The 71894-nt window shown below is 38.2% G+C and overlaps 6 protein-coding genes across 7 annotated transcripts; 5 read left to right on the forward strand and 1 right to left on the reverse strand.

The window, feature by feature from the left end:
* The first annotated feature begins 24577 nt into the window (after positions 1–24577).
* Positions 24578–28575, forward strand: LOC141600054 (uncharacterized). Its single transcript, XM_074420228.1, has 9 exons — positions 24578–24939; positions 25036–25153; positions 25250–25336; positions 25861–25985; positions 26778–26874; positions 27268–27345; positions 27451–27670; positions 27904–28130; positions 28212–28575. Exons 1-9 carry the CDS (start codon positions 24815–24817, stop codon positions 28254–28256), a joined length of 1122 nt encoding a protein of 373 aa, XP_074276329.1. The 5' UTR covers positions 24578–24814; the 3' UTR covers positions 28257–28575.
* Positions 28576–29354: 779 nt separating this feature from the next.
* LOC141600056 (preprotein translocase subunit SECY, chloroplastic) lies at positions 29355–35987 on the reverse strand. Its single transcript, XM_074420229.1, has 8 exons — positions 35706–35987; positions 34134–34288; positions 33653–34038; positions 31816–32115; positions 31642–31731; positions 30649–30772; positions 30169–30332; positions 29355–29878 (listed from the first exon to the last, which is right to left on the reverse strand). Exons 1-8 carry the CDS (start codon positions 35897–35899, stop codon positions 29657–29659), a joined length of 1635 nt encoding a protein of 544 aa, XP_074276330.1. The 5' UTR covers positions 35900–35987; the 3' UTR covers positions 29355–29656.
* A 7623-nt stretch (positions 35988–43610) lies between these two features.
* On the forward strand, positions 43611–46067 carry LOC141598279 (early nodulin-like protein 15). The gene is made up of 3 exons (XM_074418098.1): positions 43611–43717; positions 43864–44032; positions 45367–46067. The coding sequence occupies exons 2-3, from the start codon at positions 43867–43869 to the stop codon at positions 45882–45884; spliced, it is 684 nt and encodes a 227-aa protein (XP_074274199.1). The 5' UTR covers positions 43611–43717; positions 43864–43866; the 3' UTR covers positions 45885–46067.
* Positions 46068–47363: 1296 nt separating this feature from the next.
* Positions 47364–49723, forward strand: LOC141598280 (early nodulin-like protein 6). Of its 2 annotated transcripts, XM_074418100.1 has the most exons (3): positions 47364–47739; positions 47845–48013; positions 48939–49723. In XM_074418100.1, the coding sequence occupies exons 2-3, from the start codon at positions 47848–47850 to the stop codon at positions 49430–49432; spliced, it is 660 nt and encodes a 219-aa protein (XP_074274201.1). In that variant the 5' UTR covers positions 47364–47739; positions 47845–47847; the 3' UTR covers positions 49433–49723. The 2 variants fall into 2 exon arrangements, with proteins under 2 accessions (XP_074274201.1, XP_074274200.1); XM_074418099.1 differs by lacking the exon at positions 47364–47739 and having other exon boundaries at positions 47774–48013.
* An 11665-nt stretch (positions 49724–61388) lies between these two features.
* LOC141601572 (uncharacterized) lies at positions 61389–64557 on the forward strand. The gene is made up of 4 exons (XM_074421867.1): positions 61389–61916; positions 62006–62893; positions 63160–63930; positions 64015–64557. Exons 1-4 carry the CDS (start codon positions 61389–61391, stop codon positions 64555–64557), a joined length of 2730 nt encoding a protein of 909 aa, XP_074277968.1.
* Positions 64558–68232: 3675 nt separating this feature from the next.
* On the forward strand, positions 68233–68895 carry LOC141601573 (uncharacterized). The gene has a single exon (XM_074421869.1). The coding sequence runs from the start codon at positions 68233–68235 to the stop codon at positions 68893–68895; it is 663 nt and encodes a 220-aa protein (XP_074277970.1).
* The last annotated feature ends 2999 nt before the right edge of the window (positions 68896–71894 follow it).

Genomic DNA, 71894 nt, shown 5'->3' on the forward strand with positions numbered 1-71894 from the left:
CCATTAATGTGCACATCCCCTCCCGTGGCGGGTTCCACGAAGGGTGAAACTAGGGCGTGAAGTCACTCCCGCAAGTGACCCCACTCAGCCGAGAACGCATCTCGAGAGCCATAGACAACCAATCACAATCACAATCACAATCACAATCATCATATCAAACAACTAACTACAGCACATCACCAATATCCCATTATGGGACTAATACCGAGTAGAAATCCTACCGGAAAGCACAACACGCAGACGGTATCTACAAATTTGTATCAAACGCGGCTCCTCTACGAATTCTCCTCCTATCATACAAACACATAAAGACTACACATCACAAACTACACACCAAAACCCCCAATTCCTAAATTAGGGTTTAACCAATCTTAACAAAACATTATAAAAACTATATTAAAAGCTTACCCTCGACGCAAGGAATCCAACGACACGAAAAACGACAAGAACCGACCGTCGAACTCCGGGAATTGCTAAGAATGCGATTAGGAAGATGAAGTGGCTGCTTTCTCTCTTAAACAGGGTTTTAGGTTTTGTAAAAGTGAATTAAAACAATGACGAATATGTTTAAATACCTTAATCGTATAATTAACAAAACCCGAGAAAACTTCCCCGTAAAACCGGACACTCGATCGAGTACCCAAGGTACTCGATCGAGTACCCCCTTACTCGATCGAGTACCCCAGCTACTCGATCGAGTACCCAACAGGTCAGAAACTATTTTATTTCGCAACTTGCCCATACTCGACAGAGTAAGGGCTACTCGATAGAGTACCCCAAGACATATAAATACGGAGTATTACATTTTCTATATGGTAATCCTCTGTTTTTTCAAATTCTACATGGTAACCCTACTTTTCAAACAACACGTATGGTAACCCTCAACTATACTAATACTTATTAGCGTAACCCTTATCTATTTTTCCGTTAAGTATGTGACGGGACTAATTGCATTATAAGATTTTCTACATGATAACCATCTGTTTGTTTAAATCCTACAAGGTAACCCTATATATATTTTTTTTACAAAACATACACTCTTAAATACACTCGGTTTTTATGTAAGATTGTTTTTTTATAAAAATGTAATACCTCGCATTTTATAAAACCGTACTCGACCGAGTAGACAATCTACTCGACCGAGTGTAACTTGGGAAGTGGCTGGAAGTTTCTAAAACCTGGTCACTCGACCGAGTGACTGTTCACTCGAACGAGTGGAGCCTCGCTCGATCGAGTGGACCGCGCACTCGACTGAGTGCCCCGTCTTGTCCAGTTTTTACGCGAGATTTGGTTGGCGGTGTGTTGCTTTCGAGCCTTATCCTTTTCAGATTTCCTCCACCTAAAATCACTCCCAACCTAATCCTAACACTCTCTAAACACTCACAAACAACCACATAAACTTATCCTCTAAAAATCTAGCCTCCATATTTGAAGAGTTCTGCCATCCTTCCACCCTAGTTCATCCACAACATTTGTAAGTCAATTTACACTTTTGTTTCCTTAATCTTATCTTAGTAAACCTTAATTTTTCCTAATAGATTATCTCATAATTTATAGTGGATTATGATAATGAATGTAGAAATTAATTTGTGTAGGAAGCTTCTTTGAGGAGCATTTCTAGGCCTTAGCTTGAGGCTTTGTGAAGATAAGCTTGAGGTAGGGTTTTCCCTACTTAGCTCTAATAATATGGATGTTTAATTATGTATTTATTGTCATTAATTACACTTATCTCATGGTAGTTGCATTATAACATGTTTATTGGTAATTAGGGTTTGTGACATAATATGGTCTTGTGTTAATTATGCATATGGTGAAGGAGTAAGTATGGTTAAATGTCATATAAATGGTTGGAATGCATTATAACATGTTAGGAAGCAATTACATGAAAAGGGGTGAATTAATGAAGGATTGAGCATTGTGACATATTATGTTTGGTGTGATTACATGATTATTCTTGTTGGAAATTAATTGTGTTGATTATTGTATTGATTGGTGTTGGATGATTGTGGAGTATACTTGGTTGTTGTTATGGAGACGGAAGGCGGTTGGGAAACCGTCTTCTGCTTGAGTCACCTCTTGGAGCTTCCCACTCCAAGGGGGATGTGCACATTTAGTACTTGAGTTTGGAGGGACTCGTGTGGTTGAGACACGATGTCTAGCAGGGACTCGAGTCGCTCTCGGGCCCGGTACAATGGACGTGTTCCGAGTACCTAGTATTGGTATGTGGTGTCGTGAGCATGTCCCTGGCACCGGTTATGTGGAGGTGAGAAACTTGGAGGATGGTTCTATGTATTTCATACACTTGTTGGATTCATGGTTGATTGTCTTAGCATTTATTCCATGGGCACTTAGTCTTTCTTAGTAGTATTCATTGAGCATTTGTATTATTAAGCTAACACTTGGGTTTTAAATATATGTGGTGAACCATATGGTGATTTCCGCCCATATGGGGAACAGTGATTTGACAGGTTAGCTTTGCTTAGATACGTAGGCTTGGGAGCGATCTTCACTTTGTTGTCATCACTTTTGTTTGTCTAGTTTTTGACTATTTAAACTCCATTTTTATTTCGATATGGTTGTATTAAATGGGATGGTATTTGCATCCCTTAACATGTAACTAATTACATAACTACAACTTATCTATTTAAAATTATCGCCTTAAATCCCTCTTTACTCGTTTGTTCGCACTACAAGTTTGGGAAACCAAGTCTTGTGACACTCCCTTGCGTTGGGGTTTGCCATGAGGAAGGATCCCGACTTATGGGGGTGTTACAAAAAATTTGTGAAAGTGATAGTGTAACACCCCAACTATCCGGCCAAGATAAGTGGAGCGTTACCATCTCGATTTTTTGAGGTAGTGTTTCAAAACTTCGATAAAAGAACATTTTATAAATAAACACAATGTTTAGTGAATTACATAAACGTAAACAAATGAATAAAAGTACAACTCATGACAACTATACTTTCTAGCCAATTATACTCGTCTCGTGACTCATCAATCTCGTCCCGTCTCCCACGTCCTATCCAAACAACCTGGACTTAACCTGCTCCCCATATGACCAAATGATATCATATGGATCAACACAGGCCACCCCAAAAGAGATAGGTGACAATGCACAGACACACAAACGTCAGTTTCAATAAACAAATAAAAGATGACACGACTCAAGTGTGAACATGCAACATGACTACTAGTATGAATGTCATAACATCAAATGACCACCACCACGGTACCGGGACACGCCCAGTCATACCGATAACCACACTGGTACCGGGACACACCCAGACATACCGATAACCACAAACAGGTACCGGGACACGCCCAGACTGTGGGTTAATATCCGTATACTACCCTTAAATTGCAGGACTATAACGTAAATTTAAACATGCAATTTATAGTCATAAAACGATAAAGACAATAGAAACGATAAGTGTATAGAAATCAACCTCGGGTCCTTTAAATTGTGGCGTAAAGAACAGAAATCTAAGCAGATTTCCTCCTAACCGTTGCACCCAAGACTTTGTCCGAGATATGCCCTTGTGCTAGAACAGTGTTCTCCGATTGCCTTGCAATATAGGGAGAACTGATGTGGGTTTTGCTTGAGATGTGAGATCTCGGTTTCTACAGAGAAGAATGCTCTTCGAAACCCTAAATTTTTAGCAAGAATGAATTAGGTTAGACAAGAGGAGAAAGCTCTCCTTTTGTCTTGGTGATTCTCGGCCAAACCGAGTGAGAGGAGCCCGTATGGGCTTTTCAATTTCTCTTCACTTAAACTCGCGGTCCGGTCCATCACTCGCTAAGTGTATATGACGTGGTCCGATTATAAATCGTTATCGGTTATCGGAAATTAAGGCATCGCCTAATAATTCGGGTTAGTGAATTATTAATACGTGTCCGACAAAACAAGTATTGTATAATTATTTTAATATACATTTAATTAAATATAAATCACGTATATTTAATTTTACGAATTAACTGGTTAATTCGCCTTAGCCCATGATATTTAATCCGTATTAAATATAATATCTCAACATCACATATTTGACTAATTACTTAGTCAAATAACTCGGACTAACTGGTTAGTCAATTTTGGCATCTACATGACAGTATTTTCATACCGTCACATCTCTCGAACGTATCCTATAGGTGTGACTTTTAGGGACCAGTTGATCACCGCCATCTGTATGACAATAACGTCAAACTTATCTAGCAAGCCAACCGTTATTGATAAACGTGGATCAACCGATAATAATACCAAAAGTATGCCCTTTGATCCTTTTAGAGGTTTATAAGTCCTTGCACTAATTGTTAAGGACACCAACCCCAACAAGCTCCCACTTGTCCGTACAAGTGCATGTGCAATGACGTTATCCGCACTAACTGGAGGACACAAGCTCCAACAAACTCCCACTTGTCCGTACAAGTGTATGTGCGATAACCGATTCTCATATTCATTTAAAATCTCTCCCACTCAATGTAAAACAATTTGCAGATCTGGATCCACAAAGGTCGTATTTTACAATCGATCTGTATCTAGAGTGGTTTCCCCGACTAGAGAGTAACTTAACTGATAAAACGAATCCGTATCCGAGCATGGCCATGCATTTCGATTCTGACTCCTCGAGTGGCCCCGAGAAATATCGAGTACACGATAAAGGCTGAATATTTCCTTCAACTCGACTCCTTCCGATCTAAGCACGGCATGAAATGACCCAGAAACAATCTACTTGGCCCCCAGTTACGGATGACCGTGAGAAAGAAACCAAAGTCACCCAAAATCTGCCGTAGTCTCAAGAGACAGTCGATAGTCAAGAGATTCGACTCTTAGAATCACTATGGAGGTCCTATCCACGACCGGGCAACGAATGTTATAAAACATTTAGGACTCCACGTCGATGTCACAATAGTGTCCTACGAAATATCCGTATAAATCGCCTCTGTGATTGGTCAGTCAACCGGTTGACTTATGGCTCGTTGAACCCACCATCAACCAACGTCACAGAATAATTGCCAGAGTTATCAGCTCATGTGGGCAAATAAGGACTAACAAGATATGATGTTTGTTCAGTTCACTTTGTGATGTTCAAAATTGTCGTACAATTCCACATGAAAAACAAAATATATATATAAAATATCAAAACGATGATGTTGTATAGAGTACAAAAGCGAATGAATCTGATCCATCAAAGAGTACTACAACTTAGGAACACGTTTTATTCCCATGGAATTGACGTGCCCTTCATGCTTATCTTGTCGTAATGCTTTAGTGAGAGGATCTGCTATGTTATTGTCAGTAGCAATCTTTTCTATCACTACTTCCTTTTGCTCCACGTAATCCCGGATTAGATGAGCTTTCCGTTGTACATGCCTAGATTTGTTGCTAGACTTCGGCTCCTTAGCCTGGAAGATGGCACCATTATTGTCGCAATAGATGGTGATCGGGTCATTCGAACTAGGCACTACAGAGAGCCCATGTAAGAATTGACGCATCCATATCGCTTCCTTTGTTGCTTCGGACGCGGCATAGTACTCGGACTCGGTCGTAGAATCTCTGTAACAGATTTGTTTCGAACTCTTCCGTGTGACGGCGGCGCCATTAAGAGTAAAAACGAATCCGACCGAGATTTCGAGTCATCTCGATCCGTTTGGAAGCTAGCATCTCGCGTGCAGAATCGGTTGCGCATAGCGTTTGAGAGCCTCCATAAGTCAATGCCCAATCTTTAGTCCTCCGTAGGTACTTAAGAATGTTCTTGACACCAGCCAATGTGGTTCACCTGGATCTTTGTTGGAATCGAATTGTCATACTCAATGCATATGCCACGTCCGGACGTGTGCATATCATGGCATACATGATTGATCCTATAGCCGAAGCATAAGGAATCCGCGTCATGCGCTCTTTCTCTTCCGGTGTCTCGGTGCCCGAGAGGCGGCTCGGATGTACCCCGGAGACATAGGAAGGAACCCCTTCTTGGAGTTAGTCATCTTGAATCTCTCTAGGACTTTGTCTATGTAAGACTCCTGACTGAGAGATAACATCCGTCGTGATCTATCTCGATAGATACGGATGCCTAGAATTCTCTGTGCCTCTCCCAGATCTTTCATCTGGAAATGGTTCTTCAACCATACTTTTACCGAAGTTAAGAGAGGTATGTCATTCCCAATCAGGAGTATGTCGTCAACATACAATATTAGGAAGACAATCTTGCTCCCACTCGACTTGATATATAGACATGGTTCCTCGACCGATCGAGTGAATCCATTGTCTTTTATCACTTGGTCGAAGCGATGATTCCAACTCCTTGATGCTTGCTTAAGTCCATAAATGGAACGCTTAAGCTTGCACACTTTCTTAGGATGTACTGGATCGATGAAACCTTCGGGTTGTACCATGTACAACTCTTCCTCCAAAAAGCCGTTTAAGAAGGCGGTTTTCACATCCATTTGCCAAATTTCATAGTCGTGAAAAGCGGCAATCGCTAAGATAATCCGAATGGAACGCAGCATAACTACGGGTGCAAAAATCTCATCGTAGTGCAAACCTGGCACTTGGGTGAAACCTTTTGCAACTAGTCGTGCTTTGTAGATATCTTTCGACCTTCCACGAGAATGCTTTATCTTGTAAAGCCATTTGCATTGAAGGGGACGAACCTTAGCGGGTAAGTCAACAAGATCCCACACGTTGTTCTCATACATGGAGTCCATCTCGGATTGCATGGCCTCAAGCCATAGCTTTGAGTCGAACTGGTCATGGCACCTTTATATGTTGCGGGTTCACTACTCGTTAAGAGTAGAACGTCATCTATGTCATGTTCCTCGACCATACCGATGTATCTGTCCGGAGGAATAGAGACTCTTCCCGACCTCCTTGGTTCCTCGGGAATGTTCACGCAGAAAGGGATTGAAGGAATAGGTTCCTCCAATAGTTGCTCGGTGTTTGGTTCTGGAATCTCCGACAGGTCGAAGGTTCTATCACTCTTTGCATTCTCGAGAAATTCCTTCTCTAAGAATGTCGCACTAGCCGCAACAAAAACACGTTGTTCGGTTGGCGAATAGAAGTAATGACCACGTGATCCTTTAGGATAACCTATAAAGTATGTCTTGACCGATCGCGGGCCGAGCTTATCTTGAGTCTCCACTTGACATAAGCCTCGCAGCCCCAAACCCGTATAAAGGACAAGTTAGGGACCGTTCCCTTCCATAGTTCATATGGAGTCTTGTCAACAGCTTTAGACGGACTTCGGTTAAGTATTAGAGCGGCTGACAAAAGAGCATAACCCCATAATGAATCAGGTAAAACCGTGTGACTCATCATGGATCGAACCATATCAAGTAGTGTTCGATTTCTCCGTTCGGACACACCATTCATTGAGGTGTTCCGGTGGAGTTAAGCGTAGGGCAATCCCACTGTCCTTTAGGTGTTGATCAAACTCGTGAGAAAGATACTCGCCACCACGATCCGAACGTAGTGTTTTAATCTTTCTACCTAATAGGTTCTGTACCCTATTTTGGTATTCCTTGAATTTCTCAAAGGATTCACTTTTGTGCTTCATTAAGTAGACATAGCCATATCTACTCAAATCGTCCGTGAAAGTGATGAAATACCTATAGCCTTCTCGTGCAGTGATTGACATAGGACCACATACATCCGTGTGTATGAGCCCTAATAGGTCAGCAGCGCGCATTCCAACACCTTTGAAGGAAATACGAGTCATCTTACCGATGAGACATGATTCACACGTGCCAAATGATTGAAAATCAAAGGCCGAGATAGCTCCATGTTTGATGAGCTGTTTTACGCGTTTCTCATTAATGTGTCCCATACGGCAGTGCCATAGATACGTTTGATCTTTGTCACCAACCTTTAACTTTTTATTCATTACGTGTAATATTTCCGAGGTCTGATCTAAAACATAAATTCCGTTCATGGAAAGCGCCTTGCCAGTAAATCATATCGTGTAATGAGAAAATGCAAGCATTGTTTTCTATTACAAATGAAAAACCAAGTTTATCAAGCGCAGAAACTGAAATAATGTTTTTGGAAAGACTAGGTACATAATAGCAGTCATATAATGACAACTCAAATCCGCTTGGAAGCTGGATCACATATGTCCCCTTGGAGATGGCAGCTACTCTTGCTCCATTCCCAACACGCAGGTCCACCTCACCCTTTACGAGGGGTTCGATGTTTCGGAGCCCCTGCACATGATTACACAGATGAGAACCACAACCAGTATCAAGTACCCAAGTTCCGTAACTTGCGTGGTTAATCTCAATCATATGAATAAAAGTAGAAGAGAGAGAAGACATACCAACAGGTTTAACACGACCTGCCTTTAAGTCCTCATGATAAACAGGGCATGTGCGTCTCCAATGCCCAGTCTTGTGGCAATGATGGCATTCCATGTTTTCACTCTTGCTCTTTGTCATGCCTGATGAGTTGCTCGCCTCACCAGGACCACTCTTACCCGAACCTCGACTTCTTGAACTTCGCCTTACCCTCTTTAGGTTTGCCGGAGCTTTGCCCTTACCTTTCCCTTTGTTTGACACAACGAGAACATCCTGTTTCGAGCTCCCCCATCGAACTTCATGTCCTTCTCGGTCCAGTGCATACGAGGAGGGAGTGCAATTCATGGGGAGTTTTCTTCAAATCATTCATATAGTAATTCGCTCTGAATTGCGAATAACCATCGTGGAGTGAATGAAGAATACGGTCGATAACAATGTTCTCACCGATGTTACTGATTAAAGGTCTCCAGTTTCTCGACATTCTCAATCATCGAGAAGTGTGTGGGCTAACCGGTTGGCCCTTCGGAGTCTCGCATCAAAGAAGCGAGTGGTATGCTCATAGGTCACGATTCTCGGTGCTTTCGAGAATTCCTTAGTGAGCGTGGTGAAAATCTTGTTTGCACCTTGGGCTATGAAGCGTTTCGGCAAATTGGGTTCCATTGCAAAAATGAGTACGTTCTTTACCGCTTTTGACTTCTAAAGCGAAATCGTTATACTCGTTGATTTCGTTAATTCCAGCCGTGGGGCCTGGGTTTAACGGCATGGGCTCAAGCAGATATCCGAGCTTCCGTCGTCGCCAGCGGCAGCATTCCGTAATCTTGCCTCCCGATCCCAGCGAAGTTGGATCCGTCATTCTTGATCGGGTAGACGATTCATCCGACTCATGAAGATCCTAAGCCAGGACTCACGGTCCAATGTGGCACTTGGCATTGGGTTATCACTTGAACCAGACCATTTGTTGTTAAGCAGTTTAAAATCGTGATCTACACTGAAAAAGAAAGAAAAACAAAACGAAATAAGCAACTCATCGAGGTGATTTAAGTCTATTTAAAAATCATTTTAAACATGTAGACTCTTGCACTTGCATAATTGATCTCCCTCAAGAAAGATACAAGTGATCCCAAGACTCAATTTCTGTAAATTGATAAGCCAACTGTTTAGCTAATTCTTCCGGAAGAACTCTTGGTCGATAGATTTTCGTAAATCCTATCTATAGTCCACCATAGTCACAGGATCGTACGAGTGACCATGGTGTTGAGATAAAATAGGTCAATCGGTTCCAACTTACCCGACGTAGAAGGGGTCATAGTATGCCTACCGACGAAGAAGGGACTCATTGGAGTTTGACCTATAAAGACCGTTCTCAATTTTAGTTTATACGAGGAAGATCCCATCAACTTAATTGTAATTCATTTTAAGTGAACGAATAACTAGCGTCTGCGTGAATGAATCAATTTAGATGATGGCTTAGCATGATCGTGTGACATACGAATGTCAATGAAAACTAACTCGTGACCTCTATATGTGTCAGTTTTCATGCAATAATTAGGTGGTTTGGTTTTTAGGCGGAATATGATGCAAATTATCGTTGCGAAAAATAAATAAAAGAATGCAATACGTAAATAAAAGGTCCTAGTGTGGCCTATCCTAGTAAAAGAACATAATACAACTTTGGAATCCACCGTTGGACCCGAAAAGCTTGTCTTGATGTTCCATCTTGATCCATGTAGCGGGAGTGAGCATCCGGTCTCCATCTTTGGTCTTCTCAAAAATTACAATTAAAATTACAAAATATAAACCTATTTACATTCTAATTAAAAACTGTAATTACAAGTGAAAAATCCAAAACGGAGATACAAGATCTCAAAATACAACCAAGACCGTGTTCCATCATTACGGTAACACGTTCTACTAAGGCCACACTAAGTTACAACTGATTGCAAAATTAAATACGTAATTAAAATGGCATTCACGGCATTCAACAAAACGATAAATAAAAATGCATCAACTAAAAACAAATTCATTCGTGACATAATTCCGTAATTATGTTAAATTTATCCAAACCACCTTTTAATGATTAAAATTCATGTGATAAAACCGCTTCTATCATTTAATTTTAATCTATTATAATCCGTTACTTTAAATATAATTTAAAATAACTTAATGGTACGTGTGTGAACCGTTTCACAATCATAGCGAGTGTACTATATCCGGATAAAGTACATATTGAAGCCAAAAGAAAATTTAAATCAAAAGAAACAAATTTTCAAAGTGTTAAAGATTTAAATCCCTCGATCCAGGGACACAAGTGCTCGATCGAGGGACAGGAGGGCTCGATCGACCGATCGCAAGTCGATCGAGAGGTATGCCAATCGGGAGGTGCTCGATCGACTAATCATGAGGTCGATCGAGTACCTATATCAACAAAGTCCGCTCGATCGAGTACGAGGACAACTCGATCGAGCAGAGGGGTTTTGAAAATGGGTCGATCGAGTACAGCAAGGACTCGATCGAGCAAAAAGTTTTTGAGACAGGGTCGATCGAGTACAACAGGGACTCGATCGATCAAAAACAAGACAGAAACAGCACTCGATCGAGTAGAAATACGCTCGATCGAATGCTAAAGAGGCTGTAACTTCAAAAACCCTCGTGAAAACATATTTTCGAGACAAAATCAATTGTAATTTTGATCAAAACCGCATCAAAACAATTTTAACAATTGACAAAAACTTGACATGTTGCTATAATCTCCGTATAAAATAACAACATGTAAAAACAACATGAAATTTGAAACAAAACAGCAACAAGAGCAACCGTGTAAACAAGACACGGTTCCCAAAGCAACCAAAAAAAACGCAGCAAATAAAAAAATTTCTGCCGAGTTAAAAAAATGGCTGCCGAGACAAAATTTTTTAACCAAAATACATCGTTTCAACGACGTTTTATGAAAAACACATGAAAAATTCACGTGGCCTCGCTCTGATACCACTTGTGGGTTAATATCCGTATACTACCCTTAAATTGCAGGACTATAACGTAAATTTAAACATGCAATTTATAGTCATAAAACGATAAAGACAATAGAAACGATAAGTGTATAGAAATCAACCTCGGGTCCTTTAAATTGTGGCGTAAAGAACAGAAATCTAAGCAGATTTCCTCCTAACCGTTGCACCCAAGACTTTGTCCGAGATATGCCCTTGTGCTAGAACAGTGTTCTCCGATTGCCTTGCAATATAGGGAGAACTGATGTGGGTTTTGCTTGAGATGTGAGATCTCGGTTTCTACAGAGAAGAATGCTCTTCGAAACCCTAAATTTTTAGCAAGAATGAATTAGGTTAGACAAGAGGAGAAAGCTCTCCTTTTGTCTTGGTGATTCTCGGCCAAACCGAGTGAGAGGAGCCCGTATGGGCTTTTCAATTTCTCTTCACTTAAACTCGCGGTCCGGTCCATCACTCGCTAAGTGTATATGACGTGGTCCGATTATAAAATCTCATTATCGGTTATCGGAAATTAAGGCATCGCTAATAATTCGGGTTATTTGAATTATTAATACGTGTCCGACAAAACAGTATTGTATAATTATTTTAATATACATTTAATTAAATATAAATCACGTATATTTAATTTTACGAATTAACTGGTTAATTCGCCTTAGCCCATGATATTTAATCCGTATTAAATATAATATCTCAACATCACATATTTGACTAATTACTTAGTCAAATAACTCGGACTAACTGGTTAGTCAATTTTGGCATCTACATGACAGTATTTTCATACCGTCACATCTCTCGAACGTATCCTATAGGTGTGACTTTTAGGGACCAGTTGATCACCGCCATCTGTATGACAATAACGTCAAACTTATCTAGCAAGCCAACCGTTATTGATAAACGTGGATCAACTGATAATAATACCAAAGTATGCCCTTTGATCCTTTTAGAGGTTTATAAGTCCTTGCACTAACTGTTAAGGACACCAACCCCAACACAGACGTACCGGGTCCGGAAGCCAACAGGATCCCCTGCTAGACGTCGTGTCTCAACCACACAAGTCCCTCTTTGACTGAAGCCATTAATGTGCACATCCCTCTTGGAGTGGGAATCTCCAAGAGGCGACTCAAGCGCAGGACGGTTTCCCAACTGTCTTACGTCTCCTCAATAACAACACATCCTCCATATACACAATAATAACCAAAACATGAAATATAACCCAACATATCATAATCATCCTCTTAATGATGTAATTAACCATTAAACATGTTATAATGCAAATGCCCTAATTATGTGAGACTAATCACAACATCAACATAAACAACACCATATTATTGAAACCGAGTAGGATTAACCTACCTTTAAGCATATTCCATAAGCTAATCCAAGACAACAAGAGTCCATCTCATAAAACCGTCTCATCCTACAATAATCACATAATAACTATCATAATACATCTTAATCTATTATACAATACAAAACCCCTTATTATTACCCTCTAATTACCCATAAACACATACTAATTGCTAATTAATCAACCCAATTGAACCCCCCCCCCCCCCCCCCCCCAAAGTTAGGGTTTATAAGACTAGAAAGGGTAGATCTTAACTTACAAATCAAGAGGAAGGAAGGGGGAAGGTGAGAAATCAACTAAACCAAGCTTGAATCCTCTAATATGGTGTTTGTGAGGGTTTTAGAGAGAAGGGAGAGAGTTTGGAGAGATAAGGAGGAATGCGGAAATGATTTTAGGGTTAGGGGAGAAATGGATAAATCCCGTGTTTTGAAAACAGCGGCACTCGATCGAGTGGCGAGTCCACTCGATCGAGTGTCACTCAGTCGGTCGAGTGTCGCTCACTCGGTCGAGTTCCGGTCCACTCGGTCGAGTGAACCTCACTCGGTCGAGTGCGACACAGTTCTCAACAATGACCAGTTTTCGTAAAACAGTCATATCTCACTCGTTTCTTGGTCATTTTGGGCGTGTGACCTACCGTTGGAATTGTAAGAGAACAAGATATCAACTCCAATTAGAATCACATCAATATCATATCTAGATCTCAAGTTATGACAGTTTTAAGACGACCCTTCTATAGACGGACATTATAACAACTCCACTAAGTCTAGTATTGGTTATACTCGGTCCACTCGGTCTACTCGGTCGAGTGAATGCCATAGAACTACGAGGTATTACAGATAGGAGATCAGAAATTTCAATTTGAAATCCATTTGAATCATTTTTCACTTATAGTTGTAGTTGTTTTTAAGTTTCCCTTCGATAAACATTATTGAAATTTAAGTTTGAAGAATTATAGAACACAAATGAAGAAAGTTGTTTGATAGCTATTAATTTATTTTATTTTTATTAAAATGGTGAATTCTTAATGGAATTGTAAGGTGATTGTCTTCTCTCTTTATAATCTGAAATTCCCATGAAGTGAATTCTATGTGGCGACTTAATAATATTTGTCAATTTTACATGATTATGTATAAAAGAAGCAATTTCACATGAAAATATCACAAATAATCCACTTATATTTATAGATTTAACATACAGTGTGCTCATTTTGATCGATCTTTAGTTACTCAACTTAGGTTCATGTTGGCGATGTTGCAATTTAATACGGAGTATCATCAAATTACATTTTTTTGAGCAATCAAGTGAAAAACGTGCTAAGAATGATTAATTAAGGGACTAAGGGAGTGTTTTTAAGATTGTTTATCTTATTAAAAAAATAAAATTGGGTTACCTTGTAGGATTTTTAAAACAAAAGGGTTATTATGTATAAAATCTCATAATGCAATTAGCCATGCCCCATGCTTAACGAAAAAAGTGATAGACAAAAAGTTAAGGGTCGCGCTAACAAGTATTAGTAGAGTTGAGGGTTACCATACATGTTATTTGAAAAGTAGGGATATCATGTAGGATTTGAAAAAATACGGGGTTACCATATAGAATAACCCAACTAATTATTATACGTCAACCGATTTAGTGCAAATAGATTATTGACCAAAGCCACTTGGTCTTCAAACCTAAATAAACTGATATACGTGAAGTCGTGAATAGGGACGTCAGTGAGGCGGGTTTTGGCGGATTTTACCCCCGCTTTCGTCTGAAGTGAGGCAGATTTCACCCTGCATCCGTGGGTAATGATTTGATGGGTGGTGGGGTCGGTATCACGGGAGACCCGCCCCATACCCACCTCGCCAAAATTCACCACCCCACCCTGCATGTGCCCATCCCGCTTACACCTAAAGGTGGTAAATGGGTCAATCAGGTCGGGTATGAGTCGGGTCAGTTTGGGTCGGGTCATTTCGGGTCTGTCATGCATTTTGGGTTGGGTTGGGTCGGGTCAGGTCAATTTCGGGTGACTTGTTGTCGGGTCACTTCAAGTCGGGTCACTTTCGGGTATGGGTCATTTTGGGTCGGGTCGTTTTCGAGTTAATGATTAAAACACTTTAGTTATTACTATATTGATTAAGAAATATTATTTTGCAAATTTAACTATTTATTAGGAATGGTTGTAATCAATGAAACTCTATTTTGATTAGACCTGGCAAAGAGATCGGGTCGTGTCGTGTTCGTGTTCGTGTCAACTTTAAACGGGTCACCACTAGCCCCATCCTAACCCGGCCCAATTACATAAACGGCTCATTTGTCTCAACCCTAACCTAACCCATTTAATTTTTCTGTAACCCAAACCGACCTGTTTCACTCATTAATCTTTTAGCAGGTCATGTTTAACCCATTAATTTTTTTAGCGGGTCATTTTTAACCCACTTAACTCGTTTAACCCAAAAAAGTAATAAAAATACTTATTTTTAAGTTGTTTAGGTTGATTATTGATCCAACCCAAATATATCATGACACTTTTAAATAAGCGGGTTATTCGTGTCGGGTTCGTGTCAAAAGAGCTCAACCCTAACCCGACCCATTCAAGTTTCGTGTCGTGTCCGTGTCAATCGAATTACTTAAATGGGTCACAACGTCTTGACCATAACCCGCTAACTTCGTGTCGGGTTCGTGTCGTGTTTTCAGGTCGTGTCAATAATTGCCACATCTAATTTTGATGCATATAATATTAATATGACTTAGTACTTGTCGTTTTGGGTCATTTTGGGTTACATTTGTTGGGGCTGGTGTCCTCTACAGTTAGTGCAATGACATATAAATCTCTAAAAGGATTAAAGGGTATACTTTTGTATTATTATCAGTTGGTCCACGTTTATCAATAACGGTTGGCTTGCTAGATAAGTTTGACGTTATTGTCATACAGATGGCGGTGATCAACTGGTCCCTAAAAGTCACACCTATAGGATACGTTTGAGAGATGTGACGGTATGAAAATACAGTCATGTTGATGCCTAATATGACTAAGCAGTTAGTCGGAGTTATTGACTAATAATTAGTCAAACGCGATGTTGAGACAATTATTTAATACGGATTAAATAATAATGGCTAAGGTGAATTAAGCAGTTAATTCGTAAATTGAATATAAACGATTATATTTAATTAATGTATATTGAATTTAATTAATTATACAATATTGTCATTATCGGACAAGTATTAATATGTGTCGACTAATTCATGTTACTAGTCGATGTTTTATTATTCGATAACGAGTGACGATTTATAATTAAAAACCCGTCGTATACATTTTAGCAAAACGAGTCGGACCACGAGTTAAAATAAGGAGAAAGTGGAAAGCCCACTCTCTCCATTGGGAACCGTGCGGACCGAGTGAAACAAAAGGAGAGCTTTCTCTCCTTTTGACCTAATTCATTTCATTTGCACAAAAATTAGGTTTTTGGAGGCATTCTCTCTGAAACCTAGATCTCACATCGAAAACTCACAAAAACTCTCTCAATATTGCAAGGCAATTAGAGAGTAATTCTAGCACAAGGGGCATAGTCTCAGACGATCTTGGGTGAAACGATTAGGAGGAAATCTATATTGATTTCTGTTCATTAGGCCGAATTGCATAAGGACCCGAGGTTGATTCTTGTTCTTTTATCGTTTTCTCTTGTTTTTCGTTTATGACCATTAATCACATGTTAAAGTTACGTTATAGTCCTAAAATTTAAGGGAATTTTACGGATATTTCCCTACAAGTGGTATCACAGCGAGGCCACGTAAATTTTTCATTGTGATTTTCATTAAACGATTTGAATCGATAATTTTTTGCATAGAAAACCGTGCGGCCAAATATTTTTTTTTACACGGCTGTTTTCTGTTTTTTTCCGTGCATTGAAAACCGTGACATGTATATACACGGCTGATCTGTTTTGTTTTTCGATTTGTTCTTTGCATATTGTTATTTTAAATGATAATCATAGCAATATGTTAAAGTTTTATCAATTATAGATTTAATTGTATATGAATTAGATCAAAGTTGCAATTGGTCTTGTTTTGTTCAATCGTTTTCACGAAGGTTTTGGCCGCGCTGAAATTTTGAGCCGCTGAAAAAAAATTTTTGCTCTCTTTTGCTCTCAGCAAAACCGCTGAAAAGAAAAAAAAAAAAATTTTGCGTTTTTTTTTTTTTTCCTTTTGGCCGAACTGAAAATTTTTTTTAGCTCGAAATTTTTCTCTTTTGGCCATGACATGTACATTATACGAATGTTGTACACTCGCTTGATAGTGAAACGGTTCACTCACGTACCATTTAGTTATTTTAAAGCGATTTAAAGTAACGGATTATCATGAATTAAAATTAAGTTGATAGAAGCGGTTTTGTCACATAATTTTAATCGTTAAAAGGTGGTTTGGATAAATTTAACATAATTACAGAATTATGTCACGGATAAATTTTGTTTTAGTTGATGCATTTTTATTTATCGTTACTTTTGAATGCCTTGAATGTTTTTATTACGTATCTATTTTTACAAAAAGTTGTAACTTAGTGTGGCCTTAGTAGAACGTGTTACCGTAATGATGGAACACGGTCTTGGTTGTATTTTGAGATCTCGCATCTCCGTTTTGATTTTTCCTTGTAATTACAGTTTTAATTTAGAATGTAAATAGGTTTATAATTTGTAAATTTTAAATTGTAATTTTGAGAAGATCAAAGATGGAGATCGGATGCTCACTCCCGCTGCATGGACGAAGATGGAACATCAAGACAAGCTTCTCGGGTCCAACGGTGGATTCCAAAGTTGTATTATGTTCTTTTTACTAGGATAGGCCACACTAGGACTTTTATTTACGTTTTGCATTCTTTTATGTTTTTCATCGTAACGATTATTTGCATCATATTCCGCCTAAAACCAAACCACCTAATAATTGCATGAAAACTGACTCATATAGAGGTTACGCGTTAGTTTTCTTTGATATACAGATATCACACGTTTTTATAAGCCATCACCTAAATTAATTCATTCACGCAATGCTAGTTTTTCGTTCACTTAAAATGAATTAAAACAAAGTTGATGGGATCTTCCTCGTATAAACAAAAATTGAGAATAGTCTTTATAGGTCAAACTCCAATGAATCCCTTCTTCGTCGGTAGGCATAATATGACCCCTTCTACGTCGGGTAAGTTGGAACCGATTGACCTATTTTATCTCAACACTATGGTCACTCGTACGATCCTGTGATCATGGTGGACTATAGATAGAATTTACGGAAATCTATCGACCAAGAGTTCTAACGGTAGAACTAGCTAAACAGTTGGCTTATCAATTTACGGAAATTGAGTCTTGGGATCATTTGTATAATTCTTGAGGTAGATCGATTATACAAGTGCAATGAGTCTACACGTTAAAAATGAATTTTAAATAGACTTAAATCACCACGATGAGTTGCTTATTTCGTTTTGTTTTTCCTTTCTTTTTCAGTGTAGATCACGATCTTTTAAACTGCTAATAACATAATGGTTGGCCGTGTTGACGACCCAATGCCAAGTGCCACATTGGACCGTGAGTCCTGGCTTCGGATCTTCATGAATCAGATGAATCAGTCTACTCGACTGAAGAATGATGGATCAAACTTCGCGGACTGGGAGGCGGCATTACGGAATGTCGCCATTGCGACGGAAGCTCAGATATCTGACTGAGCCCATCCCGCCAAACCCAGGCCCCACGGCTGGAGCTAACGAGATCGCCACGTATAGCGATTTCGTCATGGAAGCGGGTGCGATTAAAAACGTACTCATTTTTGCAATGGAATCCAATTTGCAGAAACGCTTCATAGCCCAAGGTGCGAACAAGATTTTCACCACGCTCACTAAGGAATTCTCGAAAGCACCGAGAATCGTGACCTATGAGCATACCTGTCGCTTCTTTGAGGCGAAACTCCAGAAGGGCCAACCGGTTAGCCCACACATTCTCAGCATGATTGAGAATGTCGAGAAACTGGAGGCACTTGATTGTAAGATCAGTGAGAACATCGTGATTGACCGCATGCTTCATTCACTCCACGATGGTTTTGCGCTCTTTAGAGCCAATTACTATATGAATGATTTGAAGAAAAGTCCTCATGCACTACACTCCCTTCTCGTACAGACCGAGAAGGACATGAAGTTTAGTGGGAGCCTGAAACAGGATGTTCTCGTTGTGTCAAACAAGGGCAAGGGTAAGGGCAAAGCTCAGGCAGACCTAGCAGTAGGTAAACCGAAGTTTAAGAAGTCGGGATCAGATAAGAGTGGGCCTGGTGAGTCGAGCACCTCATCAGGCGCGACAAAGAGCAAGACCGATAACATGGAATGCCATCATTGCCACAAGACTGGGCATTGGAGGCGTACATGTCCTGTATACCATGAGGACATAAAAGCATGTCGCGTTAACCCTGTTGGTATGTCTTCTTCTTCTTCTTCTTTTATTCATATGATTGAGATTAACCACGCAAGTTACGGAACTTGGGTACTAGATACTGGTTGTGGTTCTCATCTGTGCAATCATGTGCAGGGCCTCCGAAACATCGAACCCCTCGTAAAGGGTGAGGTGGACCTGCGTGTCGGGAATGGAGCACGAGTGGATGCCGTCTCGTGGGGAACATATGTGATCCAGCTTCCTAGCGAATTTGAGTTAATTTTATATAACTGCTATTATGTACCCAGTCTATCCAAAAACATTATTTCAGTTTCTGCACTTGACAAACTTGGTTTTTCATTTGTAATAGAGAATAATAGCTGCATTTTCTCATTACACGATATGATTTATGGCAAGGCAAAGAAGTTAAAGGTTGGTGACAAAGATCAAACTTATCTATGGCACTGCCGTATGGGACACATTAATGAGAAACGCGTTAAACAGCTCATACAGAATGGAGCTATCTCGACCTTTGATTTTCAATCATTTGGCACGTGTGAATCATGTCTCATTGGTAAGATGACTCGAATTTCCTTCAAAGGTGTTGGAATGCGCGCTGCTGACCTATTAGGACTCATACATACGGATGTGTGTGGACCTATGTCAATCACCGCACGAGAAGGCTATAGGTATTTCATCACTTTCACGGATGATTTGAGTAGATATGGCTATGTCTACTTAATGAAGCATAAAAGTGAGTCCTTTGAGAAATTCAAAGAATACCAGAATCGGGTACAGAACCAACTGGGTAGAAAGATTAAAACACTACGATCAGACCGTGGTGGCGAGTATCTTTCTCACGAGTTTGATCAACACCTTAAGGACTGTGGGATTGCCTTACAGTTAACTCCACCTGGAACACCTCAATTGAATGGTGTGTCCGAACGGAGAAATCGAACACTACTTGATATGGTTCGATCCATGATGAGTCACACCGTGTTGCCTCATTGTGGGGTTATGCTCTTACGTCATTTGCTCTAATACTTAACCGAAGTCCGTCTAAAGCTGTTGACAAGACTCCATATGAACTATGGAAGGGAACGGTCCCTAACTTGTCCTTTATACGGGTTTGGGGCTGCGAGGCTTATGTCAAGTGGAGACACGAGGATAAGCTCGGCCCGCGATCGGTCAAGACATACTTTATAGGTTATCCTAAAGGAACATTTGGTCATTACTTCTATTCGCCAACCGAACAACGTGTATTTGTTGCGGCTAGTGCGACATTCTTAGAGAAGGAATTTCTCGAGAACGCGAAGAGTAATAGAACCTTCGAGCTGTCGAAGGTTCCAGAACCAAATACCGAGCAACCATTGGAGGAACCAATTCCTTCAATCCCGGCTGCGGTTAGTATTCCTGAGGAACCCAGGAGGTCGGGAAGAGTCTCTATTCCTCCGGACAGATGCATTGGTATGGTCGAGGAACATGACATAGATGACATTCTGCTCTTAACGAGTAGTGAACCCGCAACCTATAAAGATGCCATGACTAGTTCCGACTCAAAGCTATGGCTTGAGGCCATGCAATCCGAGATGGACTCCATGTATGAGAACAACGTATGGGATCTTGTTGACTTACCTGCTAAGGTTCGTCCCCTTCAATGCAAATGGCTTTACAAGATAAAGCATTCTGTGGAAGGTCAACAAGATATCTATAAAGCACGACTAGTTGCTAAAGGTTTCACCCAAGTGCCAGGTTTGCACTACGATGAAATTTTTGCACCCGTAGTCATGCTGCGTTCCATTCGGATTATCTTAGCGATTGCCGTTTTTCATGACTATGAAATTTGGCAGATGGATGTGAAAACCGCCTTCTTAAACGGTTTTTTGGAGGAAGAGTTGTACATGGTACAACCCGAAGGTTTCATCGATCCTGAACATCCTAAGAAAGTGTGCAAGCTTAAGCGTTCCATTTATGGACTTAAGCAAGCTTCTAGGAGTTGGAATCATCGTTTCGACCAAGTGATAAAAGAAAATGGATTTACTCGATCGGTCGAGGAACCATGTCTATATATCAAGTCGAGTGGGAGCAAGATTGTCTTCCTAATATTGTATGTCGATGACATACTCCTGATTGGGAATGACATACCTCTCTTAACTTCGGTAAAAGTATGGTTGAAGAACCATTTCCAGATGAAAGATCTGGGTGAGGCACAAAGAATTTTGGGCATCCGTATCTATCGAGATAGATCACGTCGGATGTTATCTCTCAGTCAGGAGTCTTATATAGACAAGATACTAGAGAGATTCAGCATGACTAACTCCAAAAAGGGGTTTCTTCCTATGGCTCCAGGGGTGCATTTGAGCAAGTCTCAAGCACCAGAGACACCGAAAGAGAAAGAGCGCATGACACGGATTCCTTATGCTTCGGCTATAGGATCAATCATGTATGCCATGATATGCACACGTCCGGACGTGGAATATGCATTGAGTATGACAAGTCGATTCCAACAGCATCCAGGTGAATCACATTGGATGGCTGTCAAGAACATTCTTAAGTACCTACGGAGGACTAAAGATTGGGCATTGACTTATGGAGGCGAACAAAAGCTATGCGCAACCGATTCTGTGCAGATGCTAGCTTCCAAACGGATCGAGATGACTCGAAATCTCACTCTGGATTCGTTTTTACTCTTAATGGCGCTGCGATCAGTGGAAGAGTTCCAAACAAAGTGTTACAAAGCAGATTCTACGATCGAGTCCGAGTACTATGCCGCGTCTTAAGCCGCAAAGGAAGCGATATGGATGCGTCGGTTCTTACAAGGACTATCCGTAGTGCCTAGTTCGAATGACCCGATCACCATCTATTGCGACAATAGAGGTGCCATCTTCCAAGCTAAGGAGCCTAAGTCTAGCAACAAGTCTAGACATGTACAACGGAAAGCTCATCTAATCCGAGATTACGTGGAGCAAAAGGAGGTAGTGATAGAAAAGATTGCTACTGAGATGATAATATAGAGATCCTCTCACTAAACCATTACGACAAGATAAGCATGAAGGGCATGTTAATTCCATGGGAATTAAACGTGTTCTGAGTTGTAGTACTCTTTTATGGATTAGATTCATTTTCTTGTGTACTCTATACGACATCATCGTTTTGATATTTATATATTTTGTTTTTCATGTGGAGTTGTACGACAATTTTTTGAACACCACAAAGTGAATCGAACAAACATTATATTATGGTCCTTAATTGCCCACGTGAGCTGATAACTCGGCAATTATTTTGTGACGTTGGTTGATGGTGGGTTCAACGAGCCATAAGTCAAACGATTGGTGACCAATCACAGAGGCGAGTTATACGGATATCTCGTAGGACACAATTGTGACAACGACGTGGAGTCCTAAATGTTTTATAACATTCGGTGTCGGGTCGTGGATAGGACCTCCATGGTGATCCTAAGAGTCGATTCTTTTGACTATCGATTGTCTCTTGAGACTAAAGGCGATTTTGGGTGACTTTGGTTTCTTTCTCACGGTCATCCGTAACGGGGGGCCAAGTAGATTGTTTCGGGTCATTTCATGTTGTGCTTAGATCGGCGGGAGTCGAGTTGAAGGAAATATTCAGCCTTTATCAGGTACTCGATATTTCTCGGGGCCACTCGAGGAGTCAGAATCGAAATGCATGGCCATGCTCGAATACGGATTCGTTTTATCAGTTAAGTTACTCTCTAGTCGGGGAAACCACTCTTGATACAGATCGATTGTAAAATACGACCTTTGCGGATCAGGATCTGCAAATTGTTTTACATTGAGTGGGAGAAATTTTAAATGGATATGAGAATCGGTTATCGCACATACACTTGTACGGACAAGTGGGAGTTTGTTGGAGCTGGTGTCCTCCAGTAAGTGCGGATAACGTTATTGCACGTACACTTGTACGGACAAGTGGGAGCTTGTTGGGGCTGGTGTCCTCTACAGTTAGTGCAATGACATATAAATCTCTAAAAGGATTAAAGGGTATACTTTTGTATTATTACCAGTTGGTCCACGTTTATCAATAACGGTTGGCTTGCTAGATAAGTTTGACGTTATTGTCATACAGATGACGGTGATCAACTGGTCCCTAAAAGTCACACCTATAGGATACGTTTGAGAGATGTGACGGTATGAAAATACAGTCATGTTGATGCCTAATATGACTAAGCAGTTAGTCGGAGTTATTGACTAATAGTTATTGACTAATAATTAGTCAAACGCGATGTTGAGACAATTATTTAATACGGATTAAATAATAATGGCTAAGGTGAATTAAGCAGTTAATTCGTAAATTGAATATAAACGATTATATTTAATTAATGTATATTGAATTTAATTAATTATACAATATTGTCATTATCGGACAAGTATTAATATGTGTCGACTAATTCATGTTACTAGTCGATGTTTTATTATCCGATAACGAGTGACGATTTATAATTAAAAACCCGTCGTATACATTTTAGCAAAACGAGTCGGACTACGAGTTAAAATAAGGAGAAAGTGGAAAGCCCACTCTCTCCATTGGGAACCGTGCGGACCGAGTGAAACAAAAGGAGAGCTTTCTCTCCTTTTGACCTAATTCATTTCATTTGCACAAAAATTAGGTTTTTGGAGGCATTCTCTCTGAAACCTAGATCTCACATCGAAAACTCACAAAAACTCTCTCAATATTCCAAGGCAATTAGAGAGTAATTCTAGCACAAGGGGCATAGTCTCAGACGATCTTGGGTGCAACGATTAGGAGGAAATCTATATTGATTTCTATTCATTAGGCCGAATTGCATAAGGACCCGAGGTTGATTCTTGTTCTTTTATCGTTTTCTCTTGTTTTTCGTTTATGACCATTAATCACATGTTAAAGTTACGTTATAGTCCTAAAATTTAAGGGAATTTTACGGATATTTCCCTACAACATTAAGTCATTTTGAATCGGGTCACTTATGGGTCGGGTCTTTTCGGGTCGGGTCAATATTGGGTCAATCTAGGTTTGGGTCGGGTCTGAGTCGGGTGGGATTAATTCGGGTTTCGGGTCATATTCGTGTCTGGATCAACCTTATCGGGTCGGAACAGCTTTGTCAAGTCTGCTTATACCTGCCTTGACCCACCTTCTAGCTAAATATATATAATAATTGTACTATAAAAAAAATTAATAACTTAAAAAGATAAAGCCTAAACTGATGATTCATCAAAGGCCATCTACTTGCCCACCCAAATTATTTCAGACTATTATATGGTAACTTGTTTGAATAAGTTGTACGAGACTAGTATGTTTTGATTTAAGAAGTATATCTCTGAAAATTGTTTTACGACGAAAAAGGTAATTTGGCGGGTACCCGCGAGGCGGGAGCGGGTTTGAAAAGCTCCACCCGCACGGGTTGGAGGCTGGCGTGGATACGCGTTATAGTTTATGGATGCAGGTGCAGGTTAACCCAACTCCACATCCACCTCGAACCATTGACATTCCTATTCGTGAACCTATTTACTATGCAAATAGGTTCAACCAAATGCCAAAATCCAAAGCGTAATTTTTTATTTTATTTAAAAAAAAAAAAAAAAAAAAAAAAAAAAAAAAAAAAAAAAACTTATCTCTCTTGTCTAGTTGTCTCCTTGAATCCTTGTCATCAATGATTATGATATTGTTATTAACTACCTGTAACATGTAGTTGTAGATAACTTGAGAGTCACACTTGTTTTTTCCCTTTTTTTAATTATTTGGGTTGACATTTTTCTAAACTAATGCAGATCAATTGAAAATGTTGAATTCATGTAAATTTGTACTAGATAGCTTCCTGTCCTGCTTTTCCTTCTTGGGTTTATCTCCAATTGACACAAGCTTGATCTCTTCAAACTCCCATAAATTACATTCAGATTTTAGCAGGTTTGTGATCATTTCTTGGTAAATTACCCATTTATTGAATGATCTGTTACACCAACTGCTATAATCTAATATGGGTTTTTAATGTACTAATTACAGAAATAAGTCAACTGAAGTTGTGGAAAAATACAGCATGCTAACTTTAGTAAAACAAGAGTTCACATACTCTGGAGATTCCTGCCCATTCAGCAGTTGCCATGCTTCTACCATTGTTGAGGTGATTAATGATGTTAATTAATTGGTGATAATGTTATGGTATGATTTTGTTTGGTCATTTTAGATGAATTTGTAGCTGAAATATTCAGTTTAATAGGTTGGGCAGGATCATTTTCTGATTGCTTATTTTGCGGGAACAGCAGAAGGTGCACCAGATGTGAAGATTTGGTTGCAAACATATAAGGTATAAGCGATTTTATTAGTTTTGTTCCGAAACAACCTTTGTTGCTAACACGAGGGTAAGACTACCCTTACATGCGACCCCCTTACACCACAGTTTGCAGGAGCCCTTGAGGCACTGTGGGGGTAATGTTGTAATAAGAAACAAAAACTAAACTCATCACTTGTGTAGATCATCAAACTATTACACCATTGTGAATGGTGGAGGAGAGAGAGTCATCGGCTTTGAAACCTAGTAGACTGAAAAGGGTAAGAATGCCCAAAGTTGACGATTTAGTCGTCGACCATTGTTAACTTACAAAAAATGATAGTTCCTCGTGAATGATGCCCGAAATTAGGCATGAAGTCGTCGACTTTATTTGCCACTACCTCGTGGAAATTAGATAAGGTACAAGGGGTTGCTATCTAAGTAATCTTTTTCGGACTGCAAACTTAATAAAGAAAAAGATGATTATTTGATTATTGATTCAATTTTGCAAGTCATTTTTGAGGTGTGGGTTGATTGGAAATTACATTGTTGATGGGCAGGATGGTTGTTGGAGCTCTCCTGTCGTTGCAGACGAACAACCGTCAGTTCCAATGTGGAATCCTGTTCTATTTAAAGTACTTGATCAGTTGATTCTGTTTTACAAAGTTGGCCCTAGTGTTCAAAAGTGAGTTTATTGTTTATTTGGACATAATAGTTGTTGTGTAGTTATCTCTTGCTCTGATTAGTTCAAAATTTTTGAATGTTACCACTTACATTATATCTTTTCCTTTTCCAGTTGAGCCGAAAAGGCACTATGTTTCTGAGGTTTTTCTTTATCATGATTGCATAAAGGAAAGTGACTCACTAAACTGGTTACAAATCTTTTAGTGTCAAGTAGCGTGCGTTAGATGCAATTCTGGATACAACTTACATGAATCCAGTAACATCTCTTTATGTTTTCAAATGTACCTCTGAGGCTATGACCACCTTTACTCTGCCATTTGCGGGAACCTTTGAGGCACTAGGGTAATGTTGTTATCGTACCAAGTACTCCGTATGATATATGATAAGCAAAGTTCTTTTGGTTAATTGTAACCTGATAGAAGTTTGTAAGCTATACTAATTTTGCAATCTCCCTTTGAGGCTCAAACTTGTCAATTTATAGTTTTCCACTCGATACCAGTTAAGAGGTGTTACATGACTTGCATAACCAATGGGGTGTTGGTTTGTGGTAGGATGTGTATGATATATGACATATATCTATCAGAATGCATCCAAGAACTTGTGTATCGTGTTTTGACATCCTATACTTCGGTTATACAAATGGGGCATTTTCAACAAATAGAAACAGTTTCTGGTTATACAAATCCGTGCTTCCAAATATTCAAATGACAATCTGCCTAAACAGTATTTATCATTTAGGAGCTTGAATCATATTTTTAGGCCTTAATCTCTTTATTGAATGGTAATTTGCCAGTTGGACTGGGTGCCTGAAGCGTTCGTTTGATGGCGGCCTTACATGGACAGAGAGAGAACAATTTCCTGCCGGTATATTAGGACCAATCAAAAATAAGGTTCAGATCAAATCCTTCTCCTAATTTATACTCTTAAAATTTCTTTGGTATCATCTGCTATTCACTTTCTAATTGTTTCCAATGGTGTCAAAGACTCAATTTTTATGGTTTTCGGCTGTGCTGGAAAACAGCCAAATGACTCGCTAAACTAGTTGTGGTTATTCTTCTGGTAAATAATAGTCATTCAATGCAATTCTCAATGAAGTTTTTTTTGGGCCATATGGAAATGGGTGCTCCGTGTTCCTAACATGGTGGTACAATTATGTATATCCGACCCCTCTTACTCCGCTAATTGCTGAAGCCCTTGAGGCAGTAGGGGAAAGTCAGTTATTGTATACATTTGCCATCCAAAATGTAACTTGACAGTTTTTTTTTTATCTGTGGTTATTTCAGCCTATTTTGTTGGATGATGGTCGAATGATTTGCGGGTCTTCTGTTGAAAGCTGGAATGCCTGGGGAGCTTGGGTTGAGGTTAAACATTCGGAAATCATAAACTTTTACTTTTGTCGAAAAATTACAAAGGAAATATTCTTGTCTTTTGTTTTTGTAATTGTTATTTTCTGAACCTCTGTTTAGGTAACCTCAGATTTAGGGAAAACATGGAGCAAATTTGGGCCAATATTTATTCCTGATGAGAATATGAGTGTGATTCAACCAGTACCCTACGAGACAGCCAACGGGAATTTACGAGTTTTGTTACGATCGGTTTACAACGGAGTGTGCATGTCTGAATCCCAAGACGGTGGACATACCTGGAGCCATGCAAAGCCAACTCAACTTCCAAATCCAAATTCAGGTTGCATTCTGAAACACTCTCTTGGTTAAATATGATCACGACTTATTTTTGTACTCGCACAGTCCCACCTAATATCCGGTGGAAAAAAAATTCCATCTGCCTGCACGTCTTCTTTCCCTAAATTACTTTCGATTTTGTGTTCCCAGTTGCATATTGCTTACAGCTTAAACTTAGTTTCGATTTTTTAGTATCTTGTCAACACTGTTTAAACACCTCCTAATTTGGTGAAATAGGAATTGATGGGGTGAAGTTGAGGGATGGGCGTCTTGTACTTGCTTACAACACTGATTCTCGAGGAATACTAAAGGTGGGAGTATCCTATGACGATGGTGACTCATGGGTTGATGTTTTGACACTTGAGGATGATACTTCCGAAAAGGAATTCTCATACCCAGCCGTTATCCAGGCCAACGATGGATCAGTCCACATAACTTACACCTATAACAGGACTCAAATTAAGGTCATCTTCTGCGCTTTTCTCTTCTTTGTTTTTCTTTGGTTTCTTCGACTCATTTGGGATCTCATTCAAAATTTGGTGCAGCATATTGTCCTACAATCCAATGAATGTGATCTACAAGAAAACTAGGCAAATGTTAGGAGACTTTCAAAGTTTCAATCTACAAATCCGCTGAACAGTCATCAGTTCTGAAAGAAGATCTGAGACTGTGAGACACCTAAAGTTTCTCAATCTCGACCTTCTATCTTTTATCGTTTATAATTGTGTATTCTTATAATTTGTTTTTCCTGTAATTGTATTTTTTTTCTTTTCACCATTTTAGTAGTTATTGACGGGTTTACATAACGATTCATGTCAGCTGACCCCAAATTATTTGGGATTTGGGATTGATGCTTGTTATTCACTTGTTCCTCATTATTCATTCAATACAAATCAAACCTTTCATGTATTTTAAACTTACCATGCCGATGAAGATGGCTTTAAATTATTGGGGGCATGAATGTTTACATATTTTTTTCCAGTGATATACTGCATTGGCAATTCACATTTATCCCTCAGATTTGGTGCTGCATATTATGCTCCTTTCATCCATTTTATTGTCACATTCAAAATTCTCTTCACTCTGACCAAAAAAAAAAAAGGAAAAAAAAAATCTCTCTTAACGCATTTCGCACAATTATGGAATAAAATGAAAAGAGAGAACATGTTTTTTCATACATCATTCGTAGGTGTTTGGTTCAGCAATTTCAGTATCAAATATGCGTTTAAATTCGTTTAAACCCCCATTGGGTATAAGTTTGCGTACGGGTAATCGGGTATGACTCAAACCATCCTTTGGAATCAATACATAGTAAAAAAAAAAAAAAAAAAAAAAATTTATTTTCACAATGCATAAAACCCTCAACACAACATTGTTCGATTGGGTTTAGTTCCTAAGTTGTCAATTTATATGTTTTCTTTCTTGTGTATCTTTAGGTGATTGATTTTGTATTCGTATTTGGTATTTGACTCAAAGAAAGTCATGGTTCGCAATCTTCATGCATTTAGATAGCTGCCCACAAATTGCAAATGGTGGCTGTTTTAACCAAGTTAATACTTACTGGGAAGAAAATGTGAATTGTACTCCCTCGGTCCCGGTCATTTGTTTAACTTTGGTTTTGGCACAAAGACCAAGGAAAAATAATAAAGAAAAAGGAGATGGTGGATTATTTGATGACAAGTGGATCAAATTGAGTGTGGAGTATCAAATTGTTGATCAAAACTATTCCCATAAAAGAAAGGTAAACAAATGATTCGGACGGTGGGAATATTTGCTTTGAATGAACCAAAATGAAAAAAAAAATGCATACAAATGAATGGAGGGAGGACTCACGAAAGGAGCACATATACAAAGGAGATCAGAGGTGATAATCATACAATTTGGTATGAAGCTCAACTGTGGAGTGTGTTAAAAAAAATTTACCTACAGAAAGTGCTTATCCTCGCACTTTTTCTTTTCATTTTCATGATTTCATCCCTCAAAAGAGAGATTATTTATCAAGATCATAAAACTCGATATTCTTATACTTTTGAGAGATTAACTCGGCTTGAACTTTTCTCGCAGTGTCCGTAGCACAACCGACTAGGATGAGGACGGAAGTTCCAGCAAATCCCCGAAATGCTGTCAGATGAGTCACTTGTTCAACTACAGCGGGACCCGCAGCTAGTATCGCCAAGAATCCTGAACCCAGGACTGATATTCGACCAAGGACCTAGTTTTTATCAAGCAAATCAACAACTTACAAAATTTTACAACTAGAAGGCAAAAATGAACACTAACAAGTAGATAACATAGCTTTGTGTCATGTAGTTGTTGAATTAACCCAGCTTAAACCTCAAGACACCAACGTGAACATTTCCCAAGCTTTCAACAAAAAACGGAAAGTTCTATAGTATTATGTAAATATTATGGAAGTAATTTAACTAGTCGGAACACAAATAAAAAACACGAACCAGGTAACTATAGAACAAAAATAGGATGGTGTGGATCGAGAGAGGTTACCGTTTTTATGAAAGCAGCAGTACTCCGACCAGGTCGGACAAGTGGAATAGATGCACCTTGCCGCTTCAACTGCTCGCTCACATCATCAGGGTCCAATTGCAGGAAAGTATAGTAATAGTTGAAGAAGGCTATTAACAGGATGTTTGTTGGTATATAGAAAGAACCTGCAAAACGTTAACAATCGAGCAAACAAACCTATATCATAATCCGTCACTACGAAAAAAGCTGCTTGACCAAAGACCAAAATCACATTTAAGATATGGCCGTGGACTGAGCCACAGTGAACTGTGATGGTCCGGTTTGGTCTTCGGCCCGAGCATTGGTTCGGCCATCTTATACAAAATTGGAGACCAGGAAAAACAATATCACAGTCAACTTTCGTTGCCTAACTAATTCTGAAATATGAACATAACCCTCCCGAAACCTGACTATAGTAACAGACATCACAAGATAACCAGAAATTCTTGACAGGGGTATTACCTCCAGGGTTCAAAGCGACTGCAGCATTCTTTAAAACATTTAATCCTGTGAAACGAGCCAGTGTAGCAGGAAGAGCCAATGATGATGTCGAGAATATAATAGGCATCACTCCAGCACTATTCACCTGTTTAACCAAACAAACAGAAACCAGGAATGAAAAGAATGACGGAATGAAATGAATAGGAAGTGATTAGTGTTAAGGTTAAAAAATCCCTAATGTAAAATTGAATGATGGAATATTTTCCCATATTACAATAGTTTGGGTTTTTTTTTTCCATATTTCCAATGGAGCCAAAGACTCATTACTCTTTGGTTATGGATTATAATGGAATAAATCAAAATAGATCACTAATGTGGCTGCGCTTCTTTCTTTTGTGAAGTAGCGGTCCTTCGATGCAGTTCTCGACGCAATTTTCATCTTGGGTCATTCGGAAACAGCCTCTTTGTGTTGCTAACACAAGTATAAGGCCGCGTACATCCGACCCCCCTTACCCCGCAATTTGCGGGAGCCATTGAGGCACTGGGGTAATGTTGTTGTATTACAATAGTTTGGGTTTATTCTTGTTTAATGCAACGTCTAAATCACATCATATTCAATATTATTGATGTTTCACTCCGACAGTTTGAAGCTTGAGAATGTTCAGAATTCAGATTAGCATCAATCACATTTTTTTTAATTAACACTAGATATGAAGATTAAAGAACACCAAGGGGCTCACTCCCCGTGTACCAAAACTCCAAAAGACGCCAAGAGGGACACCCTCGTATACAAAAAGAAATCGAAATGATTATGCTCTTAAGCAAGTATTTTTATCAACAAAAGGAAAAATAGTTAAGTGGCAGTGCAGCTGGAGCACTTGACTCCAACTATATAGTCACCTCAAAATGTGGAATAACATCTGTCAAATTGTGACCCATATATTGTTAAGAATTAAGATATCAAGAAAAACCAAACAAAAAATAAGGACGAAAGATTCATAAGAAAAGACAAACCTTAAAGGGTAAATAAGCTGACTTTTGAAGTCCTCCACTTCTGCCTGAATATCTTGAAGCATAATTGATAGGAATTTTCCTCTCTGCTTCCTGTAACAATTTTGTCAAACTCATAACTAGTTTTTTTACTTTATCCTGCAACTAATCCTTTGTACGATGTTATTTGTTAATTACCTGAACATAAACGATACCAAACACCAAAGACACAAAGGATGCGAGTATGATAGCAAGACCAGAATAATTCCCTTCTTGAAATGCTTGAGCAAAAGTTCTTCCAAAAGATGCAGGCAAGTAAGAGATGATGTTGGTGAAGATTAGTAATGATGTCCCATTTCCAAGCTTAAGATCAGAAATGCGTTCGCCAAGGTACGTTGTAAGCACTGAACCAAGTGTTAACAAAGCAACAGATGAAAGAACCCATTCCGTGCTGAAGTCATTGACATAAGGACGAAGGAACGTCACTTGGCCAATTGCCTGTCAGAGTGTCCGTATTAACTGCTCAGATATCTCATGTCTCCTAATGTTTTTATTGATGGTTCTTTTAATAAGTTATGCAGAACCTTTATACTACCTCCATGACTAATTCATTGTCCCCAATTGGCTTTGTTAATCAATTAATGTTAATTTTGACCGTCCATTACTCCAAAATCCAAATATATATAGGGATACCATTTAGAATAGGGTTATTTAATATGAATACTCTAACCTATTAGGATGCTTCTTAAAATACTCCAAACTTCAATTTAACTAACAATATATCCAACTATTATACCTTCTCCATTTAATAGAATAGTTCACTTTTTAACTTGAAATAGCAGGTAAAAGCCAGCGCGGGACCCACTTTTATACAACCTTCATCTTCTTCCCCTTTCAATTACAGTACAAAGTAAGCCTGCAATTTTTTACCAATTTAAATCCCTTCACTTCCCCTGTCCCCCACTCCTTTAAATTTATATCCCCAGATTAATGTAGACACTGAAAATTTTTCAGAATCCGGAAACCAATTGCACTAATAAGGTACTAATCTCCCCGTAAACATATACTCAAGCTCTTTCTTTTCACAGTTACGCAAAACAAGACGGCGTCAGATACAATTATTTTGAAATGTATACTGATTCTAAAATTAATTGTGAAGAAAGAGAAGGTATAAAGAAAAAGGGAGTGACTTGGTTCCATGGAGACGTCATCATAGGAGAGATCTCTATTCTTGGTTGATGCAATAAATGAATTTCCCATAGACGAGAATAACGAGATCCTACTCTCTCGCAGGGATGAGTTGAGTTGCCGGGTAAATTGAGGATGAAATGTATCTTGTATCTAATTTACTTGTTTTGAGTCTTCTTGTTAATAGTTAGTTGTATCAACAAATGAATTGTTGGGTAAATTGAGAAAAAAAAAATTAATAATGGAGAAGAAAAGAAGGATTAGGAAAGAGATGGTTAAGAGAGGGAAGGTAGTAAAGGTGTTAATTGCGTGAGTAGAGAGAAGGATAAAAATGGGTGTATTAATGGCTTCTAGAGAAGGAAAAGATGTGTAAAAAAAAAGGTGACAGGTAGAACAGGTAGCCCTTTCACTTGTTCTATTGAAAGGGGAGGGGTGTAATAGTTGGGTATATTGTTGGTTAAATCAAAGTTTGTAGTATTTTGAGAAGCAGCCTAATAGTTTAGAGTGTTCCTATTAAATAACCCTTTAGAATATGTCATTTTCAAGACCATTTTACAATTTGAAAGAGTTCATAAATATTGTATATTGTCAAAAAATATTGGTGAAGTTGTCTTCCTTTGACTACCAAAGTCAAATATGGAAAGTAAAAATGGATGGATGGAGTAAAAATTGAGTGGCAGAGTGCCTACTCATGGCTCACTGGGTACAATCAACTATGAGATAATTTGTGTCAATGTTGTGACTATTGTATACTGTGAGAAAATATTGGTCAAGTTTGTGATTATTGCATATTTTGACAAAATATATGGGATAGAGGAAGTATTTGCTAATATCGAAACTCACTTGCCTGCACTAAAGCAAAACCAACAGAAGCATAACGGGTATACTGCAAGATCTTCTTCCTCCCAGCTTCACCTTCTCTTTTCTGAAGGTCTTGCAACTTGGGGTAGACTTGTGCAAGGAGTTGGAACACAATCTGCGCATTGATAAAGGGAACAATTCCAAGCGAACATATCCCAAGTCGCCCAATGCCACCACCCGAAAAAGTATCCAAAGTACTAATAAAACTGTTCTGATCAATGTTACCCACAAATGCCTCTCTATTCACGCCACCAAGAGGCACATATATACCAAGTCGAGACAAGGCCAACAACCCTAACAGTTGAAGAAATTTTCCCGGCAGTGGACCTTTAAAGAAGTCCCCAAAATCAATAGAACTATCCTCAATTGCAGCTGTCAATTTAGTACTAAAAACATTAAACGGACGAAACTAATAAACTATTAATCTGAAATTAAATAAAGAGAATAAAAAGGGCTAAAAACTGTACCTGCAACTCCACGGCCTGATGATGATCTATCCTTTTTGGCACCAGAGGTACTCTCAAATGTTTGTGCAAGAAAACATGTAACACTATCCCACATACGAGCTATGTCCCACGAATTATCTTGCTCGATACCTAATGGATCAAAGATAGACGTTCCCCTGCACAAATTATATGTACTAAAATAAGAGTAAGCAAGGTGTGAACTTTATATACCTAATGGATCAAAGATAGACGTTCCCCTGCACAAATCATATGTACTAAAATAAGAGTAAGCAAGGTGTGAACTTTATATATCTCTCAGAAGTCAGACTAAGTAGCAACCATTTTTCCAAAAAAATTCAGAGCACGAAGACCTGCCGATCAAATTCTTCTACATTAGTTGGCACCAACTTGCTCAACGGCACAATGAACAAGATGCATCTAATTCTCCCAAATTTAAGGAACTAAATTGACCAAATTTTCCAGCAAACACAAGTTTTCAAGCTTTCAGGAAGCCTAGATGCAAAAATCTTCTAAGTTCAGAATTTACTTGCCTAACCACAAGAGTCATGCCTACCCCATACTCTGTGAATATCACCCTCCATGTTTATTCTATACTGACAATTCAAACTATCATCGAGAAAAGAAGCACACTTTTAACCTCAACCCTTTGTTTGAATGCAAGTCGAGGAGGGAAGGGGAGGAGAGCGTTTTCCGTAGATATCTTTCCTACGCTGGAAAATTTCAATTGGCTTATAGTAAATATAATAGATCCCCCATTTCCCTCCAACCGAACATGCTAACAAAATAATGGCCATTGACCCTTTCTTTCGTTCTAAATTTCTTCATCCAAACAACGGCTCAATTCTCCACGGAATCAAGTAGGCCACAACTGACAAATATATCACTGGCTCCCAGTGAATCATTTACATTAATCTTCAATACCTAGTGGACCAAACGAGCCAATGAAACTCCGAAAGTTCAAAATCCAGATAAGAGGCTCCCACCACCTCAATTATTTATTAACAAGATATATTACTCGGATTATTCCAAATTTCAGGGGGCGAATCAGTACTCCCTCTATATTCAGATAAGAGGATCAAACGGGCAAACTTTGAAAATTCTATATTCAGATAAGAGGCTCCCATTAGCTCATTTATTTCAGATAACAAGACACACAACCCGGATTATTGTGAATTTCAGGAACCAAATTAGTACTCCCTCCATTCATTCCTATTCCATACGGCTTTCAAAACACGTGAGGACGATTTTGAAAATATTGAATTGGAATTAATGAACGGTGTAATTCAATAGGATAACCTGGAAAAACGTTCGAAACTTTTAACTACTAGTTTCACAATTTTCATTGTTTAGTGGTCGGCGAAACCCAGTTTCCGAAAAATTCCGGACAAGTAAACACACAAGTTACTAAATTGAATGAAACTCAATTGCTGAAATGCTCCAAATAACAAGATTTCACATTGTATCCAAAAATTATTAACTAACCAGACCTCAATTGAACTGAAATTACTGACCAAATGTTAAAATTAACCAAATTAATAATACAAAATGATGATAAAGATAGAAAAGAAGTACCTTGTAGAAGTAGAAGTGGTGGAAGAAGAGAGAGTAGCAGTAACACGAGAATTGTGTTTCCATGAAATGGGTTTGGAGAGGAAGCAACCATAGTTTCTGGGTTTATGATAGAAATTTGAAGGAGATGAAAAGAGAGAAAATGAAATGAGAGAAGATGTTGATGATGCACAAGTTTCTGCAACTCTAATCAACATTATCTCTGTCCTTTTTTTTCTTTCCTTTGTTTCCTTGGTCCCTTTAGATTCGTCACCCTTCTTCACTGTTTTTTGGGTTTGTTTTTCACCGAGTAATTTTTTTTTTTTTTTTTCCGTAATTGCTAAATCTTACACATACTTTACTTAATCCTACACAAAATTATCAATTTTTTCCGTTTTTGCCCTTCTCATTCCACACCCCCCAAAAAATTTAACCTAATTTAAACCCCAACCCCAATCACCCCTCCCCCTTTCTCACCTCAATCCACCATGGTCGGTTGCCATGGACCGGCGACGACCACCGCTCCCAGGTTAATTGATTAACGAACGGTAAAGTCCTTGTTGATTCCTCAGACAATCGCACCATTAAAGTTTGTCAACTTTTTGATGATCATGCCAAAGTTCCTCTTCCCTTATTCCTTTTAATTCTTTCGACCTATTGTGGTTCTTCATTAATTATTCTTTCTTTTGTAAATTGTGTGATGTTACAATGAAATTATAACACACTAATTTTGCCATACTGTTGTTTCGATTATAAATTGCATTGTTAACTCAGGGTTGATTTTGAGATCTATTAATGGAGAATTACGGATAAACGACGCATGTGCGGGACGGTGGGTAAGTGGCCGGTCGTCGACGCCGCCAGTGGGAACTCTGGTCGACGCCTGTCGGTGGCGCCTGACCGTGGTGTGGTGGGGTGGGGTGGGGTGGGGAGGAGTGGTCGGGGTTAGGATTTGAGTTAGGTTTACTTCTCTTTTTCTTTTTTTCTTTATGGGTGTATGAAATGAAAGGGGCAAAGTCGGAAAAAGTTGGAAATTTGTGTAAGATTGAGTAAAATGTTGAGTTGGAAATAGCAAGTCCCTTTTTTTTTCCTGCCCATTTGTCCTCCTTCACTCTTTGCTTAGACAAGAGAACAAAAAATACCCTCTATCGTCATGACGTGAGTTTAGAGGTGGCAATCGGATCAGTCTAATCGGGTTTGGGTCGGGTTAAGTCTGGTCGGGTTATATCGGGTTAAAATACCATTTCGGGTTGGGTCGAGTTCGATCGGATCGTTATCGGGTCAGGTCACTTCGGATCAAGTGAGTATCTGGCCGGGTCGGGCCACTATCGAGTCTAGCGATTTTATCGTATTACTTCAATTTTTACCATTAAAATTAGTTTTTCGACCATTATTTGGTTTAGTTACTTCGTTGTTAAGTTAAAGGTATCAAACTAAAACTAAATCGCTTTCAATTTGATCAATATTATGCTTAATCATTATCGAGTCATCAATTTAATCGAGTCACTGGGTCGAGTTCATATCGGGTCAGGTCGGGTTCGAGTCACTGATTATCAAATTCGTGTCGGGTTACGGACAGTCATCAGGTCAGGTCGAATCGATTTCGGTTTGCAATATTCTCGGTTCTGTCGGGTCGGATCGGACGTGTCAGCTCTAGACGTGACCTCTCAAGCGGATCATTATCCGAGATGATGAACCCAGATTTGACACTGAGGCTAAACCCGAGCAGATACAACTTCATCCGATTTGTGTTTATTTCCTCGTTCGGACAAAAGGACTAAAGATGGAAGTCTATGGAAGTCCAAATAATCAAGGTTCGCGGAAGTGAAAGGAGAGAATGTAACACCCCCACATACCAAGGTGCCTTACTAGGACCACCCTAGCATGAGAGACTGTTACCATCTCGGTTTTTCGAGGCCAGTATATCAAAAGTAATCATTCCAAAACATTTATTAAAGTATAAAGAGTTAACGATTACATGTTCCAAAAACCAAATCCAAAACAAATACTCACTCCCATCCACTCCAAAGGTAACATGAACCCACTTTTTGTGAGAGGAAAAGTGGGTCCATGTTACCTTTGGAGTGGATGGGAGGGAGTATTTACTAGTACTCAAACAACTGAAGCTAAAACAGTAAATCTCATGACAGCGGCAGCTAGACTCGAAGTGATGACTCCTCATCTCGTCCCTAAAGCTAAAGACCATCATCACCTGTCACAATCTGCTCACCATCCCCAAATGGATCACCACAGATTTTACAAAACAACAACGGGGGGTCAATTCACTGCATAATCAAAATAAGACAAGTACGATAAAGATAAACAGTTGTTCCATAATCCACCTCCAACTCCCAATCACATCTCGTAACTGACTACACACTAAAGTGTGTAGCCCTGCCAGTGGGGGACCGTAGCCTTGCCCACCTAAGCCCCCGCTCATCAACAAGCGATAACCCTGTTCATTAATGTGCACATCCCCTTCTGTGGCGGGTTCTACAGAGGGTGAATCTAGGGCGTGAAGCCACTCCCGCAAGTGACTCCACTCAGCCGAGGACGCACCTCGCGAACATCAACAACCATCTCAACACCAACACCATACTCCAATCCACCACCAACAATCAATCACAATATCAATCGTACAGTCAATTACAACACATATCTTAAATCAATTAAACAGTAAACCGAGTTGGGAAACTCCACCTTAGCACAAATCTGACACGAGGCAATCAAGCAAGCTAAAACGGCTCATCTACGAAATCTTCACCTAACAATAACCATACAATTCCAATTACAAACATGCCAAAATCCCTTTTCCCCCAAATCACAAACTAGGGCAAACCCTAAAAGACAAATTGATAAAACTCATATAACTAGAGGCTTACAGCCACAATCGATGCGAAAGAAGGATGAACAAGACTCACGAAAGATCCACGAACTTGAGAGAGATTTGGAGATGATTAGAGTTACGTTGCAAGTTTAGGTTTTGGTAAAAGTGATTAAGAACTGTAAATCTCGTTTATATAACTCTAATCCTCTCTAAATCAAACCGCGGAAATAAACATTGTCAGACCGGATATATACTCGGTCGAGTATAGAGTATACTCTGCCGAGTATCCTCTACTTGGTCGAGTATTCCCATACTCGGCCGAGTATTCCTGGACAGTAGCCTGACCTGAAATACACGACGCACTTACTCGGCCGAGTAAGCCATATTCGGCTGAGTAACAGACTTAGAAAACCGTAGTATTACTGAGAAGCGAAGAAAATAAGAATCCCGAGGTAGATCTAAAGTGCGAGCCGCGCCCAAATGCGCTGCCATGCCCAGGGACGTGTCTGGCCTTTCAGAACCCGCCTTTGATTATTTCGATACATATTACTCTTTGGGGTAACATTATCAGCCAGACTCTCGCAAGTTTTAAACTCTGCCACATCAACTTCCGTTAATTTTTGTTTTATTTCTTTATTGTTCAGACTCACTTCAGACTTTCTACATTATTATCCGTCAGACTCACGTAGGCCTCACAAAAGCAACCCGACCCGAAAAGGCTGATCTGAGACCCGAAAACCCGAAGCGACCCGACCCGATCCGAACATGACCCGAGCTTTCTTGACCCGTAACTGACCCGACCCAAAAATGACCCGATCCAAAACCACCAAACCCAAAAATGACCCGACAAAATATAATTCTAATTAAACCGAAAAGACTTGAAATTGCCATTTCTCTATTTTTCATTAACCCGAAAATGACTCGACCTAAAACAACCCGACCCGCTTGACCCGAAACAGACCCGACCAGCAAACCCGAAACAGATCCGAAACCCGAAATGACCCGACCTGAACCCGACCCGTTGACCCATTTTGCCAGATTTAGACTCACCTCAGACTCTGCTTTTCTATTTTTTTTTTTTTTTACAAATTTATTGATTATGGCATCAGCAATAGACAAACCTTCAATAGGTTTGTTCTCATGCCACATAAGATAATATACAAACTCATTTACTCACAAACCTCATACCAACAATAGATAAACTTCTCCAAGGTTCATAATATGGCCCACTATACTATTTATTCTCTCACATTCTGTCTCCACAAACCTGTATACTATATTATAACCCCTATCATCCATGAACCTCAATATACGTGTCCAATAATAGAGGGTTTGTAGACAAACCTCTAAAATAATGGACACATCATCTTACAAACCTTTTGACAAACCTCTATTGCTAATGCCCTTAGTTCTAGTTTATAGAAAGTGGAGTCAAATCTCACCTAAAGTCTTAACTAGAGTCTTGAATTTCCAAAACTCAACTTAAGACTTTGTCAAGATTAGGGTAGATTATTGGTAGTCTTGAGTAGACCTGGCAAATTCACCCAACCCGAAAAGACTGACCCAAAATCGACCCGAACTGTCATACCCGAATGACACCCGAAGCCCGAATTGATCCCACCGTACCCGAAAATGACCTGAGCTTTCACTGACCCGTAACAAACCGACCCGAAATGACCCGATCCGAAACCACTCAACCTGAAAATGACCCGACAATACATAACTTTAATTGACCCCTAAAGACTTGAAATGCCTTTTTTTCTCTTAATCATTGTCCCGAAAATGACCCAACTCGAAATAACCCAACCCACTTGACCCTAACTAGACCTGGCAAAACGGGTCACTCGGGTCAGGTACTGGCTGACTAAGTTTGGGCCGAGTCATTTCGGATCTGTCACACATTTCGAATCGGGTCGGGTGGGGTCACTTTTGGGTTTCGAGTGACCTGTTGTCGGGTCATTTCGGGTCGAGTCATTTTCGGGTATGGGTCATTTTGGGTCGCATTACTTTTGAGTTAATGACTAAACACGTCAGTTAGTACTATTTTGATTAAAAAATTCTATTTTGTAAATTTAACTATTTATTTGGAACTGTTGTAACCAATGAAACTTTTTTTTTATATATACTCCCTCATAGTCTGATTGTTGGTTCTCCTTTCCATTTTCATGCTAGTCGGGTGTTGAATCCCCTTTCCTTTTTTTGGTAAGTTTTGTGTAGTCCAAATTCAATTTCATGTGGGGTAGAGAGTTTTGTGTGGTCCAAATTCATTTTCTTAATTTTAGTGCCCAAAAGAAAGGGAACCAACAATCAGACTAGAAAGTAGTATAATATTAATATGACTTAATATTAGTTGTTTCCGGTCATTTTGGGTCACTTCAAGTCATTTGGGATCATGTCAATTATGAGTCGGGTCTTTTCAGGTTGGGTCACCTCGGGTCGGGTCAACATTGGGTCAGACATTGTCCGGGTCTCGGTCTGGGTCGGGTCGGGTCATTTTGGGTTTCGGGTCAAGCAAGTTCGGGTCAGCCTTTTCGGGTCGGGTCATTCGGGTCTACCCGTAACAGACTCGACCAACGAAACCGAAACAAACTCGTAACCCGAAATGACCCGACCCGACCCGAACTAACCCGAAAATTTGAGAAACCCGTAATGACCTGACCCAAACTGGCCGGACCTGAATCCAACCCAATTGACCCATTTGCCAGGTTTAGTCTTGAGTGAATCTTGTCTCAAAACTACCAATAATCTTACCCTTAGTCTTTTGAATAGGGTTTAAGATATTTTATACTACATTACATTTTGTTGGAGACTAAAAATACTAAGGCCCTATTCTTTTGGACTTAATTCCGAGTTTATTTCAGTTTAGTTCAGTTCCGCTTTTATTCAGTTCAGTTCAGTTTCATTTAATTCAGTTCAGTTCGGCTTATCTCTTCACGGCCTTAACTCTTATTTCAGTTCAGTTTAGCTTCATTCAGTTTCAGGGGGTGTTTGGTTCAACTCATAAAGGTATGAGGTATGGGTTTGGAATGAGCCAAACCCATACCAAGTGTTTGTTTGGCAAAAATAGGGGTTTCATACCCATACCTCAAACCCATGAGGTATGGGTTTCTCATACCCAAGGGGGGAGGTGGGTATGAGATTGATACCAATGGGTATCAAGTATTAAAACCAAAAAACATGAAAAAAACTTAAATGGAAGATTTTAAATGGAATTTTTTTTACATTTATTTGATTAACTCTTCATTTTCATGATTTTTTAGTATCAAAAATAATTATTATCAATGTTGTATTTTAGATTTTTTTTAACTTTGATGAAGTTCGATCCCATTCCACCCGAAATTGAAACAAACACATGGTATGAGGAATCAAGTTCCAAACCCATACCATCCAGGTATGATTCCTGATTCCAAACCTATACCCACGCGCGAACCAAACACCCCCTCAGTTCAATCGCTCTATCTAACTATCTCAAAATTTTACCACAAATTCTTGTTTGTGACGGCACATATCCGTCACTCTTGAGTGACGGATACCATTTTACCTCACAAAGTACCCACTTTTTCTCTCTCTGCAACACTGTTCATGTGGTCCCCTTTCTCCATTAACCCATTTTGTTGCCATTTTATCTCACAAAATATCCGCCACAAATGGTAACCCGTCACAAGGGAGATCAATTGAAATTTTACAGGCTGTTTTTAGTGCGACGATGAAGTGCGCAGTTGTTACTTTATACGAGGGTACGAAGTGAATACTGATTAACCGCACAAATTTATTCTGGGGAGGGGATTTTGACCACGGGCACAATCTTACTAACTTGTGTAGTCTCGGAGATGGTACGGCTATCTACCAAAATACCCTGCCCAAGATGAAGAATTCCCAAATGCTAATTTACTTTTGGTTGTCTCCTCTTGAGAATTCGGATAATGTCCTCAAGAAGTTGAAGATGGAAAAAATCTTCGCTCACTGAAGCCTTAATTATCTTTGAAGCTATTAAGTGGGCTTGCCCACTTTATTGCCCGTATGTTATTGCTTAAATCCTTGCTCTTAGGAAACGAAATTTAAAAGTGGTCGTGTGGATAATATATCCACAATATTAGTAATTTATTCCATTGTCTTTCTTTTTATTTTATTCCTAAAATTCATAATAAGATTACTCATAAATCACAAAATTTCATTGAAGACGGCGATATCCGTCACAAGCTTGTGACGGATACCATTTTCTCTCACAAAATATCCATGAGAGGTGAGTTAGAAAGCACATGTGGGATGCCCCACCTTATCACCTCTCCCTTTTTGTCACAAGCCCGTCACAAGCAAGACGCTTTGCTCATAAATAAGCTAAAAAAAGTACTCCCTCCTATTCATTTTAACTTTCCCCTTTCCTTTTTCATCTATTCATATAACTCTCCCCCTTTCCTTATTTAGTAAAATTTTATACTTACTTTAATTACCTTACCCCACAACAATACCCCACAATACTCATACTTTATCTTATTTCAATCACCTTACCCCACAACAATACTTATTTTAATCATCTTACCCCACAATAATACCTTCCCTCTCTCCAATTACCTTACAACACCACAATACTTTACAATAAAATAATCCTACCCTTAATTTGCGTGCCTTTTGAAATGGGAGAGTTAAAATGAATAGGAGGGAGTATAATATATCAGCGCGTCTTGTTTCAGACGGCAGTTTCCGGTCTGAAATAAGACGGGCAACATGTTGTCATTTTACAATAAAATGTTTTTATTTTCTGATAAAATGTTACCATTACTTTTCACATCATTTTCAGGGTAAAAAATGACACATCTAGTCATAACATTTTGTGAATTAAATGGTTACATTTTCTTAAAAAAATGGCAACATTTTATCCGTCTTATTTCAGACGGGAAAACAACCGTCTGAAATAAGAATTTGCGATAATATATAATCTTTTCTAAACTCTCCACTTGTAAAAGAAAAAGAAAAGAATTGTGGAATATTAAAAGAAGAAAAGAAAAGAGCGGGAAATAACTAACTAATTCTGTTACGAAGTTTCTTTCTCATACTTTCTCACTCTATAAAACCATAACTGATTCTGTTGTACTTCCACTCTTCCTCTGTCATTCTTCTCATTTCACTTTCTCTCTCTAATTTTCTGTTCTTACGTCTTCACACACACACACAAAGTTTACCAGATTTCTCAATTACTCTTCGACTCTTCGTAAATCGCTTCTTCTTCTTCCTCTTCCTCCTTCTTCGCCTTCAGCAATTACACTAATTCTGTTGTTTAATTCGTACTGTTGTTGTGATAATTAATACTCTGAAACTTGTTCTTCTCGTCTCTTGATTGCGATTTCTATTTTTCAGGAAATGGAAGCAGCAAAGGCGGTAATGGTGGCGGTACTCATGGCGGCCGTTCTTTTTTCGAGTGTTTCTGCGAGAAACATCACTGTTGGAGGCGCTACTGGCTGGGATCTCTCAACTAACTTCACCGACTGGTCTTCTTCTACACTCGTCTTCGTCGATGACTCCCTCGGTAACTTTCTCTTTCAATTATCGTCTCAAAAACATGCGGTTTCATGCTTTAATTTCCTTTTAGTAACATATTCTGCTTCACGATTTCTGTAAATCTTGAATTTTAATTTCCGATTGTTTTAGGATTAACTGTTATATTATATGCTAAATGTAATCGAAAATTAGGTTTGATAACAAAATTTGTTAAAGATTCCGTTAGATTATTGATGATCAAGATTTCGGTTCAACTTAATTACAAATATTGTTTTGGCGATATTTTGTGGTGAATTGGTAGGATGTTTTCGAGAATATATAATTCTTTTCAATGAACTAAACTTGGTTAAAATTTCACTTTAATGTTCAATTTGTTTATGCTAGTTGACGATATCCAAAATCGCGAACACTTCTTGCGAATGAAGAAATATGATGTTTAACTGTTCATTAAACAATGCTACGATCTTGATAGTGTCCTCAAATATTCCGTAGTTTTCTGTGTTAATCAGCTTAGTTCATTCATTAAATATGATGCAATGACAGTATCTGCATATCCTTGTATTGTTCCGGCAACGTAAGGTGTTTGTTTCGGTAGTGCGTATCTAAGTTTTCAGTGATCATATCTTAGAGTTGAGTCCCTGACTTTGAAATCATCTAAGATTCTGATGAGTTATCAGCTAACATAACTTTGAATTAAGATTTATTAATATAATATTTGTTGATGATAATTGTATGATATAATCGTCGTTATACGGCCTCAACTCTAGAGCCGCGATTTATGTGAATATGCTTTACTTCTTTGTCTTTATGTACTGTAAACCTGCTGTATCTGTAGCTAACGTGGTTTACGCTACATACCGGCCTCAACAAGAGTACATATTGTACAAGTAGTGACTCTCCCTGACTCTACGGCTATGACTCGACCCTAACTAAATCGCACGAACAGCGTCGTCATGGCTTTAAATTAAGACTTATAGGAAATTTTTGTTCCTGATATCTTATGGGACTCTTTGATCTATGTGAGTTGTTTGCAATTGTGGTATAACCATGGTTCTAAGGTCTTGGACCTGGAGCCGCCATTTATGTGATTTGTTTAACCTTTATCTTGTTGCTAATATGGTCCCTGTGACATAAACGGTATAGATAACAAGAGAATTGTTATTGTTGTGTAAGCTTGACATTCATAGCGCATAAGGCCACAACTCGATTTTGTTTAATTTTTAATGCACTTCCCTAATACTTTACTACACGCGAAAGTTGACACGTTCTATGAGAAACTACAGTCCGTGATATTTCTTAAAGGCTAGTATTTTTATCAGCATCGATGATTCGTTAAACCTGAGCTCCTGTCTTGCTTTACAGAGTTCATCTACACCAGAGCACATGATGTGATTGAAGTGACAGAAGCAAATTTCGCGACTTGTGATATAACCAGTCCAATTGCAGCCTACTATGATATCAATGGAAAGACGACAGTGATCAATCTACCAAAACCTGGGCCAAGATACTTTGTCTGTGGCAGGTCTAACCACTGCACCCAGGGCCTCAAGCTCTATGTTCAGGTTCTCGACAGACTTCAAGCCGACGCATCAAGCCCAAGTTACCCTTCTAAGCCACATGGTGACCACACTAGTCGTGGTGGTGGTCCTAACTATGGACATAAGAAGCATAGTCCAAATTCATCTTCTGGTGAGAAAAATGAAGACGTACCACTGTGGTTGCGGGTTGCTCTTATGATCATCAATTTGGCTGTGCTCGTTCAGCTTGCTGATGACGATCTTGTTAGGCTCCTCGTGCGAGTATACTTGTACATCCTTTTCTGCTATCTGATGGTTCTTGCTGCGGCGTTGCTTGTGAGATTATTTTTAGGTACAGGATAAGAGTGAAGTAAAGACCTGTCACAACAACTTCTGTTTGTTTGATTCCTACTACTACTAGCTAATAAAAGTTGCCTAGCAACTAAGAAAGTATCAGAAAACTTGTTTCAATAGTGTTGCATTGATGATTGTTGATGAATATTGCTTTTGTAAACGGTTGTGAAAGCCAAACATTTTGTGGTCGAATTGCATTCTGCTATATAGAAAAAATGAATTCAGATTGTTAGCATGATTCCGTTTTATATGAACAAGATATACACTGTCAACATGGTACACGTAGTCTATATTAGAATTTTCGCTCCTTTGCATTATAAGGAGTATTTACATCCATCATTTGGCTTTAATGTCAAACAATATCCTTTTTTGTAAATGAGTAATGAGATCTGCTTTGAGCCTCTAGCAGCACTGTTTCTCTATTTAAAGACTACCTGAGAAATATTTTTACTGTAATCGGATAACGCAAGGACCACTGTTCACTTGTCATGAAAAGCTTTAATTATAGGCGAGATTTTGTTCCGAAAAGAAGACCTTTTATGCTAGATTGATCGGTTAGATGATTTTACACCTTTTTTTGTTGTTGTGAAAAGATCAGCATTTCATATCATCAAAATAATCAGTACATCAGATGTTTACAAATAGATTTAGCAAAATCAGACATCTACTCTATTATGACCTCCTCCTCATTCATTTTCCAAGCCCGAAGATTAACCTTGAACTCGATAATTGTCAGAATTTCCTTCTGAGTTGTCATCTTCCCTTGAAATATTCTTTCATTTCTAGCAAGCCAAATCACATAAACAGTAGCCACTAGCATACTTGTTCTTTGCCTCTTTCTTTGATGGATACCTCCGTTACATTGCGTGAACATCTCAGAATTGCAGGGAGTTTTCCTGGACAACTACCCATACTTTGCCCTTCTTTCAATGCATTCTACATATTACTAGCAAATTCACACTGGAAAAAAAAAAGTGAATTTTGAATAGCAAGAGTAGCAATGAAAGCATGCCGTGGAACATTCATACTCTCCCATACTGTTTTGGTGATATGTTCCTGAAAAATTCATAAGCAGCATTGGGGTTGAACTTCTTTGCATCACCCCAAACCTGAATCAATCAGCTTGCTTCATGGACACCCCCTGCCTTCTGAATAAGTTCGCCGTTACATTACATAAGGTGCTTCCAACCAGTGCCCCCTTTGGAAAGATGAGAGTAATCCCAAACAGACCTAGTTTTATGATGGTAAGCTTAGTGCCATCCACTCCACATACAGCTCCTGTTGTTTTCTATCTTCCACAACCATTTAATAAGCAGACTTTCATTCCAACTTAAAATTTCTCGAATATCAAACCCTCCCGCATCTCTAGGCTTACAGCAAGTACTCCAACTTTTCCAAATCATTCTATTTGAATCCATCGAATACCAAAGAAAATCCTTGCAGACTTTATTAATAGATTTGATGATAGTTTTAGGTTGTTACATACCTGCACAACACTATTTCTGAATCCCAAAAATAACCGAATTAAAAAGTTGAACTTTTCCTGAGTAAGATAATAAATTCATTCTCATTCACCCACCATAGCACTGAATTATTACTTCTTTGCTTGTTGATATAACAGGACCCTGTCCATTTATTAACAAATGCACTACAAACTCTTATTGGGTTAGGTTGGTTAAACAAGTTAAAAGAAGAAGAAAAGAGCGGGAAACAACTAATTCAGTTACAGAGATTCTTTCTCATACTCTCTCACTATAAAACCATAACTGATTCTGTTGTCCTTCTCTCATTCTTCTCTCTAATTTTCTTTCTTCACTTCTTCACTCTCAAACACAAAGTTTACCAGATTTCTCAATTACTCTCCGTAAATCGCGTCTTCTTCTTCTTCTTCTTCTTGATTGCGGTGGTTATGAAAATTAATACTCTGATATTTGTTCTTGTCTCTTGATTGCGGTTTCAATTTATGCAGGAAATGGAAGGAGCAAAGACGGTTTTGGTGGCGGTACTCATGGCGACCATTCTCTTTTCGAGCGTTTCAGCGAGTAACATCAAAGTTGGAGGCGCCACTGGTTGGGATCTCTCCACTAACTTCACTTACTGGTCTTCTTTTACACTCGTCTTCGTCAATGACTCCCTCGGTAACTTTTATCTTTCAATTATCGTCTCAAAATCATGCGGTTTCATGTTTTAATTTCCTTTTAGTAACATATTCTGCTTCAGAATTTCTGCAACTTTTTGAATTTTAATTCCTGATTGTTTGACCTATTTCTTGCTTGATAAATAAGCTGATTACGATTACATTTTATGTTATATGCTAAACGTAAGCAAAATTTAGTTGCGCTAACAAATTTTGTTAAAGATACGGTTAAATTGTCAGTGATCAAGATTTCGGTTCCATTTAATTACAAATTGTTTTGGCAATATTTTGTGGTGATTCGTAGGATGTTTTCGAGTATATATAATTCTTAGATACTTTCTTGTGTTAATCAGCTTAGTCCTTTCGTGGTTCTACGGCCTAAACTCTTTATGTGAATTTGCTTGCTTTGTTTGGCTTTATGTACTGTAAACCTGCTGTATCTGTAGCTAATGTGGCTTATGCTACGTACTGGCGTGCGACAAGTGACACCCCCTGACTCTATGGCTAATGTCTTAGCTTGACTCTAAATCGCATGAACAGCATCATCATGGCTTTAAAATAAGATTTATAGGAGATTTTAGTTCCTGACATCGCATGGGAGTCTATGACGATCTATAGGAGTTGCTTGAAATTGTGGTATAACCATGGTTCTGTGGTCTTGACCTTGCCGCCATTTTTGTGAGATTTGTTTAACCTTGATCTTGTTGCTAATATGGTCTGGTCTCTGCGAAATAAACAGTATATATAACGAGAATTATAATTGTTGTGTAAGCTCAACAATCATAGCGCATAATATTTAGCTATACACGCGAAAGTTCACACTTCTATAAGAAACTGTGGTCCATGATATTTCATAAAGAGGTACGAGTAGTATTTTTATCAGCATCGAAAATTTCTTAAACCCGAGCTTCTGCTTTGCTTTGCAGAGTTCATCTATACCAAAGCACATGATGTGATTGAAGTGACTGAAGCAAATTTCATGACTTGTGATACAACCAGTAGTCCGATTGCAGCCTACTATGAGATCAGTGGAAAGACATTGATCAATTTACCAAAACCTGGGCCAAGATACTTTGTCTGTGGCAGGTCTAACCACTGCACCCAGGGCCTCAAACTCTATGTTCAGGTTCTCGACAGACTTCAGCCCAACACATCAAGTCCAAGTTACCCTTCTAAGCCACCTGGTGACTACACTAGCGCAGCTGCTGGTCCTGACTATGAACATAAGAAGCATAGTCCAAGTTCCTCTTCTGGTGACAAAACTCAAGACGTACCACTGTGGTTCCGGGTTGCTCTAACGATCATCTGTTTGGCTATCCTCTATCAAGTTGCTGACGGCGATGTTGCTATGTTCCTCTTGCACCTATACTTGTTCATCATTTTCTTGTATCTGCTGGCTCGTGTTCTGCGATTCTTGTGACTTATTTTTTGGAACAACAACAAGTGAAGTGCAGATCTGTCACAACAACTGCTGTTTGTTTGGAAATCTGGGTTCTAATAGTAGTTGTTACTACTACTAGCTGAGACTAGAGAGCCTGTTTCAATTGTGTTGCATACTTTGCATTGTTGATGAATATTGCCTTTGTAAACATTTGTGAAAGCCAAGTTTTTGCCGTCTTACTGAATTGCATTCTGCTGTAGAAATAAATGAATTCAGATTGCTAGCATTATATCATATTATATGAAAAAGATACACATCGTCGACATGGAACACCTCTGTGTATATTTGAATTTCTGGTTTGAGCCACTACCATGGTTTCTCTATATAAAGACTAACTGAGAAATATTTTTCCATTAATCGGAGAATGCAAGGAGTGCACTTCACTTGTTATCATGAAAATTGTTAGGACCTATTTGTTGATGATGACATGCCCAATTTAACCGTGTTCTAAGTGTACCATTTCAGGAATAATGCACCCTCCTCAAGCAAGAATTAATCAATGTCAAAGTCAAGAATGGTTGATAATTTGCTACCCAAGATTTATAGTCAATTGTGTCATCTAATGTACAAGTTAGGGAGTAGAGTATTTAAAAGCAATAACAACGATCACGACTCATCACCTTTACAAGTAACAATAGCCTGGATCATCACTATGGTCCGTAACACTTGAAATTCAATTTCATTTCGAAAATCCTTTTTATCCTTTTTAAATGGATTAGATTTAAATAACAACTTTCAGATTTCTTCTCTAAAGATTTGGGTTTCTAGAAAAAGGAAAAGGTTTAGCTAATTATCAATTCAAATTGTTTCCTCTTTGTGCCAATTTGACTCCTTGGTCTTTTGTAAAAGAAGGAATGCCTTTTTGCCATTTTTGTGAAAGCTTGTCATCTTGTGACTTGTTTTCCACTCTTTGTTTTCTGAAAAATCAAAGGCTTCTTTTGGATAATTACAAACCTTATTTTCTTCTTTTGCCTCTCAATAAAAGTACCTTCTTTTGTGCAAGTTTGGGGAAGTGTTGGTCTTCATCACATGTGAAGACCTTTGACTCACAAACCCTAGCTTGCCTCCTCTTGTGTGCCTCCTCTATAAAAGGAACCCTTCTCTTCACTTTGAAAGCAAGACTTTTCAGAGAAATCAAAGTATTTTTGCAAATTTAGTTTTTAAAGAACACGAAATTTTCTTTGCAAAAAATCTTCGAAGTCTTCAATTGCGATAAATCGAAATCATCTTATTACTTCACGGTGTTCTACCCTCTCATCTAGAAATCGTTTGTACCAATAAGTTGTCCTTCTCAATTCTTTTTAAGAATCAGTCTAAGGAAACTTGGTTTGAAAACATTCTAGTTAGAGTGTAGAGTTTGCAAAATTGTTTTCAAGTTTTCAAATCCTTTTGATATTTTGCAAAGCTTTCAAAGTCTTCAAGTGTTACAATCACGGTGGATTTGTTGCTTTAAGTATTAAACTTTCTCACTTATGAACCGTTTGATCTTGTAAGTTGTCCATATCAATTCTTGTTAAAGAATCGTCGTGGAAACTTGATCCTTGTAAACGTTCTAAGTTAGAGTGTTGAGTTCTAGGACGGAGTAGTCCTTTAACTCTTGTGGCAACCGGAGTAGGTTGTGAGTTGTTGAGTTCTAGGACGGAGTAGTCCTCTAACTCGTGTGGCAACCGGAGTAGGTTGTTAGTAGTTCATAGACGGAGTAGTCTTAGAACTTGTGTCGCAACCGGAGTAGGTTGTTGGTCCTTTTGTTGTTAGTGTTTCAAAGTAGTCGGAGTAGATTACATCACTTATCAATAAAAGAAGATTGGACGTAGGCCTTTAGAGTGTCGGCCGAACCAATTCAAAATCTCGTGTTTGATTTTATTTGTTTTATTCCGCTGCTCTTTATTTCGTTTGCACTTGCTTTGCTTAACTTTCGAAGTAACAGTTCCACATACTGTCACTTTTGGTCTGCAGTCTGTACTCCATAAACTGAGACAAATAGCTACAGTCAGAACAGTTGTTACTTTCATAATTCAGCAAACATTCATTTTAATACTCGTTTAATCTCGCTATATTATTCGAAGTATTCTCATAACTCTTTTGTTCCTACAACTCACTTTAAGTCAATAAAGTTGAAGTTAAATTTTTAAATAGTACCTAATTCACCCCCTCCCCCTCTTAGGTACTTGAATCCATAAACTCAACAAAAATGCTTTAATTTTAGACGAGATTTTGTGCCAAAAAGCGGTTGTTTGATGCTAGATTGCTAGGTTAGACGATTTTACACTATTCCGGTAACTTCAAATGTTTAACATTGCACGCTGATCATAAACTCTTAGGTTATATAATCTCTCTCTAGAAAACTAGTGAGAGTCTTTTCTCTCTTTGAGAGTTTTCCTGTTTTACAAAAATATTTAAAAAAGAGATATCCTTTTCTTTTTCTGTCTTCGGAAACTGTTTTGCATGCACAGCAGCCAAAATCTTTTGCTTTAACGTTTAAGTTTCCCTTGTTATCTAATGATTGTTGTACTTTATTTTCTACTAGTTATCCCTATCATTCTCTTCCTTTGTCAGAAACGTTGTTTTCTAGTATTAATTTAAGGGTGTTGGTGGTCTCCAACCATTCTCTTTATAACCCTTTCATCTTCTTTCTCTCTTTTCATACTTTTCTTTTTCTCACTTCTGTCCTTCTTCTAAAAAGTTTCTATTTGTCTTAATATGGAGAATAACTTCAACTTTTATATGGAAGATGAAGATCCTATCTTAGAAAATCTCTTTAATGATATTAACTTTAGAACCAAGGCTGCTCATAATCCGGGTTTGATAAGTGAATGGAGGTTTCCAAGAAGCGGGAGTGTTATCTCTCCTAACCCTAATGATATTGGAGACTCTCTGGAATACTGGAATAACTGCTTACTGGGATATTTAGTTGATTATAGGCTTCTTAGAGCTTATAATGTCAACAGGATCTTAGAAGACCATTGGGCTACTAGAGGTCATGTGCATGTTAAGCGCATGGGAGATCTGTATATTATTCATTTGATGATATACGTGACATGCATGATGTTCTTGAGCGTAATATTATTGTGGTTGATGGAGCTCTAATGGTTTTGAAGAAGTGGCAGCCAGCTATGGTACCAAGAACTGTTGCCTTCCCTACTGCAAAAGTGTGGGTGAGAGTTTGTGGACTCCCCTTTGAGTACTTAAACATGAATGTTGCTAATATTGTGGCGAAACTCTTTGGTGAAGGTACGGTTATTGAAGAGTTCACTGGTATTCCAGATCATGACTATCTGTGTCTTAGGGTTACCATCAAGCTGGGTTACCCTCTTAATCCGGGCTTTTTCCTGGCTTGTTGTGCAAACAAGCTGTTATGGATTCAATTTAAGTACGAGGAAGTTTTTAAATATTGCACAAGATGTGGACGGATTGGGCATGAGAGTGTTCAGTGTAATGAACATATTGAAGATATTGTTGAGAGTATAAATCACTCTTTGGAAACTTCCATTGACAGGGGCTTTGCTGTTTTTCAAACACGATATCAATATACTATGTTTAATCTCAATTTATGTGTTTTTCCGTCTACAACAAGGTTTTTACTTTTAGGGCACGGCTTGGGCAGCATCGAGGATCCTATGTTCCAGCAGATTATCTTGTGGAGAGGGTTATTGATTTTGATCTGGGTTTGGTTGATGGTGGGAGGGTTTTTCCGGGAATGGAATTTGCTGTCACAGGACTTCCTTTTGCTAGCCCGGTGATATATGAAAACGAGGATTTCTTGCATGAACATATGCAACATGCAAATGGGGAGATGCAAGAAGATCCAGTGAATGAAGGTTTGGAGGATAATATGGACGATGAACAGATGATGCATGCAGTAGGTCAGGAGCTTACAACAGACCTGATGGTCCATGCAAATGGTGTGCTTCATAATAATGAAGGAAATAATCTTGAAACTGGTGGGTTATAGACCGACATGAATATGCATGCAAATGGTAATCTAGACGCTGAGGCCTTGCATGCTAATAGGTCTACCATTATTGCTGAAAATGGTTTTGCTCTTGATAATGGAAACTTGCATGCATGGTGTTATACAAACCAATGGTAATGGCAATGTTGTTTTTTTACCACCACCTGATCATCCACCAAATAATTTTATAATGACTACGGATAATGTTGTTCTGCATGGTGATATACAAACTAATAATATATTGCATGTGGATTTCCAAGCTGCTGAAAATGTGATTTTAAATAATGGGGTTGGCAATGTGATTGTGCATGAAGAGTTTGTGGATCCTATTCAGATGCCATTTGCTCATAATATTAATGAAGGGTTGAATATTAATCAACATATACAGGATCCTCAGGGTATTGATCATGAAAATTTGGAAGATAACACAGGTTTGGGTGATCTACCTCATGGTGGGGATATAATGGGTCTCCTGCAGGTACTAATGTACATGGTCATCAGGTTGGAGTCAATCACTTAGGGCAGGGTCAGGCTGAAGGTACAAATTGGAATCATGGAGACCCATACCAGATGTATTCAGGTCATGGTGAACTGGAATACGATTTTGATGAAAATGCTTTTATTCTCACGTCTATTCGTAATAGGGTTCAGTGAAGGAAAAATAGATCTATATACTTACATATTCATATATGTTTTAATTTAATTTGTCATAAAATTAAAGAATGATCCTATGCATGCAAACATTTAAACAAAATAAAGAAGAAACATCCATCCTTACATTGGATTTTCGGTTTTAGGGCACAAGAGAGATCTCCTTCTCTCTTGTTCTTGAGCTTTCCTTTTGGATAAACAAAGACCCAAGTGTAGGATCTCTCCCAAGGATTTATACCCAAAGCACACTCTTAATTAAAATCAATATTATAAATACTAGTACAACATTAATTTTGTAAGGAAAAATGACCCAAAATAATTTTGGTTTTGTCTCTCTAAAACCGGTTAGGAGAGGAGAAGAGGAAGATGAAAAATATTTTTATCTCTCTAAAAATATTTGATGAGATGAATGAATGAAAAATAACAATAACATTATTGTGTATAAGGTAAAATTTAGAGGAAAAACCAAGTGGTTTTTGCCTCTAAAAACCGGGTGGTAGGAGGGGCAAAGGGAGCCAATGCATGCCTTTGTTTATCTTCACAATGTAAACTAGGGTTGCATGGCTAGTAAGGTAAGTAATCATTATGTTTACCACTTATATTATAAACATAATATTTTAGCCTAATCCCCTTCCTAATTTCGGCACCTTCATAAAATGGAACCCATTTTATTTTTGTCAAACTTGTCTTATGTCACATGTCATATGTAACATAAATTTGTTATGTATTTTTAACATATTAAAAATCAACGTATTAATAAAAATACGTCATATACAAAATCGACTTTAGTAATTCATAATTACTTGTACCAAAATATTTTACCAATTATAAATCGCAACAAATTGTATTTATAATAATTCATTCAAATTTAATTGTTTCCTTAAACAATAATTTCATCTGAATAATGAAACAATTCGATTACTCAGACCGTATCTCATTTAATCATATTATAATGAAATACGTAAATATTACTTCCAAAATCGTCCGTCAATTTTCAAGTAATTTAATTAACTCGCAACGTTATACGATTAATTAAATGATCAATTAAGAGTGTTGCCCCTATAGGTATGACCTAGGGGATCAACTGATCACCACCGTCGCACGACAGTAATATCAAACTCTAGTCAGCCAATCATTACCGATATGTGTGGACCAGTTGACAGTAAATATTACTTCCCAATTGTATTCTTTATGATGAGACTTAAACATGTGATCATCATGATCAACAGTTGTGATCGCATTATTGTCGGAGGACACATATTCCAACAATCTCCCACTTGTCCTCGACAAGTGTGCGTCACCAATTCTCTTGTCCTATTACTATCTCCCACTCAATGCAAGGTGTCTTTCAGGTCGTACTTGCAAGTGATCATATCGAGAGTGGTTTCCTCGATCTGGAGAATAACTGATTGACCGGATTTATCCACCATGGATACATTCCGAGCGTGGCCACGCATTTCCAGATCAAAGAATGCCGCGGCCGCCTCATATTGGACGATCCGCGGAGTTTGTGAAAACATTGTCACAAGCTTGGAGTAAATCTCATTAGCGTTGCCCATTTTAAAGGCTCTCCTTTGGAGATCCGCCTCCATCGCAAATATCAAGACATTTTTCATTGCGGCGGACTCCTTTTGGTAAGCCTCATATGCTTCCCTAGTGGCGGCGGTCGACCTAGTAGTAGGTTCGGGTGGAGAGGCCTCGGTAAGGTAACGAAGCTTGTCGTCACCTTGGGCGGCTAATTTGAGTTGGGCATCCCAATCGGAGAAATTTGACCCATTCTTTTCAAGTTTACATCGATCCATGAAGGATCGGAGCCATGATGTATTAGCGAGAGGTGTGGCGTTAGGGGTTGGTGTTGCCATTTGTTATGAGGAAAAAGAAGTGGTCTACAAAACAAAATAGAAGGAGTAAAACAAATGTCGTTTTAACAATAATACTCGTAAAAAATTATAATTTAAACAAGTTTTATGCATTTTTCCAGTGACCTCTACCCAACTAGATAAATGATTCCAAGACCCAAATTCATATTAATTTGGGCACGGTGTGGCCGATACATCCCTTATTAATATAACTCGGTGGATTAACGCTTTAATCGATTCTACTTTTAAAACTCTTGGTCGATAACATTACATTAACATTTATCTTTAGCCCAAAACACATTCAACAAGGGGACGGTGTAGCCGATAAAACCCTTATCGAAAAACTTTTGTTGAGTTCAATCCAAATTTCGAATAAATGTGTCCATGATCCAAACCCATATTAACTTAGGCACGGTGTGGCCGATTCATCCCTTATCAATATGAATTAGGTGGATAGACATTTATCACCCACTTCCCCTACGTAACAAGGTTTGTACCCCGGTGTGGCCGAGTGCACTCCCTCGCGAAATAGGTTTTCATGGTTTCTACTATTTGGTAAGGCTATGTCTCAATTAATTGTTTTAGCGAGAGGTCATGTCAATTTATTATCTATCACGTTTTAAGTGAACTAAAGCGGTGAACTACGATAATTTTAATTGACACGGTCGATAAACTCGATGAAAGAAGATGCATGTTTTAGTTATGGCGATTTAGCGATGCATGTGACATATAAATAAAATGCAAACATAAAATAAATCCTAGTATGGCCTTCCTAAAATAGAAAAACTATTTAACTATTACATATTCGGAAACCAACTCCATTGGTCCCTTGAACTTCGGTTGTCGCATGCATCTCGAGGTAACACCGTCTTTATGTATCGCCATCTTGAAGAAATCCGTCTTGGGGAACTCCGAAATGAATAAAATTACATAGCAAATTACATAATTTCCTATTATACATTTGTAACTAAAATAAAATAAATTTATTAAATTACAAAACGGTGATACGAGATCACAATAAATTACAACCGAATCGATATTCCCATACATTTCGGGAAATATCAATTAAAACTAAGGCCATACTAAGTAAAAATTACATAATTCAAAAAATTACATAAATTAAAATTATGACAATCATAAAGAAAATGCAGCATTATAATATGTATGAACATGCCCAATTTTATGCTAAATCGCCTTTAATTAGCCGATGACGTATATTACTCGGTTTTTACGGATTTGCATGATTTCAACATTTTATAATCACAAAAATTACATAAATTCATATTTATGCATAAGTTAATTACCCTAACCTCTTAGGACTCAAAATTTAGTCTTCACTAATTATTTGACTATAATTAACTCATATTTCTAAAATTGTTCATTAATGGACCAAAAAATACAAAAATAAGCTATAAACTTCAAATAAATCAGAAAATTTCAAATAAATTCAAAATTTGAAATTTAAACTCATGAACATTCTGGAAAAATACCATGACACTCATAGTGTTCAAAAACTTAGGTTAAAATTTCGAAATTTTTCCGGAAAAACAATGTTGCGGTTTATCGGTTTTAACTAAATAATCATAAAAACATGTGAAAAATTATATTCATTAACTTTTCAATTTTAGATCTGAAAAAGATAATAAAATGAAACATATAATGTTTTTCTTTAGTCATAGAGTATGTTTTATTAATTTTTCACTAATTAAGTCACTATTCATGCCATTTTTCTTCAAAAATCCATAAATCATGCAAAAAGACTTCACTATAGCCCATTATTTTACACACATATTTTAAAATTGCATGTGACAACATACTAAATTTATATGACCAGATTCGAAATTTATCTCATATTAACCTATTTTTCACTTAAATCCGATTTTAATAATGAAAAATCCATTTTTCGAGCATAAGAAGTCCAAAAATTATGAAAATTTACAAGTTATCTCAAAATAATATATGTGACAACATATCCAAAAATCACTGGAAAATTCGAAGTTTAGCTATTTGTAGTCCGAAAATGACATTTATACTCATAAAATCATATTTTAATGCCATTATTATGTAATATGAACAATAAAAATCCATAAAATAACCAAAATATCCTAAAAATATTTTAGGACCAGAAATTTTAACATGCATACATTAATTTTGTGATATATCATAATAACACAAATTTTATAAGTTTTATATGTTAATCTTTATAACTCGGAAAAACTTTTAACCGATTTGCATGCAAACAACCATGGCTCTTGATACCGATTAAAGAAAAAGTAGATCTATATACTTACATATTCATATATGTTTTAATTTAATTTGTCATAAAATTAAAGAATGATCTTATGCATGCAAACATTTAAACAAAATAAAGAAGAAACATCCATCCTTACATTGGATTTTCGGTTTTAGGGCACAAGAGAGATCTCCTTCTCTCTTGTTCTTGAGCTTTCCTTTTGGATGAACAAAGACCCAAGTGTAGGATCTCTCCCAAGGATTTATACCCAAAGCACACTCTTAATTAAAATCAATATTATAAATACTAGTACAACATTAATTTTGTAAGGAAAAATGACCCAAAATAATTTTGGTTTTGTCTCTCTAAAACCGGTTAGGAGAGGAGAAGAGGAAGATGAAAAATATTTTTATCTCTCTAAAAATATTTGATGAGACGAATGAATGAAAAATAACAATAACATTATTGTGTATAAGGTAAAATTTAGAGGAAAAACCAAGTGGTTTTTGCCTCTAAAAACCGGGTGGTAGGAGGGGCAAAGGGAGCCAATGCATGCCTTTGTTTATCTTCACAATGTAAACTAGGGTTGCATGGCTAGTAAGGTAAGTAATCATTATGTTTACCACTTATATTATAAACACAATATTTTAGCCTAATCTCCTTCCTAATTTCGGCACCTTCATAAAATGGAACCCATTTTATTTTTGTCAAACTTGTCTTATGTCACATGTCATATGTAACATAAATTTGTTATGTATTTTTAACATATTAAAAATCAACGTATTAATAAAAATACGTCATATACAAAATCGACTTTAGTAATTCATAATTACTTGTACCAAAATATTTTACCAATTATAAATCGCAACAAATTGTATTTATAATAATTCATTCAAATTTAATTGTTTCCTTAAACAATAATTTCATCTGAATAATGAAATAATTCGATTACTCAGACCGTATCTCATTTAATCATATTATAATGAAATACGTAAATATTACTTCCAAAATCGTCCGTCAATTTTCAAGTAATTTAATTAACTCGCAACGTTATACGATTAATTAAATGATCAATTAAGAGTGTTGCCCTATAGGTATGACCTAGGGAATCAACTGATCACCGCCGTCGCACGGCAGTAATGTCAAACTCTAGTCAGCCAATCATTACCGATATGTGTGGACCAGTTGACAGTAAATATTACTTCCCAATTGTATTCTTTATGATGAGACTTAAACATGTGATCATCATGATCAACAGTTGTGATCGCATTATTGTCGGATGACACATATTCCAACATTCAGGACCTTCCACACTTGGCTTTTAGGGAGGTTGATGCTCGGGGTCTGAATCAGTTCATTCAAGCACCGGAAGATTTGCTTATTTTCTTTCCAAATCCTGATTATGATTTCGACCAGCATGGAAATGCTACTAATGTTGGGAATGATTCTAATTTTTCTAACAATTCTAGCTCTGATTATGCTACTCCAGAGTGGCCGGTTTTCAGTACATCGTCGGGTTCTGTGGATATAACGGGGTCTAGGTCTCAGTCAGATGAGGTACCTTTTGTTGATGCTATACAAGAGGTGAGTCCAGGTCTGAATTTGGCACCTCATCAGAATGAGTTTGTTCCGTTATCTGATCCTCCAGTGCGTATTAATAATGATATTTTCCTTAATAACTCATCCTATAATCGTAATGATTTAGTTAGTCAGGACTTTATCGAGTCTCAGATTGTCTCTCAACTTTGGCAACCGACTGATCATCATGGTAAAGGGAAGGACTTAAGGATGGTTGCTGCATCTCTTGGTCACCAGTTGACTGATAGTCCTATTTCCCATAAGAGACGGGCTTTTTCTGCCCCTGGAGTTTTATGTAAATCAGGAGAGATGTATGAGTATGATAATCTTTTTTTGGAGCTCACAGGTGTTTCAAAGAAATCAAAAGGATCAGTTGTTTCTCTACATGCATTTAGCTCCTTCAATGTGGATCAAGGACATCGTACTGATTTGGGTTTTCAAATGACTGCTTCAAGGAGTAACTGTCATAATCATTTTGAATATGGTGAGTCTTCAAGACGGGGTTTCCATGTCTCTATTGCTGATGAGGACATGGTTATTTCAAGCTCTGATTCTGATGTCCCTCCTATGCCTATGGAGGATGTTTCTGGTTTTGCGGGGATTGAGCCATCTCAACCCCCTTCTTCTACATGAAGTGTGTTGCATGGAATTGTAGGGGTTTAAATTACCCGCTCGCCCCTGCAATTAATAAGCTTAGAGCGATGTTGTATAATAATAATAATAATAATAATAATAATAATAATAATAATAATAATAATAATAATAATAATAATAATAATAATAATAATAAGTATGCTTTACCTTTTCTTTCAGAAACTAAATGTAATGTATCTCTAGTATCATCTTTATTTTGTCGGTATGGCTTTGAGAGAGCTGTTGGGGTGGATGCTCTAGGAGCTAAGGGAGGTCTTTGGGTGGGATGGAGATCTGCCTTTGATATTCAGTGTGTTCCAAAGTGTTCGCATTTTGTACTTTTGAAGATAACTGAATGCCCAACTAAGTTCTGGTATGTTTTTTGTGTTTATGGTGAACCTAATAAATCTAAGCAGCAGGATGTTTGGTTGTATCTCGAACAATGGATAAGCAAGGATGATTCACATTTTATTTTGATTGGTGACTTTAATAAAATTGAATTTAAAGAAGATAAGTTGGGTGGAAGTACTGGTCCTATCTTTGGGGCACAGTTTTTCTCGGAATGGAAGGCAAGGAATCATCTTCTGGATATTGTTTTTAAAAGCCCAAAATTCACATGGTGTAACAATAGGAAGGGAGTGGCACGAACTTATGAACGATTAGACAAATGCTTAGCTTCTGCCAATTGGAGTTATATATATCCTAACACTGGATTACAACATCTCCCTATACAATGTTCAGATCATGTTCCAATCATTTTGGATACAGATTTTTTTACACAAAAGAAACAACGGGATTTCAAATTAGAGGCATGGATTTTCTGCTATGACGAATGCTTGCAGATTCTGAAAAATGTATGGTTTAAAATGGATAAAGGTTCTTCCTCTTTTATACTAATGAGAAAATTGAAGAGATTTCGGCTTGCATTCACGAAGTGGACGTTTGAGAAACGACGTGAATGAACTGCAAAATGGACAGAATTTGATGAGGTCTTAGGCTTGGAATTGGAAAATATCTTTAGTGGGAGTGATGAGGGACCTTATCTCTGAAAACATCAGGAATTTCTTGAATTTAATAGAGCTGCTGCATTTTTTTTGGAAACAAAGAGCAAAGATTAACTGGTTAAAGGATGAAGATGCTTCAACAAGGTTTTTCTTTAACTCTGTTAAACAACGACATCAAAATGGTTTAAAGTCGGAAGATGGTACGTGGAATTATAAGGTTGAGGAGTTCCCTGACATTTTTAATCTATTCTTCATGAATATTTATGCCTACCACTCTCCGGCTGTTCCTTTTGAAGAATTTACTTTGAAGCATCAGCATATGTTTAATAATATTCAATTCAAATTGACTTCTGATCAACAAGACTCTTTATCTAAGGCTTTCACAAGGAATGAGGTTCGTTCAGCTGTTTTTCAGTTGGGACCTCTTAAATCTCCAGGACCGGATGGAATTCCGGCATTATTTATCAAAAGTACTGGTACCATGTTAAAGAGGATGTTACGTGGTCTGTTTTATCCATGCTTAATACGGGGAATATCTTCTTGGACTTTAATTGTACGAATATCACCCTTGTCCCTAAATTAAATAATCTGGAAAGAGTGGATCAATATAGACCCATAAGTCTATGCAATGTTATCATGAAGGTTGTGACCAAATGTATTTCTAATAGACTGAGGAAGATTATGCCTTCTCTTGTTGGGGATTTTCAAAATGGATTTATTCCGGGAAGGAGTATTAGTGACAACATATTGATTTCTCATGAATTATTTCATCACATTGGAAAGAAAGTTAAAGGAGCTGATGGCCTTCTTGCTTTTAAATTTGACATGAGTAAGGCTTATGACCGTCTTGATTGGAATTTCTTAAGACAGACGTTGATTTCTATGCATTTTCCACATAGCTTTATCACTTTGATTATGAACTGTGTTTCCTCAGTCTTTTATCAAGTGATGGTTAATGGCTCTGCTGGAGTACCCTTTCGTCCGAAATCAGGGATTAGACAAGGTGACCCGATATCACCATATTTGTTTGCTCTTTGTACTGAGGTCCTCTCTCAACTTTTATTGCAGGCTGAGGGAAATAAACTCTTGAAAGGAATTAAGATTTGTAATGGAAGTCCACCAATTTCACACCTTCTATTTGCGGATGATTCAATCTTTTTCACTTATGCTAATCCAAGATACTGTATAACTTTGAAAAGAATCATTGACTGCTATTGTGAGGCATCTGGTCAAAGAATTAATGAAGATAAGTCTGCTATTATTTTCAGCCCTAATAGTACACTGCGGAATACAAGGTCTTGTCTAAAGATTTTAAAGGTCCATAAAAACTCAGGTATGGGCAAGTACTTAGGTTTACCGATAGACTTTGGTTCTAGTAAAAGGGAGATTTTTGTTTTCCTTATTGAGAAGGTACGAAAGAGGATTATGAGTTGGAATAATAACTACCTATCACCAGCTGGAAGATTAACACTTATTGCTTCTGTTCTTTCTTCACTATCTATTTTCTTTCTATCGGTATTTAAAATGCCGGTAAGTGTGAACTTAAAGATTGATTATTTTGGTGGAAAGGTTCAAGGAATGGGTTTGGTCTTCATTGGTGTAGTAGTTTATTTCTTAGCGCTCCGAAATCGTGTGGTGGTTTAGGAATTCGAAAGATGGGTTGTCTTAATCAAAGCCTTTTAGCCAAAGTTGACTGGAGAATTATTCATTATCCATCTAGTCTTTTAGGACGTACTTTGGGTCCTAAGTTTAGGATTTCTATTAGCAGTGTCCTCTCTACTACGAAAACTATGCAGGGTTCGGTTTCTTGGGGTTGTCGTGGAGTTCTTTGGGGCATAGATTTGCTGCGCCCTCATCTTTCTTGGAGTGTGGATTTTCCAACTTTTCTGGATGTATGGCATGATAAATGGGTGCATGGTCGTACGTTGGCACAGGTGCTTTCTATTTCTGCTGATGACTTACGGGTTACACCACCTTTAAGTATCTGTCAATTGCAGATTGATACAGGGGATTGGGATGTTCAATTAATTGGGCATCTTTGTGGTGATGCTGCGTTGCCTTTCTTTTTGTCCACTATTATTCCATTAAGGGACTCCTCTGATTCCTTTTACTGGAATCCTACAATATCGGGTGTTTACACAGTTAAATCTGGATATGCTTTGGCTCATGAAGATCTTTGGAATCTTAAAGCTACTACAACTGATAAAAATCGTGTGAATTCATCTACTTCCCTATTCTGCAAAAAGCTGTTGTGGAACTTGCCTATTCCTGGGAAATGGCGAATGTTCTTATGGAAATTATTGACGAATACGTTGCCAGTTGGTAAGGAAGCGGAGAAGAGCAACCTTGATTGGGATTTATCTTGTTTATTATGCTCGACTTGTGACCAAGTTGAAACTTTGGAGCATTTTTTCCGTGACTGTCAGTTTGCTTCACATCTTTGGAAGGGGTCGCAACTTGGTATTAGGTGCTTTGTCGGTAATAATATCTCTATCCAAGCTTGGGTTATCAACTGGATATTACTCTTTATGAAGCAAAGTGATCCTATCTTTCTTATTTCTTTCTTCGTTAGTACCCTTTGGCATATTTGGTTATCACGTAATAATCTTAAGTTTAAAAAGTAGAGGTTGGTTTTGCATCTGGTTATGAAGAGTCTTTCTTCTGAAGCCCTTTCTAATTATCATGTGGAAAATCAACGGAAAATTGGGATGCACACGATCTTTAAGTTGGATGATGATATGATCTCTGATGCTGTGCGAATTCAACATTTTTGTCCTTATTTCCTTGTGGGGACGACTTGTTGTTCGGGTGCTATCAGACTCAAGTGTGATGCCTCTTGGAAGTCGGATTTTCGTGCTTCTGCTGGTTGGTTTTTCCAAAATTCGAATGGTGAAACTCTTCATTCTAATCATACTTGTTTCTGGGTATTTTCTGCTTTTCAGGCTGAAGCGTTAGCATTCAAATTTGCGATTACGGAAGCTGTCACTCGAAGGTTTTTGCATCTTGAAGCTAATTCGGACTGCTTAAATTTGGTTCTTCAGGTTGCGGGTGCACAAGTTCCTATGCAAGCTGCTAAATCTATATTAGGAAGTATTTATAGTTTGCTCCCGGCTTTTCATTGTCTTTCTATTAGTCATTGTCCTAGGGCTCTTAATAGGATTGCACACTCTATAGCTAAAAAAGCTATGATGTAGGTGTAATCTTTTTCACTCTGACAAATGTTTAACACTGTAGAGATTTTGGTTAGTATACTAATCAGTCTACCGCTCTTCTGGGATTGAGGTGGTGCCATAAGCATCCCCTATTTACTAAATGAATAAGCGATTTTACGTTTTTTCTCGCCTAAGATATGTGATATTTAGGCTCCGTTTGGCAGTACACTTCAGGTATCTGATTTGCCTCGAGTAGCTTTTTTGTCAAAAAAATTAGGTACCTTATTTTTTTTAGTGTTTGGCAACTATCTTTTTTGACCTAAAAAGGTACCTGAAATGAAATGCTACCTCATGTAGCATTTGAGAAATCAGGTACCTGATTCTTTTTTGTTTACCGATTTTACCCTTGTTTTTAATGTTGTCAACTAAAATCTCATTCAATACCTTCTCCCAAATAACACAAACAACCATTAAATAAAATTCTTCAATACACTTCTCCGAAAAAAATCGATTTTTTGTGTGTATGAGTTTAATAGAGAACTAATTTTGTATTCATAGAATACATTTTTTGATGATATATTGTTTGATTTTTTTTTCTTTTACCTAATCGTGATATATTAGTTATTATTCTCATTCTCTTTGAAATATGTTGGAGACTTGCACAAATACGAAAAAACTACATTATGACTTTATTACTAACAACGCCAATGATAATAGCACAAGAATAATAGCAAAAACATAAACGATAACAATAATAACCAAATGCTCTTTTACGTCATTTGATCAAATATCAGCTACCTTCTCAGCTAGTTCCCAAACACTTTTAATAAAAATCAGCTACCTTATCAGCTCCTAATTTTCAGCTACCTTTTCAGATACATTATCAGGTTTCAGGTACCTTTTCAGGTTTTAGGTACCTTTTCAGGTTTCAGCTACCTTTTCAGCTAATTTTGCCAAACAGAGCCTTAGGCTATATTTGACAAGGCATTTTAGGTACCTGATTTGACCAAGCAACCTGATTTTACTAATATTTCAGGTAGTTGTTTTATCTAGTGTTGTTTGGTAAAGTCATTTCAGATACCTGAAATGACTTTCCAGGTACCTGAAATGAAAAGCTACTCCAGGTAGCTTTTTAAAGTTTCAGGTAGCTGAAATATTCTACTTTACATATTTACCCTTTATTTAAATTAATTTATTATAATTATTAATGTCCTTTTATGTCATTTTACAAAAAATCAGTTACCTTTTCAGTTAGTTTTATCAAACACTTTACAATTAATCAGCTACCTTATCAGTTTCCAATTTTCAGCTAGCTTTTCAGGTACCTTTTTAAGTTCAGTCACCTTCTCAGGTTTCAGGTACCTTTTCAGGTTTCGGGTACTTTTTCAGTCCGTTTTACCAAACAGAGCCTAAACAAGGGCAAATCTGTGATAATAAAGGAAGACTTAGAAGGGAGGAATATTTACTAAATGTTTACTAAATGAATAGATCCATCTTAGCATGAGTATATAGACGTAATGAACTTCCAAAATTATTGTCTTATATCACGTGATCTAAACCAGAAAATAAGACAATAATTTATAGACGTAACGCATTCAAGATTAGTAAATATTAATCAAACTCTTGGCAAATTTACTGATACGATTACTTAAAATCCCCTATCTACTAAAAGAATAGGTAGAACTCTAAATTTTCCCGCCTAAAAATTTAGAATCTAAAATTGGGTTATTATTATAGTCTATTTTATAGGTGTATCTTGAACTATAAATGGATATAATTTTTTAATTGGATATATTCATAAATTGAAATGCTCACAATCTGCAAGATTTGACTCCACGGGTTCTATAATAAAAACTTCATTGATTTTCTATGAAAATATAAGAAATTGCGGATCAAAATTACAAAATAAATAAAATGTTTTAAAATAAAATGATTATGAAAAATGGTCTCATTAAAATAGACCTTTCTAACCCTAATCAACCTCTTGATTACTTTTTCAATATTGAGTTTTTTTTTTCAAATCAAAATATACAGATGACGAACGTATAAAAAATTAATGAATTGTCAAAAATTAATGAATTTTAAAGTTATAAACTAAAAAGTAAAACTTCATATATACCGTTCATAAATTGCACGAGGTCTATACTAATAATACATTAAAATGTGAAACATCTATATATATCGCGCATTGCGCGGAACCTAAACACTAGTTATTCAATATACGGAGTACGATCGATCTTCTAAAGCATGATAAATTTACTAATATCAGAAGCAGATAGCTTTAAAATGAGGATGTGATTATGACAGAGGTTCAGGGAGTAGGAAATGGTGAAGTGCAGGGGGATGCAGGTGCTGGCCAAGCTCAGGATGTGGAGATGAACTCAAATCATCAACTGACAAATGGTGGGGTCTGCCTGGAGCTGGGGGGTGGCTGGATGAAGAGGCTACTAACAATGAAGTTTTCCATATTGCAGGGGAGGAACTAGAGGTTCAGGAGGACTTAAACTTACTACAACAAGGGGTCATTGTTCAAATTCAAGCTGAGGACCCCTATGTCATTTATTCGAATCAGGACAATCTAAGTGGTATGGTGGATAGGGATCAGCGGGTTCAAGATGCTATTATAAAAAGGATTGAAGGGGATATGGATTGGGCACGGGTGGAGGATGAACAAAGGGGCTATAATCAGACTTTTGAACCACCCGAGAGGGGTCTACCTCCCTGGTATCACTATCTGGATGGTCCAATCATCAGGCAAGTGGGACAAAGCTCCAGACAAGTAAATGGAAATGTGGAAGAGGAGGAGAACACGTGTGTGATGGCTGGTACTGCTGTAGTGGCAGAGGATGGGGAGAACAATGACACAGATGAGATGGCAAATACTGATGCTGCTGCTTCATCAGACTCTGATTCTGATTGGCCTGTCCATCAGTGGCTCAATGATCAAGAGGCCAATACCACTGAAGATTCTTCTAGTGACAGGAAGGAAGATGAGGTTATTATCATTTCCTATGACAACACAGTAGAGGTTAATACTGAACTACAACTGGCTACGGGTGGAGGTTCTAAGGCTGGACAACAAGATTCCAATGGTGATGCTCTGATGGCATGCCAGCCAACATCACTTGTCTCAGTTGCCATTACCAGGAAAGGAAAAAAGCTCGATGAGGGATCTTCTAATCTGATCCCACTTGAAAAAATGCTACAAGATGCTTATGAAAAGGAGGTTGATCAGGTTAAGGGAAAGAACCATGCTAGCACTCAAGGATTCAAGTTCTTTGACATTCCTGAAATTGGGGCAAAATCCAAGCTAATTGCTGCTTTACCAGTGGGAAGTACTTCTGATGGTTGACTGGGTTTGGCTGATGTATACCACATCTCTGATTTGCATGAGAATCACAAGGAAGAAATAAGAGCTGCAAGGAAGAGAAAATGTTGTATTGAGGCTGGAGATTATACCATTCCTGAGGAGGCTAGGATGTCTTTGGAACATGCCAAGAGTTATCTGCAAAGTTTGGCGAAAAGAGGGTGTTGGGAGCAAGGGATTAGGGGGGGGGGGGGGGAGATGCAACAACAAACTTGGGGTTTCAGAGTTAATGTTGAAGACGTTATTATGGTGGACTCGAGTGATTCATCGATCCCTTTTGTGAACGGGATGGCAGCTGATTTGGATGGCTTTGCGGAGGTTGGGCCTTCACAACCTCCCCTCTCACCATGATGGGTCTCATATGGAATTGTAGGGGCCTCAATAACACGCTCTCCCCTACAATTCCGAAAATAAGAGCGTTATTAGGTAGTAAGTTCTATGATTTCTTGTTTTTAATTGAAACAAAATGTAGTACAAGCCAAATTTTCCCTATGTTTAGAACGTTGGGTTTTGTTAAAAACTTTGGTGTGGATGCTGTGGAGGCCTCGGGTGGTCTGTGGGTTGGGTGGAGAAATGAGTCTAAGATGAAGTTAGTTAAGGCTTGTAATAATTTTGTCATCCTTTTAGTCGAGAAATATAATGGAAGGTTATGGTATCTTGTGCTTTCTTATGGTGCTCCGTGTTTAAGTATGCGGGCGTCCGTCCTAATGGAAATGGAGAAATGGTTTGATACTTGTAATTTTCCCTTTCTTATAGTGGGAGATTTTAATCAAGTCGACTTCAGCTGTGATAAATTAAGCTCTAGTCAACGACCAATTGATGGCGCGGAGGAATTCAATCTATGGAAAATAAGGAATGAACTAGTAGATATTCCTTATAAGGGACCGCGGTTTACATGGTGTAACAATCTAAAGGGGGATAAGAGGGTTTATGAGCAACTTGATAAATCAATGGGCTCTAAGGAATGGTTCTCTCTTTTTCCGGATACGGGTATTAAGCACTATCCTATTTAAATCTCTGATCACGCTCCAATTAAAGTTGATTTGAACCTCATTAGAAGTGAAGGAAAAAAACCATTTAAAATTGATGCATGGGCATTGAATTTTGAGGAATGTTTGGAAAAGGTTCGTAATGTGTGGAATACAACAGATAAAGGATCTTCGGCATATCGCATCACTAGGAAGCTGGCACTAGTTCGAAGTTGTGTTAAAAAATGGACTCTTGATAAGAAGGCCGAATGCTAGGTAAAATGGGAAGATTTTGACAGAAAATTAGAACACGGGATGAATTTAGCTTGTATGGGGGGAGGGGATGAGGAGTATACCAGAGTAAATGATGAACTACGGGATTTTGCAAAAGCTGCAGTGGTTTTCTGGAAGCAACGGGCCAAGATAAAGTGGATGGTGGAGGGAGATACTTGTACTAAGTTTTTCTTCAATTGGGTTAAAGGTAGGGCAGGGAGAAATCATATTCATGGGATAAAAGGGGAGGATGGTCAATGGAGGTATGATGATGAGTTCGTAAGTGGCGAATTTCAAAGAACTTTTATGGAGCTTTATAGGTCATCAAGGAATGATATAGTATTGAGGGATAGCTCTGCCTTAGAACGTGTTCTCAGACAAGTAAAACATCTAGTGGCTCAGGACGAGGCGGACCGGTTAATCAGACCTTTTACGGCAAAAGAGGTACGTGGTACTGTCTTTCAAATGAGGGTTTTTAAAGCTCCGGGCCCTGATGGTATACCGACATGTTTCTATCAAAAATGTTGGTCAATGATTAAAGGTGAGTTTACAAACGCGGTGTTGTCTATCTTAAACTCTGGAGGGTTTTACGGGAAGTTAATAGGACTTTTATTACACTAATTCCAAAGACTGACACTCCGGAAGGGGTTTCTGATTATCGGCCCATAAGCCTTTGTAATGTGCTGATGCGCGTTGTGACCAAATGTATTGCAAATCGGATAGCGAAAGTTATGGGCTGTAATACTACGGTTTTATGAGTCTCTGGGTACTCTATCGAGTGGGCCTTACTCTGTCGAGTAAGGGTGTTTTGGTTTTTAAAACAGTGTTCTGTCTGTAGGGTACTCGATCGAGTACGTTAGGTACTCGATCGAGTACGTTAGTTACTCGATCGAGTGGCTCGGTTTACGGGTAATATTTTGTCGGTTTTTGTTAATAATGCGAATAGGTATATATAACTTTCGTCATCATCATTAAACACTTTTATCAAACCTAATCACTTCAAAAGAGATTTCAACCTACGTACTTCGCATCTTTCGCATTATTGACAAATCCCGGAGCTTGAGTGGTCGGAATTCATCATCCTTTACATTCTTGTGATCCTTGCGTCGAGGGTAAGATCTACGTACCGATTTTATAGTGTTTTATTAAGTTTGTTTAAACCCTAATTTGGGGGATTGGGGGTTTTTGTTAGTTTTTATGATTGTTAGTAATTATGTGATCATATGTTAGGAGGAGGATTCGTAGAGGAGGCTTTTTGATAACAACTGTTGAGATCGTCTGACTGTATTGCATTCCAGGTAAGGTTTCCCTACTCAGTATTAGTCACATGATGTGTTGGTTGTGCTTTGTGATTGTTGAGTTTTATCGTACGAGTATTGTGACAGTTGTTGGGTTTGATTGCTGATTAGTAGTTGTGATTGATTTTATCTGTCTGTGTTCTTCGGGGTGCGTCCCTGGCTGAGTGGAGTCACTTGCGAGAGTGGCTTCACGCCCATGATTCGCCTTATGTGGAACCCGCCACAGAAGGGATGTGCACATTAATGGATTTGGGTTTATCGCTCGATGGAGATGAGTGGGGCTTAGGTGGGAACGGCTGCGGTCCCCCACTGGCGGCGAGGAGTAACCTGTTGCGATGGGTACTCTGGCAGGGCTACACACTTTAGTGTATAGTCGGTATTGTGTAGTTGGTGATGGAGTTCGGGGTATATCTGTGACGATTGAGCTGTGTTGTGTGTTGTTTTATTGAGTTATGTAAATTGTGTGATTAGTACTGACCCCGTTTAATTGTTTTAAAAACTGTGGTGATCCATTCGGGGATGGTGAGCAGTTGTTGGGCAGGTATGAGTCGAGATACATGGAATAGCTGGGATGTGTCGCCACTAGATGATAGAGTCTTCCGCTGTAGTTTTGATAGTTTTTTGACATTTGTTTTGAGATCATGTAAACCGTATTTTGGCAGTTGGTTTTGGATTGTATTTACTCACTTAAACGTTATACTATTTAAACGTCGTTTCTTTATTGTCTTTTGATTATCATTGCCTCAGGAAATCGAAATGGTGACAGCTTTATACCTAAGTGGTCCTGGTAAGGCACTTGGAGTATGGGGGTGTCACAAAGTGGTATCAGAGCGACGATCCTGAAACCTGTAACTAATGAATCTAATGAACATAGGGAGTCAATGAAAATGAACCCAGGGTAAAGGTTGTATGAGCTAATGCAAAGACTTGGGAGACGTCCTAAAGTCGCGAACTCGCCCTACAATTTTGAACCGGTCACATAGGGGGTATATGTCAGAGTCGTATGTGTTGTCTTTTGGTCTGTATGAGTACATAACGATATATGTTGAGAATCATTGAATGTTGGGAGTGGAGAATTGAAATTGTGGTTGAAAAGTCGGTGAAGTAGGTTTATATGTTGATTAGAATAAAGAAGCATGATGGTTGTTTATAATGTGGCACTTGACAACATGAAGTAGATGATTTTGTTGATTGTATGAGGAATTGCGTAGATTTGCATGCGTAGTTGTAATTACAATGTTGAGATAATAATGAATGCATAGTACGTTGGGGTATGTGAGATAACATGCGGGTAGTACTTACGAGTCTGCATGACTCGATCGAGTGGGTGAGGTACTCGATCGAGTGGGTCTGACTCGATCGAGTGGGTATTTGACGTTTTTATGATCAGAATCGTGTTTTTGGGTACTCGATCGAGTACATAGGGGCACTCGATTGAGTAGGGGACACTCGATTGAGTGGTTTGTCAGCTCG

This window comes from Silene latifolia, chromosome 9, assembly GCF_048544455.1.
Source record: "Silene latifolia isolate original U9 population chromosome 9, ASM4854445v1, whole genome shotgun sequence".
Classification (NCBI taxonomy): domain Eukaryota; kingdom Viridiplantae; phylum Streptophyta; class Magnoliopsida; order Caryophyllales; family Caryophyllaceae; genus Silene; species Silene latifolia.

Excerpts from the sequence above, each read along its gene's own strand:
- LOC141600054 (XM_074420228.1), top strand. The coding sequence starts at position 24,815 with ATGTTGAATTCATGTAAATTTGTACTAGATAGCTTCCTGTCCTGCTTT. Across the intron at positions 25,986-26,777 it reads GTTGGCCCTAGTGTTCAAAA|TTGGACTGGGTGCCTGAAGC; the intron begins GTGAGTTTATTG and ends GTAATTTGCCAG. Across the intron at positions 28,131-28,211 it reads ATAACAGGACTCAAATTAAG|CATATTGTCCTACAATCCAA; the intron begins GTCATCTTCTGC and ends AATTTGGTGCAG.
- LOC141600056 (XM_074420229.1), bottom strand. The coding sequence starts at position 35,899 with ATGTTGATTAGAGTTGCAGAAACTTGTGCATCATCAACATCTTCTCTC. Across the intron at positions 32,116-33,652 it reads TTGGTTTTGCTTTAGTGCAG|GCAATTGGCCAAGTGACGTT; the intron begins GCAAGTGAGTTT and ends ACACTCTGACAG. Across the intron at positions 29,879-30,168 it reads CTGCTGCTTTCATAAAAACG|GTCCTTGGTCGAATATCAGT; the intron begins GTAACCTCTCTC and ends GATAAAAACTAG.
- LOC141598279 (XM_074418098.1), top strand. The coding sequence starts at position 43,867 with ATGGAAGCAGCAAAGGCGGTAATGGTGGCGGTACTCATGGCGGCCGTT. Across the intron at positions 44,033-45,366 it reads CTTCGTCGATGACTCCCTCG|AGTTCATCTACACCAGAGCA; the intron begins GTAACTTTCTCT and ends CTTGCTTTACAG.
- LOC141598280 (XM_074418099.1), top strand. The coding sequence starts at position 47,839 with ATGCAGGAAATGGAAGGAGCAAAGACGGTTTTGGTGGCGGTACTCATG. Across the intron at positions 48,014-48,938 it reads CTTCGTCAATGACTCCCTCG|AGTTCATCTATACCAAAGCA; the intron begins GTAACTTTTATC and ends TTTGCTTTGCAG.
- LOC141601572 (XM_074421867.1), top strand. The coding sequence starts at position 61,389 with ATGAGGGACCTTATCTCTGAAAACATCAGGAATTTCTTGAATTTAATA. Across the intron at positions 61,917-62,005 it reads TATCTTCTTGGACTTTAATT|GTTGTGACCAAATGTATTTC; the intron begins GTACGAATATCA and ends GTTATCATGAAG. Across the intron at positions 62,894-63,159 it reads TATCGGTATTTAAAATGCCG|GGTTCGGTTTCTTGGGGTTG; the intron begins GTAAGTGTGAAC and ends AAAACTATGCAG.
- LOC141601573 (XM_074421869.1), top strand. The coding sequence starts at position 68,233 with ATGGGTCTCATATGGAATTGTAGGGGCCTCAATAACACGCTCTCCCCT.